Here is a 72,089-nt window from a genome sequence, read left to right on the forward strand (position 1 = left end):
TGACTCCCCTTATATTCCAAAATATGGAACTGATCAATAAAACATAATGGGGATCAATTTTTTTTTCTCCCCTTAATTAAGGAGGAAGATTTGTCTTTGTCTTTGTTGTTGTTGTTGTTGTTGTTGGCGTTGTTGTTGTTGTTGTTTCTATTTCTATGCTTGATTTTCCTAGCAGGAGAAAAATCGTCGTTGTCGTTATTTTCACAAGATTCTGATTGTACTTGGTCCTCTGGTATCATAACAGTAATTCTGTTAGGAGAGTCAACCTGTATCTGCTGATGAGCTACTTTGTTTTGTTTGGTCTTCGACTGTTGCTGCTTATTGGCTTCAACTTGGTTTTGTTGATCTTGATTTTGTTGCTCATCTTGCCTTTTATCTACTTGAGTGGTAGTCAAATCCACCGTAAGTTGTATCCCTGGCAGTGCCTTGATCTCTGCAGGAATACTAACAGGTCCTCCATCAATATCCGAGAGGTAGAGTTGCATATTTTGATGGCTTTTGCTGCTAACATATTCTGGTTCCTTGGGATCAGATTGAGTAGTATTTCCATGTCGCTGGTGTTGAGAATTATCACCACTCTCCTTCCCTTCAGCGTTAAAATCAGCACTAGTGATGGGAAAATTCAACAGAGATTTCTCCCCTATGTTTTGCTGTACCCGTTCCTCACCAGCAAGAAATTTCCCTGATTCTTTGTCCTTCTTCCTTTGCTTTTTCCTCTTGGTGGACTGAATAACCTTAAGGAGTACACTGGGTTTATTTTTAGTCTTACTCCTTTTTTTGGTTTTTTTCCCAGTACCAGATTTGTTTTCTTTCCGATCGGGCTGCTCATGCTTATGATCAGCTTTCTTCGTGCCAGTTTGGGCAGCGCCCAGTTGGCTCTGTCTCGGCTGTCCTTCGTTAATGTTGTCTTCCTTTGTATTCATAGACCCATTATTTTTCCCATCCACAGCAGCTGCAGCTTCCTCTGTTCCGGAGCCCGTATTAGTCTCTTGGTTCTGATTCTTGGCATTGTCATTTTCAATTTTCTTGGCCTCAGCAGCCTTCTTCCTTTCGAGTACACGACAGTCAGCCATCATATGACCCAATTTCTTACAGTGTTTACAATATTTTGGTATTCCTTCATACTCGAGTTTCTGGTAAAATCCCTTAAGAGGGGAGTTCTCCTTTTCGATTCCAATCCAAACCTGATCTGGTTGGGACTTGAGGAGGTCAATTTCGACTCTAATTTTAGCCATGCTTGGTCTTGTTCTACTCTTAGTCGCCATATCTAGCTCTAATGGGGTTCCCACATTGCTAACAATCTGTTTGAGATAGTGCCAAGTGTGAAGGTGAAACGGAAGAGCAGGAAGGAGCACCCATACCGGAGCAATCGGTAAGTCCTCTTCCGGCTTGAAATCCGGCGACCATTTTTGGAGCCACATTTGCTGCCCTTCAATGTCGATGACTCTCCTGTACCAAACAGTATTGAAGTCTCCTTCGTTACTGAAATCAAGAAAAACATTGTAAGTATCAAAAACACCAATCGTGACGCGCCCTTTTAACGATATTAGTTCTTTGAAACTCGATCTAAGGCGGTCAATCTGGGGTCTTGCTCGAAGAAATCGACCTACAAGAGTGAACTTGCACTCAGTAGCCATTAGTCCATAGTATTCAGTATGCTTGAAAATGACGGCCGGAACCCCATTGTGGGCGATTTGTTTAGCTTGCACAGATTCCTTTCCATGGGGAGAAAGGGTGGTAGATGAAGAAGGGGGCGACTCAATAGCGTGTGCATACGAGGGTTGAGAGGAAATTGATGGTGTGGGGAGGTTCGTGGTGTTTGTGGGGGGTGGAATAGCCTTCAGACGCGCCGTGGCGGCGCCGTCCGGCGATTCCATGGACGGCGCGTGTGGGGGACTTGCCTAGAAATTTAACTGTTTGAAAGTAAAAGGTTGGTTGTGTACGGAGAGTATAAGTTCTATTTCCATATGAATGACAAAACAAATGGAAACGTATCATGAAGAAAAACGATAAGCAAATATGCAAATGTAGAAAAACAATTAATGAGCCTTCATTAATTGTTTTTCTACATTTATGATCTCCTAGTACTTATTATGGAAACGTTGAAGAAACCTAAATATGCAAAACGATAAGCAAAATTACAGCAGCGAGTTATAATCTCTATTACTCTATACACATTAAGTACTAGGAGATCCACGTTTTGTTCCGTGTTTGATTTAAACAGTCAATATATATACATGTGCTCTTAAGCAAATTCTAACTTAAACATAGTTACTTATAAAGTAGTATTACTGATCAGAAGGGCGTTTCAATGAAATTAGCGGTCTAAAGGTTAATTTTAATTCGAAGTCTTAAGTATATACACATACATAAAAAAATTAGTGTTGCCTTTCTATTTTTCGTTCTTGTTGTCTTTACTTCACATAGTAACATTACAATTTATAATATTTACGATTACTTCAAGTTTTTAAGACGTTAGCTATGTGTTTTAAATACATTACGTTGGATGTTGTTGTAAAAACTTTATTTAATAATATGAAGATTTGAGTAATTTGGTTCAAAGTTTTAAAATATTTCTCTTAAAAGTAGATAGTTTTTTTTCTTTCTTTTATTATATGAATTTTGTACCTCTTTTAATTTTACAATCTTCAATATTGTCTAATAGAGAATAAAATCATAAAATTCATCCGTAAAAGTATTTGGGGCCTAAAAATTTTGAGAGCCAGCATTGCATGTCTGAAGGTTTCAATCCATTGCGTACTAATCAAAGCGTGTAAAAAAAATGTCTCAATTTTATTAACTACATAAAGTTTTACAATGAAGGGGAGCCTTAGCATAACTGGTGAAGTTGTCTTCATGTGACCAAGAGATCCGGTCCTTCCCCGAACTCCGCTCATAGCAGGAGCGGAGTGCACTGGACTACCTTTTTTCACAAAAAGTTTTACCGTAGTAACTTTTACAATCTAGAAATAGTGAGAATGTTTTCTTGGAGACTCCACGCATAATATTCGCAAATATCAAATGGTATATGTAATTATGTACACGTGTGGGTGGAGCTAAAGGGATGGAATGATGTTCATCTGAACCTCTTTAATATGTCGGAAAATTATACTCTATATAAACTGTCGAATTTATTTTTACGTACCTGTGATCAGTACATGTTATTAAACATATTACTTAATCTACACAAGCCAAAACATGGGCTATATATCCAAGAATACACCCTTGATACCCCTAGACAAACACAAGAATTTAATTAACTGATCAGCATCCACCGCCGCCGCCACAGCCGCCTCCTCCACCGCCACAACCGCCTCCTCCACCGCCACAACCACCTCCTCCACCGTCTCCCCCGCCTCCATGATACCCTCCGCCGCTCCAACGCCTCCTTTTCCCGTTAGAGGAGTCTCCACAAGCAAAAATGGCCATAGAAATCATTAAAATAGACATAACAACCATTCCCACCATTATCATCAGCCCCGAACCCTCAAACGCTGAGCCACCATCTACCACACCGTATAATCGCGCCATATTTCTGCTTGACTTTAATTTTATTCTCTGCTGAAATAGTTATATATGCTGATCCGAGGAATTAAACAATCTCTTAGCAAGTATATATAGGCATTTTTTAGTGATGTTTGGCTTTGTAACTTTGAAATTTGAATTGGTCAATATTGTTTGAGTTGCTTGAGCTAGGCTTCAATGTAACTAAGAAATTATTCACGTCTTTCCTGGAATTTTCGAACTTGTTTGCTAGTATACTATTGGAAATAGTCTGATCCATGGATGATTAAAACTCTGGTAGACTTGTCTCTTTTAAACTGTGGTCCAGTTTTATCAAGAAGTCACAAACTTCAAACCGTAGAAAAAATATGTGGTGGGTTGACTCGTCAGCTTTGGCCACTTCAGAATAGAATTTGATAACTCTTCGCTCGGTTTAAGTAGTATTTCTTTTTTCTTTTCTCAAGCACACTATGGCTCTCATTAAACATGCATAATGACAATAGTATAGTCTTAGGGGAAAAATCACAAACTAATCTTTCTTCAGTAATAACAAATAAACAGGTACTTGTATAAGTGACCGACCACTAATGACAATAGAGAGCTGATATATTATTTGTAAAAGAACGAATCTATTGGATGATGTTGGAAATCTTACGGAAAATACTTCATCGCGAACATATGTAGGGATTTTTCTTCATCACGAACACTTGTAGGAACTTCTTCGTAGCTTGAGGCATGCATGTCAATGGCACTGTCCTTAAGGATATTTCACCCGGTATGGGTGTATCCCCAAGATTCAACAAGCTCTTCTAGTACAAAACTAGGAGCCAAAATCTAACAAAGATTTTACAAAAGTAGAAAACCCAACATAACATTGAAATTGAGAAGATGAAATTGTATCTCTTCATTTTTTTTTTATTTCAGTGAACAAACTTCAGAATTTATAGTCAAAGGAATAGCAAAAATCTGAACGTTTGAAGACTTAAAACGTATCAAAAAATAAAAGCCATTGAAGGCCTATTCAATATGATCATATGCCTTTGTCAAAATACTAACATATGACAACAGTAAACATTTCTCATAATAAAAGCTAAGCTATTAAGGCTAATTAAATGTAGTCAGAAACGTTTTGAACAATAAAATATTTGACTGACATTAAAGTAAAATAAATATTAAGAAAAAAAGAATATGTTATTTTTGAGATATTAAATAGAAAATATTATTTTTCTAACAGATGATCACCACAACATTACTAGAGATAGCTTGCGAATGAAGTTTTCGTTCGATTAAGAAACGTTCTCGTTCTCTTTCCTTCCATATATCAAAACCATAATAAACACTATAATATGGGCTGATTGAGTATTGGCTGAGAAACATCTGCTCGAGTACCATTGCACTTCTCAGAATATAAAGAGCAAGTTCAATCTCTTCTTGTGTTCCAAAAAATCCACCGAATCTCACTTCTTTTAGCTCAGTGTGATATTTACGAGATAAAGAAGATCTTATGCCATTTCTTTTTGCTTTTTGGCAAATTGCACTCTTTTGCACTAAATCCAAATATCGGAGAAGAGGACAGGCGTCTAAGACAGGAGAAAGTTTGACTATGTCAAAGTCGTATGTGGCCGGTCTCAAGTAGCAAGGCTAACATCCTAAGGTTTCTAAATATGTGTGTCTTTGTTGAAAAGTTTGTTACCGGGTAATAATAAGCTATGACTATTAAAGATTTAACCTGAGCAGGTAAATCTCTTGCAAATTCACCAAATATGTATGGCATTGAAGCATCTCCACTAAGACGAATCACTACATGTTCCAACACAGGAACAGAAGAGAAGTAACATCTTACTTTGTTATGAAAAGAACACTCAAACCAACGAAGATTTGTAGCTTGGAGATCAATCTCTTCCAATCCGCAACAATCAGTCAAAAGAACAGATGTTACTGTACCAGAGATGCATAGCTTGTACGGAAGTTAGCAAAAATTTATGATTAACTGATTTAGGTTCAAACAAGAGCACAAGATACCCTCAAGTTGACCCCTTTCTAACACAACACCCATCACGATAAGGGTTTTGAGGGAGTTAAGATGGACTCCGACACTTGGTTGTACAACGCAAGCAGTCAAAAACAAGAATTCCAATGTGGATGCTTGAGAGAGAAGCTCAAGACAAAATTTAAAAAATGTGTTGGGGTCGGGGTTAATGTTATATGTCGCAGGAATAGAGCCACAATCAAGCCACTTTACTATACTCCTTTAGTACTATATATACACTCTATTGCTTATGCAAAGGAGCTATTTTAACTTCTTTTAATTAGTTTCTTTGTACTCCTTTGGTTAATTCTGCTCTTTTTCCTTTCCAATATCTGAGTTAAATTGTTGTTTATTTCCTTCCCCAATATAAAGCTAAATCTTAATCACAATTAGTGTAAATAACTACAGTAATTATAGGCAAACCATAAAGCGGCAAGAAAAAGGGAGTAACCTACACATTTGGAGACAAACGTCACCACCAAGAATGGATATTTAACTTAAAAGAAGTAGAAATTTATGTATCTTAAGCAAGTTTAATTATACATTAATTGTTGATCAAAAGGCAAGAACTTGATATTGGACATCATATGTGTACAAATTAAAGTGTAAATGAACGAGTCTTAATTTCATTAACTACAACGCTTTCTACAAACTTTATTTTACAATCTAGTGAAAGATTGGAAAACAATTTTCTTGAGCCAAGGATCTATCAGAAACAACATCTCTACCCCACAAAAGATAGGAGTATAAGGTCTGCATACACCCCAGTACCCTCCCCAGACCCCACTTGTAGGAATATACTAGTATGTTGTTGTTGAATCCAGAGAAAGATGTAATTTCTTGGAGATTCCATGCATCCAATGCTAATATTCACGAAGATTGAATGGTTACGTGTACATATTACTTGGAATGTAATCTACAAACAAGCCAAACAATAAGTTATTGATCACTCCACAATTACAAGAATTTAATCACCACAACCACCGCCACCACAACCGCCTGCACCACCAGTTCCTCCACCTCCACGATAGTACCAATTGTCGTCCTTCTCTCCGTTAGAGGAGTCCCCACAAGCAAAAATGACCAAAGATATCATTAAAGCAGACATAACAACCATTCCCACCATTATCATCAGCCCCGAACCCTCAAGCGTTGAGCTGCTATCTCCCACACCATAGGAATATCGTGCCATATTTCTGTTTAGACTTTAATTAATTCTCTACAGAAATAGTTATGCTCCTAATTAATCTGATCATGATCCAAGGAAACAATATCCTAACATGTATATAATGGCGCCTTTTATGATGTTTGGCCTGTTGACTTTCCTATATGAGTTGACCATATGTTACTCGTTTATCCTTGACCACTCTAATTATTCTAATAATGTTGAAATCTTGTAATCCCAAAGGGCGACTTTGATTTGGTCATTGATGTTTAAGCAACTTAATATTAAAACTTGTTTGCTGGTATATATTTATCGAGAATTAGCCGGATCGATGACCGAAACAATGGAGTAGATTTCTTAAAAATAATAATCGTTGACCAGATGATTAGAAGTTCTAAATTTAGATGTTTAATAGAAACAAATCTTGTTTTATTCATTTGATTGCTTCGCGATTGATGTAAGATTGAGGATAGAACTTTTATAAATTGGCCCTTTGATTATTAATTAGAGTCTCCTTAGACGTATTCCCGTGTTTGGTCAACTTAAACATATTCCATCATCAACTTTGTTACAAAGAGAGAACGAGAAAGAAGACAGAATTTTGGAGAATGAATGTTTCTATTCATTGCATACATACAAGAGATTACATCCCTATTATACACAAGAAAATAAAAATTAAAAGGAAATAAAATATCTACAATTAATGTAGATGCTCTAGAATATTCTACAATTAAGGCTAATCATATTTTACCATACTTAAATATCTCTACAATATTTACCATATTTTAACATCCTCTCAAACTCAAGATGGTTTAGAAGAAACCAGATTGAGTTTGGCCACCAGAACATGGAAACGTCTAGGAAGATGAGGCTTGGTGAAAATGTCAGCTGGTTGATCGGAAGATCCAATAGAAGCTAATCAAATGGCACCAAGATCAATACGTTGACTAGTAAAATGACAATCAATCTCAATATGCTTTGTACGCTCATGAAATACATCATTATGAGCAATCTGAATGGCACTGCGATCATCACAATAAAGAATAGTGGTAGAAGATTGAGGAATACTCATGTCGGCCAATAACCAACGAAGCCATAATATCTCAGCAGTAGTGTCAACAAGTGCTCGATATTTTGATTCAGTGCTTGATCGGGATGCTAGAGTTTGTTTCCTACTTCTCTATGCTATAAGAGAATCTCCTAGAAAAATACAATAACCAGTAGTAGAACGTCTATCAATTGGATCACGGTCCCAATCAGCTTCAGCATATGCTCGTAATTCAAGAGAAGAATTAGCTGAAAAATGAAGTTCATAGAAAAGAGTGCCTTTGACATAACGAAGAATGCGAAGAACAGCAGCATAATGAGTCGAATGAGGTGCGGCCATGAATTGACTAACTATGTGAACAACATAGGCAATATATGGATGAGTAATAGGCAGATAGATAAGACTACCAACAAGTGTCCGATAAAGAGTGACATTGGACAATAAAGTACCATCAGTAAGCGAAAACCGCACATCAGGCTCAAGAGGTGTGCTCTCTGTTTTATTATCGTTAATACCCGCTTTTGATAACAAATCAGAAGCATACTTAACTTGAGATAGAGAAATCCCACCATCAGAAGTGAGAACTTCGAGGCCTAAGAAATAATTAAGAGAACCTAAGACCTTCATCTCAAAATTAGTACTTAAAAATTCTTTAACCTCTGAAATGCCAGCAATATCATCACCAATGATAATCATATCATCCACATGTAGAAGCAAAAGAACAATACCTTCTGTTGTCTTGCGTACAAAAAGTGCAGTATCATGCGGGCTAGAAGAGAATTTGAGTTGCTCAATGTAGAACTAAACCTGGCATACCAGGCTCGTGGAGCTTGTTTCAAACCATACAATACACGGCGAAGACGACATACTTTATTGGGAGGACAACTGTATCCCGGTGGTGGTTTCATATAAACCTCATCTTCCAAATCACCATTAAGAAAAACATTTTTAACATCCATTTGAGAAAGCCCACACTGTTTAGTTGCTGCAATAGCAAGAAGGGTCCGAACAGAGGTAACGCGAGCTACCGACGCGAATGTCTCCTCATAATCAATTCCATACTCTTGAGTGAATCCTCTAGCAACCAATTGAGCCTTGTATCTTTCAATAGAGCCATCAGATCGTGTCTTAATCTTGTAGATCCACTTGCAATCAACAAGAGTCTTATCAGGAGGAAGGTCAACTAAGTCCCAAGTATGAGTCTTTTCAAAGGCCTACAATTCTTCTTTCATAGGTTGCTGCCAACAAGGATCAGTAAATGCCTCTTTGTATAGACAAGGCTCATGTAAATTAAGCATGGTACAATAACATTGATAATCACGAAGAAAACTAGGATGATTTTTCTCTCTTTCTGGACGTTTAGAAGAAAATAAGGTGTTATTAGGAAGAAGAGAAGATGAGGGTACCTCGGGATTAGTATGAGTATCAAGTGTGGGGCCATCAATTGGAGATTCAACATGAGAAGTGGATGTTGTACTATTATCATGAACTGGACCATCAGATAGGACTTCATCAAAGGAAATAGTTAAACCTTGGCGTGCAATGTGTAACTAACTCACCAGATGGACCTGCATCAAAATCACTTGGAAAAAGCTCAACGAAAGGATTAGAAAAGAATGACACTCAGCTTGATGGAATTGACTCAAACTTTGACAGTGAAGAAAATTTAATATGTTTCCAAAAGACAACATGACGAGAAATACGAATATGATTTGACACATGATCCCAACAATGATAACCTTTATGTTCTATCCCATATCCCAGAAAGAAAAAAACTCGAGCACGAGGTTCTAATTTTTTGTATTCATGTGGTTGAAGATGGATAAAACAAGCACAACCAAATACTTTAAGTAATGTGTAGTCAGGAGCTACCTTGTAAAGTCGTTCATAAGGAGAGACGTTTCCAAGAACAGACGATGGGAGTCTGTTGATAGTAAATACTGCCGTAAGAGCAGCTCCACCCTAAAAACGCTCAGGACAAGATGAAGAAATAATCATGGCCCGAACAGAATCAAGGATATGACGATGCTTGTGTTCTGCGCGACCATTTTTTTGGGAGGTACCGAGGCAAGAAAATTCAGAAAGTGTACCATTTTCAGATAAGAAATTCAAAAGCTTAGAATCATAATAATCCATAGCATTGTCATGACGAAAAACTTTGATTATTTTACCAAATTGTGTTTTAATCATAGTGGCAAAATTAATATAGATTTGACATAATTCTGAACGATTTTTCATAAGATATATCCATGTGAACCGGGAAAAATAATCAATAAAAATGACGAAGTATCGTGATCCAATCATGCTCGGTACTGGACAAGGCCCCCAAACATCAGAATGAATTAGATCAAAAGGAGACTCTGAAATAAAAGTATTATTATTAAAAGCTAAAGCAGGTTGTTTGGCCTGTTTACATACAACACAATCCAAATTTTTCTCATCAACATGACCTAACAACCCACTAGAAAATAAAGGGCAAAGTTTACTCAAAGAACAATGACAAAGACGTTGATGCCACAAAGATAGAGGAAAACTAGAAGCAGCAGCACATAATCAAGACACAGGAGATGATTTAGGAACGTGCAAACTGGTGAGTTCAAACATACACCCAACTTTACAGCCTCTCCCAATGATTTGTCCCGTCTAGGGGTCCCGCACTTGACAACCACAAGAAGAAAAATTTACATCATATCCACAATCACTCAATTGTCCAACAGAGATAAGATTAAAATTTAATTTGGGAATAACAAAAGTATCAGGCAAAGAAAGATCTGATGAAGAAATAGATCCTTTATGACTAACATTCATATTGGATCCATCAGCAATATTAATATAAGATGGGCTCGAAAGAGAAGTTAGAGAAGAGAAAATCTTGGAAGAGTATGTCATGTGATTACAACATGCTGAATCATAGTACCAAGATGAATTACCTGAGAAAGTAACTAGGGCTGCAGAAGTATTACCAGTTGAAGAGAGGAGTTGACTGAGGAGAGACTGAAGGTCAACTGATGTGGCGACTGATGAAGTCCCAGAATTGTTGGCTACTGCAAGTACAGGATTTGAAGGGTGGTTCAAAAAAATTGATTTCTGTTCTGCGGATGAGTAGGACAATTCTCAATCAAATGATTTTCCTTTTTACAATACCGACATATTGGAGGACAATTCCTAGAGATATGACCCTTTTCTTACATTTATGCATTCAATAGTTGGGCAATCGTGTAAAAAGTGACCAGTTTGACGGCAATTGCGACAAAATTTGCCACCAATCTTGTTAGTGCCTACAAAAACTGAATCATCCCTTGGTCGTGAAAGGCCCAAACGAGTTTCTTCAGATTAATGGCGAGAAAGAGCATCTTCAAGAGTGGGCAAAGGTTGTTGGTTAAGCAATGCAACCCGGGTTGGTTCATAATCATCAGTAAGAGCCATCAAGAATTGAATCAATCTGTCACTATTGCGGTAAGCTAAAAATTTGGCAGCATCATCAGAATTTTTCAATGAAGGTTCAGACAAGGTCAATTGGTTCCAGATGGATTCCATCTTAGAGAGGAATTCATAAACAGGTTCCCCCTTTTCTTGTTTCAGATTAGCTATCTCCTTCATCAATTGAAAACGATGAGAAAGATCGGAAATAGTATATCGTTGAGAGAGATGATCCCATACCTCTTTTGCAGTATCAAACTGTCCAAATTAGAGATGAATACTTGGAACGGAAGTGTTCCGAAGCCATGTAATGATCTGATGATTTCGACTATCCAATCCTCCAAACGATCCACAAACTTTTCATCATTTCAGTTTCACCTTGCTTAGGACATGTTAAATCACCAGTGACATATCGCCACAACTTTCTCACTTTCAGAAAACTATGCATTGCCTCAAACCAACGACGATAGTTAGATCCGTTGAGAACAACGAAATAGGTTGAGAAATATCATTCTTGTCCATGATATTTGCTCAATATATTGACGTCGACAAAGAAAAAGAAAAAAAAACAAAAGAGACCCAACAAAGTGATGGAGCGGTAAGTGCTATCAAGACGAGAAGAAAAGAAGATTGAATATGGATTCAAACGACAGGTTCAGATACCATGTTAGAAACAGAGAACGAGAAAGAAGACAGAGTTTTGGAGAATGAATGCTTTTATTCATTGCATACATACAAGAGATTACATCCCTATTATACATAAGAAAATAAGAAGCAAAAGGAAATAAAATACCTATAATTAATGTAGATCCTCTAGAATATTCTACAACTAGTGAATTTTGCCCGCGCTTCGCGCGGTCACGAAACCTCTTTAAATTAAAAAATAATATTCTTTTAATGCTTGAACGAGTATTAAAATAATTAAAGTGGGATATGATTTTCGAAAAGCTAAAAATATTTTAAATGTTTTTCAAAAATATAAATATACAAGTTGATAATTCAACCCAAAGACATTAATCCCTTGCAAAATCTTTATTTTTCTAAAACTAACCAAAAGTCATGTCATGGAAATATTAATTATATTGCTTTACAATGGCACAAAAATGATTTCTAAAGAATCTAAGAAAAATATTATTACTGAGGAAATGAAAAAAGTTAAACATAAAGAGACCTTAACCATTCTGATTTTGAAACCAAAAATTACTGAACATCTAATATTCACGGCCACATTAAATAAAGAAAAAAACCACATAACAACATCAAAATTGAAATTTTGGACCATAAATTAACATACAACTCACTTCTTTTCACCACCTAGAGCAGTCCAATCACATTTTCATGATCTTCTCGTTAGTTTAAGATATGAAGGAAATACAACCAATTAAGTAGTGGAATCGCAGGGAATGTTATTAATGTTAGCAAAATATTATTTTCTATTTAATATCTCAAAAATAAAAAGAATATTTTTAATGTTCTTGTTGATTTTAATGCAAAAGACTTGATTCTATTTTATTAGCCTTAATGGCAGAATTCATGTTGAATAAATTTGCCATTGCCAAACGGTATTATTGTATTTAATTTGATCACTTGATGACACTTTATGATATATAATTATATCTTGAATTCTATCCTAACGTTGCAATGGCAACAGACCATTATGAATTGCCATTATTGGCTTTTACTCAGAATATTGATTGTATTGTAGAAAACGTATTTTGACCATTTGAATGGCCTTCAGTCATCTTTATTCTATCCATAATATCAGGTCCCTATTTCAATCTATATATACTAAAAGTTGTTTTCATTAGTAAAAAAGAAAAAACATAGGGAAAACTACTTCTTCTCGTTTTGTATTGTTGGGTTTTTATGAGATAAATCTTTGTTAGATTCTGGCTCCTAGTTTTGTACTAGAAGAGCTTGTTGAATCCTGGGGGATACACCCATACCGGGTGAAATATCCTTAAGGACAGTGTCATTGGCATGCCTCAAGCTACGAAGAATTCTCTACAATTGTTCGTGATCAAGTATTTTCTTCAAGCTTAGAAGAAGTTCCTACAAGTGTTCGTGATGAAGGAAAGTCCCTACAAGTGTTCGTGAAAAAGAAAAGTCCCTACACGTGTTCGTGATGAAGTATTTTTCGTAAGATTTCCAATAATTAATTCCTATACTGTAAAATCTTATTGTGCTCATATTTTATAACTCTTTGTTGCTCTTACAACTCTTTATTTTCCTTCATTAAAACATATAATAAATGTTATTAATTCCTATACTGTAAATTTTTATTATGCTCATATTTTACAACTCTTCATTGCTCTTACAACTCTTTATTCCCTTCCTTCATTATAGCAATAAATAATCAAATGAGGGAAAAAGGTTTAAAAGAATCAGAAAAGAATTTTAGTTAATAAAGAAAAGATAAAATCTAAACTGCCAAAATTAAAAAACCAACTATATATGCATAGACGAAAATAAAAATTCATATACTAATAAGGAAAACTTTCATATGTAAACAATTAAACATAAAACAAATGCGAATAGATAAAATGTCATTTGCCTCTTTTTAGTTTTACAGTGACATATATAGCTCTTCAGGAACAATACTCTCAATTTAGGAGAAGTTAACATTTATTCTATAGATAAAAAAACAACGCAGAGTACTATGAAAAGAGAATTTAAGGGAGTATATATTGATGCTAAAATTCTAAATTTAAACTAATATTTTCAGAGATAATTTTACTTAGTCTAATTCACTGTGTGGCGAGACAAAACATTATGAAGATCTAAAAGCTTAATCCTTTATATGTTGTATAAAAGTTAGGACACTTATTTTTGGGTAAAGAAATCTGTTATTCTTTTCTTTTGCTTTTTGCTTCTGTTCTTCCGTTACCTTATATTTAAAAGTCCAAAGTGTATAATTACAAGAATTAAGCTAAGTAAAAATATTTCTGAAAATATGCCTCAATATAGTTTTATCTTAGAAGTATGTGTTTAAAACAAATGACATGATATGATTTAAAAAGTTTATTTCAGATTCAAGAGAGTGAATGTACCTTCTTTCACAAAATGAAGAAAATCAAATATCACATTATTCATAAACAAAGCACATATTTCCAGTAAATCTCATTTGAGTTAAACAAAACAAAGTACTATCCAATTGCTCAATAGGAGGCTTGGCAGGGCAGTTGAGCAATCATAAAATAATTTAAGCACAAAACCTGAAAAGTTGGTGACATGGAAACAATAGGCTGCCTTGCCCTTGGCACATCTGCTTGTGCCATAATCAAATCAATATCTCAAGTTTAACTTCCGTTCCTCTTCTTCATCAACCTCGTATTAGCCTCCATAGTAAAGCATGATTGGGCACATATAAGAATGATCCAATAAAAAACATGAAAGGTTATAGTAGTAAATGAGACATTTAATTGAGGCATACAAATATTGACTCTTTAGTTTTTTTTACAGTAAGGAATAGGAATATTAGCATTAATTGAGACATTTATTTCTACAATACATCAAATAATAGAGAAAAAGGAAAAAAAAGGAGAAAATGGATGAATGTCAATGGAGGCCATAGAGAGGTGCCACATATGATTGTCTATGCCTAGCTTTATATTATATATAGATATAGATTAAGGCTAATCATATTCTACCATATTTAAATATCTCTACAATATTTACCATATTTTAACAAACTTAAACGTATTCCACAAATAACTCTTTTTTTAAAGTGTAAATTCACAATAACCTTTTTCTGAGTGTAATTCCACAAATTATTCATTTTGTTTGTAGTGTTCTTACGGGAGCCTTGATATTTACAAGTAATTGATTTTTCAAGTGAATTAGTGTAAATAGTTTATTACTATGGGGTATTTTTTTATTACATCGATAACTTTCTTTTTGAAACTTTTTAGTTACACTGTGGCACTCATGCCACACATTTTGTGTTAAGACTCCCAGTTGTACCACTAGACCACAAAGTCTTGCTATATATTCCCATCAAGACTCTAATCTAAAGGCGTCAACCGGTTCCGTGTAACCGGTTTTAACCGGTAACCGGACCGGTTAAACCGGAACCGGTATAACCGGTTCGGTTCCAAATTTTTCTTAACCGGAACCGGACCGGTTAAACCGGTTAAAATTAAAAAAAAAAAAAAAAAAAAAAAAAAAGGAAAGAGCCGTTGGACTTGGGCCTCGGTAATGGACCGTTGGCAACGGTCCATTTGCAAAAATGGCCGTTGCCAAACGGTCATTTTCTTAATTTTTGGCCCCCAAATTTTTTTTTTTAACACTTTAACCCCTCCCCCACCCCTATATAAACCCTTCTTCATTTTCATTTCAATTCACTCTTCTTCATCTTTCTCTCAAATCTCAATCTCTCAATTATAGTTACTTTGCAATAATTAGCCACAAAGTCTTATTATAGTTTGAACTTTCAATTATTAATTTTGCAATTATAATATTGTTGGTGGAGTTGGTGATTTTGCAACAATCCGAAGTAGCTTTGGTGGATTTGCAATTCTAGCCACCTTCGCTTTGTTGGAAATTATACCGAATATGATGTGGGGGAAATTAACGAAATGGTTCAAAATTGGTGATTTTATTATTCTACTATTTTTGTATAACTCATGTATTATTTGCAAGTTAAAAAAAAAATACAACTTGCAAATAAATGTTATCCAAGAATGAATAAAATATATGGCTCATTGAGCTTTCTTCTATTTACTTGTGTTTATATTTTTACTTTTATTAAGTTAGGAATATACCTAAAATATACTAAGAATATACTTAAGTTATATAGTATACTTAAACATATATAAGTATATATAGTATATTCTTAGTATATTTTAAGTATATATAGAAAAAATAGTATATATAGTATATAAGTATATATAGTATATATAGTATATAAGTAAGTATATATAGTATATAGTATATAAGTAAGTATATATAGTATATAGTACATATATACAAGTATATATAGTATATATACTATATATATTAAGTTATACACATATATAAGTAAGTAAGTATACTATATATACTTACTATATATACTTACTTATATATAGTATATAGTACATATATAGTATATAAGTAAGTATATATAGTATATATAGTATATAAGTAAGTATATATAGTATATAAGTAAGTATACTTACTTGTATATATTAAGTTATACACATATATAAATATATATAGTATATATATTAAGTATATATTGTATATATAGTAGATATGTATATATAGTATATATATTAAGTTATACCTATATATATATTAAGCTATCCTATATATAGTATATAGTACATATATATGGTATATATATTAAGTTATACATATATATAGTACATATATTAAGTTATACATATATATAAGTATATATAGTATATATATTAAGTTATACATATATATAAGTATATAGAGTATATAGTACATATATATAAGTATATGTAAGTTATACATATATATGTGTACGAAAAGCACTATTCTGTATTGCTGACTTGCTGTTAGGCTGTTAGTCAGTAAATATTTAAACTTTAATTATAAAATTGTATAACATATGTAAATATACCTACAATATACAAATAAATACTATAATATATATATATATAATACAAAAAACAAAAAAAACAAAAAAATTTAACGAATCCAAACCGGACCGGTTCCGGTTTGGACCTTAAAACCGGTTAACCGGAACCGGTTAGGCGGTTCCGGTTTTGGAACCGGTTAGGCGGTTCCGGTTTTGGAACCGGAACCGGCCGGTTTCCTAACCGGTTTCCGGTCCGGTTCCGGTTGGAACCGGTTGACAGGCATACTCTAATCTCACATAGAGTTTTAATATTGCAAGAAAGTCAAAATACCAACAATTTGTCAGGATTAGCTGCAAGAGTACCACTTTCTAGTTTTGGGGTTGGGGTGGGGGGGAGGGGGGGCCGGGGGGCCGGGGGCGATATACATTATTTTGCTTTCTATTTTCTTGGTGAAACTACTTTTTTTTTTGGTGAAACTACAAAATCAAAAAATTTAGTCATCAATAGAGGATTGAACTTTCGTCGTATGCCCGATACATCGTCTATGATTACAGATGACAAATACAATACATTCTGCTTTTGACAAGCAACAAAAATTGTGTTTACAATAACCTGAAATTCCTCATATATATATAACACAAAAACTTGTTTACTATCCAGCCATTTTCGAGGCGAAAAAATAAATCACCAGCTGCCACACAAAAAGACCTAATGATACAGTCAAAACTGACAAAACAACATATACTTCTCAAATGAACAGATGGTAGTAATACAGAACCCTGAGCATCATCAACAGATGAATGCTTGTTAATATACAGAGCTCAGAGTGGCCAAAACTAAAAGAAATGGCTCTTTATCATATGCAACTCTAATTTGAATTCAGGCCCTTCAGCTTTAGCAGGTTGACATGATCAGAAACCACGATGTTTATCTATGTTTTTTTTGTGGGCTTGTCCTCTGCAAAGCCATGATATATAATATTGGATTAGAAGGAAAAACAGAATGATAATGACGTATCCAACAAAGCAACAGTTGATTAATCAACATTATGAAGTCTCTGCAACAAATAATATCGAGCAGGTTGCAACTAAACATTATAAAGGTGCATATTGTACCTGTATGGATGACACAAGGAAAATCAGAATGAACATGACGAAAATTTTCAAGACATACATGACGGATCTGTTTCATTTATTGTTCCATTTAGTGGGACTTGAAGAGGCAAATAATATCCAATCTTTACAAACTCTGCTTGGATCCTAATTTCTCACCTGAGATATTCCTAATCAGCTCACTGTCTGGAATGAGCAGTGGCACGACTTTTAGGCAAACTTGAACCAGAGTTTGCTGGATGTTATCTTCTAGTTCCAGAGGCTCAAGAAAAGAACATCTTCACTTTAACGCTTCCTCATTATTATGGAGTTTTTTGCTTTAAGTTTTAAAAGAAAATTTCTGATAAGGATCATACAACATTCCACGTGAGCCTAACCAAAATCAGTAATGAATTCATAACTACAAAGCAAGTTTTTGCCAAATTGTGCTTAATACATGCTTTCCATATTTTGTGAAGTGTTTCAGTATCCGAAGAATTGTATATCTCAGCTAAAATATATGATGGGCAGTAATCAATGCAATGTTGAGTTTGCCAAGAACAAAAATGGTTAACCAGTTATCTTATTTAACCACAGAAGAAGTGCTCAAAAACTAAGCAAGAGAAAAGCAGATCAGAATAACAGTGACAGTAACAGATGTTATCAGTTAAAATGACAGTAACAGATGTTATCAGTTAAAATAAACACCAAAAGAGTATATAAATCAACGACCAGGAGCTGCCATATGGTAATTTCATAAGAGCAGCATAACTCACGTATAGCCTCTGGATCTATATGCACAAAGAAGCTTGCAGCGACTATCAAATAGCAGAGAAGGAGCATCAGTCCTTTAAAGTAATTGGAAGTTCCATCCTGCAGAAAGAGGAAAGGTTAACAGGAAAAAAAAGTTCAACAGCACGAAGCCTTGTGAGCTAAATTTTTAATCATAGCCCACAGATACCCTCAGGAGTGAAGCAAAGAGCAAAGGATCGAGAAGGAGGAGGAAAAAGAGACATGTCATATTTCTTTAATTGGATCAAGCTCCGATGAAAGACTTGCAGAAACTCTAATTTTTAGAAGCAAATACATTGCCTTCATGTTTTAGTTTTCATGCAATTTGAAAAGACGAGTAAGGTTTAACTTTTTCCAAACCTCAACCTCTAAATTAAAAAACGGCATAGAAACCAACTAGAAAAATTTAATACACATCAGAGAAAGGGGAAAAAGTAGAACCAGAAAGATTTCTAACTTATCTAGTTTACTAGTTTAAGAGCAAACCTGCAACATGAATGCTACTACAAGGACACTCATGAAAAGCGTGGCCGTTTCAAACAATTGGAAGTTCAAATCCATAGGACGGCCCATAATCCATCCAACCACCACGCAGAAGGGGATCTGCATCAAAGTACAGGTTCAAAGAGAATAAACTGCCAAGGATAAAACAGATTATAATCAAAGCCAACAAACATTAACAAGTAAAATGTTGAATAATTAAAACTTAAAAAAAATCAATAATGAAAAAGAAAACCAGAATGACAGACTTAGTTATAAGAATTTTCATACATATTTAATACACGGGCAATCTAGTTGGGTACTTTCAGGAAAAGATGAACGCAATACGAGAACAAATTCGATGTATTACTTTACTAGGTAGTTGACAATTGACATGGTTATTGGAAAGGTTCCAAATGTGTTTATCATAATGAAAAAAGTGGCTCGCATATAAGTTCTGGGTCATGACTTATGTAATACGAGAACAATTTTCAGTGGATGTTATTATGTGATGGTCCAGGAAGTAAAGGCGGATAAAATATGAGATAATGCATCTACATTCAAATATAGCTAGAGCCTAATGGTAGAGTCTTCCTGAATGAGACGTCCGATCTGAAGTTATTCAAGAGTAACCTCCTTCTTAAAGTTTCTCTTTGATGTATTTAACATGCATAAATATTTTGAATTACCTACCCCAAACATGGCAATCTGTGTTGATGAGCCTATTGCCACTCCCAAAGAAATGTCCTGTGATGGCACCAGGTAAATTGGTAAATGAAGAAAAATGATAGTAAACCATAGTTTTGATGCAAAGAAAAGAGAGAAGAATGTACAAGCTTGTCTTTGCAAGCAAACATGACAGCACCAGCATGCTCAGCTGCATTTCCAACAATCGGGAGCAGTATGACACTTATAAATGCCACAGGAATACTCATAGCAACTGATGCCCCCTGAAAGATAGTGTAGTTTATTGGCAGAGAAACTCAGAAAAACATTTTTTTCAGTTTGTCTTAGGTAGAGAGTTGAGATTGATATGAGCCTTTGTGCCATTTATTTATTGGCAGCAGATTGTTTGTCAAGAATTTTCTGACATTTTGTAATCTATTTTTATGTTATATAAGGAACATAGACTGGAAAAAAATTAGATTCCCGACTTATTGAGAATGAGATGATTCTACTAATGCCAAAGTTACGAAAAGGCAATTAAAAAATGAGAATAAATAGCAGCACAAAGAATTTACCTCTATGGCATTAACGAGGTATTCTGACAAGACCGCGATCCATAGTGTCATAATCGAAAGCCATATGATTGACCCCCATTTTGATATCTCAGGGGCTTCTTCCTCATCTGGGCTCCCGTCATTCTCACCCTCTTCCTGAATTTTATTAACTTTTAGGAAACCTGAAGTGACATTTAACACAAAAAGTTCGGAGAAAATAAAGAACCCCAACCTCAGAAATTGGCATGTAAAGACTATTCTGACTAGTCAGCTGATAAAACAGGTATGCACCATATGCTACAAGCATTACGCAGCTGCTGAATCTGGAAAGTGCCAGCTCTGACTTCCCAAAATGCAACTCGGTGTGTGTAAAATGGAGGACAGCAGGGAACAGTAAGCCCATCACTGCCATCAAAAGCAACCCTGAATTCATCACTGCATTTCCCTGAACAGAGAAAAATCATAGAATGTCATACCTTGCTATAGTGATCGTTTGATACAGCTTGAACAAAAACTGATATTGATTTCCGGGTCATATAAATATGGTAATAACAAAATCTACCTTGTCAAAAACCTGGTCCTTACTGGAATGAACAATTCCACCACCAAAAAATGCACATCCGAGCACTAGTAATGTATTAGATAGAATTGAACCTAATAATGACTGCTGAACCACACGAATCATGCCTCTTCTCAGTGCATACATTGATATTATTAGCTCTGTCGCGTTACCAAAAGTTGCATTTAAAAGTCCTCCAACTGCAAAATTACAACAGCAAGCCGAAACCAAGTTGAGACTGAAGAAGTGATCATTATTCTAATGCAACAAAATGTCCTATGGCAAATAGTCACATAAAGAAGAAAAATGACCTTAAAGTCGAGTATATGAAAAATACGTATGTACATCTATGATATGAAGCAAAACCACAAGATTACCTGTTGGCCCTGTGTAGAAAGCCAGCTGCCTACATAAATGAAAAAACCAAAAACACATCAATTATGAAACGTGTAGATACTATTAACAGCTTCTAAGTAACACAAATGATCACCTTCAGCTTATTCTTCCAATACAAAGTTCCATTGTATCAACTTAATAGAGACTCATAATTAGAAAGCTACTCATTTTCCAAATTATCCATACAACAAAACAGGAACATGAATAAGTTTAAATGCATTCTAGCGCAAACTTCCATTTTACTGCCATTAATACACATTAATAGCCTGTTTGGCCAAGCTTCCAGAATTTGCTTATTTTGAAAAGTGATTTTTGTCAGAAATGCTTTTCGGAAAGGTACTTTTGGAAAGTAGCAGTTTATGTTTGGCCAATCAATTTGAAAAACACTTTTGCCAATATTATAGCCGTACTTTGTGCTTGACCAATGCCAAAAGTGCTTTTGAGGAAAAGCTACCTTTTTTAGCTTCCGAAAACAACTTCTGCTACTGCACAAAAGCACTTACTTTTTCTCTAAAAGCTTGGACAAACTCCTCAACTTTCTAAACTAAGCACTTTTGATTTCCCAGAAGCTTGGCCAAATAGGCTACAAGCCTGAAACATTAACTAAATAGTGACAAGGTGCCAACAACAAATGCATTCCCCTTGATCCTTAATGATCTGCTCATACAAAGTACCGTAGATACTGAGTGTAGAGAATTACTCTGTCGCCCAACCTAAGCGCTCTGCAAGGGGTATGATTCCTAACAAGCTAAGAAAGAAGATCCATCCCTGAAAAGTCATGACAGAAAAGAACAAGAGAACAAGTAATGTGAGTCAGCTCTTTCAAGAATCGATGATATCGGACGGGAAAAAGTTCTGCGACTTACATGATGATCGGTTAACATATCAACAATCATGGCTAGAGGACCACAAGGAATAAGTAGGTTTAACTTCTTGGTGAATAAAACTATGTGCATCTGCCTTAGTATATTATTCCACACACATTTACAACTGACATCGTCCGTATCGGCATCAAAAACAGATATCTGAGGAGTGGCATCCATAGAAGATGTCCTCCTATCATTATGCTTAGAGTTCACAAGGTTCTCATCTTCAAGCTGAAGTACCGCTCTTCCTTCTAGTGATCCCATCTGTTTAGCCAGTATTCCTTCATTAGATATGATAAAAAGAAGGCCAAAATGTGTAGCCTTTAGGTATTTTTGGTCACTATGCAGAATAAAATCTTAAACATAGACAGAAGATTATAAAATTTTCTCCACAGGCATGAAAAAGTTCCTCTAATCGAGCCACTCATTCACCTTGTTCATACTTTTCAAACCAACTTCGCGCATTCTATGAACAAAATAATTAGATTTATCAAACGGAAAAGAAAAGGAAGTTTGTTAATAGAAAGTCAATGAATGATTAGCAAGGGATAAAACACAACACCTTCCAAGTGCAATGACAAACTGACAAAGATTTTGATTTATTTCTATATTAAGAAGATCAATGGCAGTCCTTTTTTGTAAGCGTGGTGTCTAAGCCAGTTTGCACGCATCTCAACTAATTCCACGGGGTACCTACTACCTCCCACTAGCACAGGTATCAAGTAACTCTATCCACCAAGGTTTTGAAAAATGGGAAGAAATCACCTAGTGTTTTGCCTCCGCTAGCTGGGATTTAAACCTAATTCCTCGTGACTCTTAATCCACTTCATTGACCACTAGGCCAATAGTCCTTATTTAGCCCTTGATCACCTCTCTTAAAAGTTACAATATTATAGCTCCCTATTGAATTCCCTTGTGATATTTAACCATAATTTATTTTGAAACAAAAATGATAAAGACAACAAGTTTATAACTCAAGTATACCCCCTCTCCCTCCCCCTTGGTATCATTCCTTACGCATGACTAATATCAGAAGCATCAGATTCTTCAAAAATTCATAACTGACTAACTCCCATCAATTTGTTTTTGTTACTCATCAATTTTGCTAAATGTAACATAACAATGACCATATAATTGGTGCAATAGGAGAGGGGAAGGAAAACTCACTTCAAGATGGGACTTCCCCCCTGAAAATTGTGAATCTTTAGCCATCCACTAATGGTTCTGCTCTGCTGAAAAAACAGAATAATTTCCATCTCCGACCATTTGCATAGCTGCCAACAAAAATTCAAACCACAAGACACAAAATATTTTTAACAAAAATATCAATTGGTGAAATACCAATGGAAAAGCAATAAACACCAAAAGAGGCTTGTGGTCAGGTTGATTTATCAAAACAAGTGTCCTAAGAAAATGAACATACCTGATGAGAGTCAACAACTGCTAGGAAACCCAATTCGTGACATGCATGTCCTCATTTAATTGTTTGTCAAACAAAATAAAAGAGTCTTCACACGATATTTTGTCACAGCATAGAATTATAAGTTTTTCTTCTCTTTTTTTCTTTGCAGAATTTACACTTATTCTTCAATGTCTCTTTGTCAAAGATTGAATTTTTTTTTGTCTTTGTCTAAGTTAGTTTCCTTATGTTGCTTAGCGTAGTTTGCGGGACGAAGTGGTGAGAGAAAGGGGCGGTTGGTATAGTTGGTTATTTGATGGATCAGAATTAAGAAAGCATCATGGCCTTTGGAAGATCAAACTCCAATGTCACAGGTGCTACTAAACTGCCAAACTCAATTGAATAAATACTTGAGTTTTTCTAATAAACATAGTAGCCAATTAATTATTATTTTGCTTTATAATACTTTTCACGTAATTCCTAAATACGTTACTTTCATTTCAAAAAAGTTAAAGTTCTTATATCCAAACTCACTCTAAATATTACTAGTTAATTTCACCCTCATAATTTGACTCAATCCACATGAATTGAAACAGACAGAGTATGTGTTACATCTTAAATTCTTAATTATATAGGTGACAAAATCATCTAATATAAAAAAAAAATGGCATTAATTTTTATTTTTTATTATTTTCTAAATTATTTTCCAAGGCGTAGGTGCTATGATAGATGCAGGGTCATATGTTGAACACCTTTTGTCGAAAAAAATAATATGTATATTAAATATATAAATAAAAAATTACATAGTAAATTTTAAATATCCTTATCGGAATTCTTGATTTCATGAACCAGAATTAAGAAAACATCATTGCCTTTGGAGGATGAAACTCCAATGTCACAGTTGGTGCTAAACTGCAAGCCAATTTGTATAAATACTTAAGTTTCATTTTTTTCATAATAATTATGTCCGAGTCAACTTGTGTGTATACTATATCGACTATTCTATTCATTATCAGATAGATGACATTACTTAACATTCAATTTTTGTTATTTCAAGTCGTCGGTACCACGCCAGATTGCAAGGGTCGTGCCACTACCAATATTCTTCAAGGACTTCTTGTAAAAGCAAACCCCCTTTAACTTCCTTCTAGCTATTGTTGTGGAAATTTACAGCAGATGCAAGTTCATTGAAAGCTGGCTTTATAAAAGCTTTCAACTTTGAGGAAAGGTATATATTCTTGCTTAATTTTCATAGGTTGGGCCCGAAAGACCAAGACCATATGTAGAAGTTAGCTTCAAAGTCATCTTCACCCATGTTTACAAGATTCAATAGATAAATAATATTAAAGATATTGATGTCTTGGTTATGCTGGCCATTTAGTAAAAGCTTGAAAATTAATTTAAGTAGAACTTTACAAGCTAGCTAAAAGGGAGAAATTACTTGGAATGATCAATTTTTGAGCCGGCATATAAAGTTTAGCCATTGTTTGAAATGTAAATGAAAATAAAGTACTTTTAAATTGAAAATAATATATGGACAAAAAAGCAACAACAACACAATAACAACATACCCAGTGAAATCCACAGTGTGGGGTCTGGGGAGGGTAAAGTGTACGCAAACCTTACCCCCATCTCGAAAGATAGAGAGACTGTTTTTGAAAGACTCTCGGCTCAAGAGAAAACATGACGAGAAAAGGTTAGATGAGCACAAACAATTCAAAGCAATACGAAAATGAAACTTACGAAAGCGACAAAAGCCATGATAAAGCAGTCTGAGAGAAAGAAGTAGTAGCTACCACAGATAAATACGATAATTGTGGTACAAGTAACAACATATAGTTGCAAGAATCAAAGGACAAGAAAATGAAAATCAAAACTGCGACTACTAGTATGACGGGATACGTGGGACTACCTATTAGCCGTCTAGCCTAATCTGAATCTTCCATAGCCTCTTATCTAAAGTCATGTCCTCGGTAAGCTGGAACTGCGCCATGTCCTGTCTAAGCACCTCTCCCCAATACTTTTTCGGCTTCCCTCTACCTCTTCTAAAATCGTCCATAGCCAACCTCTGCACTGGGGTACCTATGTCTCTCCTCTTCACCTGCCCAAACACTAAACTATTTCAGAAAGTTCATGGAGTTCCATGATTTTTCAGGAAGTTTGAAATATGTATCATGGATGAAATAAAGTGAAAAAATATCACTCAAAGTACCCTCTTTTGAAGTTTGAAATAAGTATCATGGGTGAAAGAAAGTGAAAAAAAAAAAATTCACTCAAGGTACCTTTTTTGAACTGAGGACAATGTCTTAGAATACAACTTCGACAAGTTGAAACTCAATGATTGTGTCTAGGGGTGTACAAATTAAACCGCACCAAACCGAGTCAAGCCGAGAAAAAAACCAGACTAGTGGTTTGGTTTGACTTGGTTTGGTGTTGGAAAAAAAAATCCGACCATAATTGGTTTGGTTTGGTTTTAACTAAAAAAAGTCAAACCAAACCGAACCAAACCAACCCGACATTACATGTATTCAATTTTTAAAATATTTTATACATAAAAATATTTATTTGTAAAGTAATTTATAAATATTTTTTAAACTTTTTTGTAATTTTTTATCTATTATCATATTATTCAAGCTTGAACTTAGAATTTTGAATGTCAATAAGTTTTATATCTTATGGATGTTAGTAACTCAAATAAAGTCCAAACCAAAACCAACTCAACACTAATCCTAACAAAAGAAATTCAATTTACCACTAGAAATGACAATAATGTTGGATATCTATTCTTTAGTTTTGCATAATTGATTTAGAGAGAAAAAATACATAACTTAAGTTTTTTTTCTTTGTCATATAATTAATACTTATTTTAGCATGACTTAGTATTTTTAGATTATGGTCATTTTCTTTTATGGCTTGTTAATTAGCAATATTTATTTTAACCGATTATATTAGCTTTTGTTGAATATTTTAATACAATGTCATCACTCTTCTCACATTTTGTGTTATTTTCTTAAGAAACACCTTAATTATATAATTGTATCTTACTAGGACTAAAGAAATATTTAAAGTAAAAGTTATATGTTTTGTGTCAAGACTATTCTGAAAAAAACCCCGAAAAATCCGAGAAAACCGAACAACTCGAGAAAACCCGAGGTTGAAAAACCCGAATTTTATTAGGTTAGTTTGGTGTATAAATTTTAAAACCCGACGCAATTGGTTTGGTTTGGTGTTTAAAAAATCCGAACCAACCCAGTCCATGTACACCCCTAATTGTGTCCTAGAGTTTGAATAAGTCTTGCTATAAAATTACAGCAAGAAATTTTATTTTTAAGATTGGGTTGAAATTCCAGTATAGTGGAGTTTCACCTTTAAAATTTTCAAGCTCCAGCACACCATGGTGGAGTTTAACATGTAGGGAATTTGGTAATCCAATATAGTATAATGGAGTTTCACTTGAAGACTTCGAATATAGTGTAATGGAGTTTCACCTTTGGATAAGATTTTTTTCTTTTGTATCAAATACTTTTTTGGTATGAAAGAGTGATTGAACATTAAATAATTTTGAGATCGTGAGTAAAGCTTGATTAGGGGTCATTTGCACTTTTGTCCCTGTTTTGTGCTGGTCTTTAATTTTTGCTCCCCAAGACAAACAATTTTGTTGCGGACATAAATTTATTACACATCAGAATATCTTACAAATTATGTCGGATCACTTAAAATACTTATGCTCAATAGACATAAGTTCAATTTTGAAGGGTAAAAATTAAAGACCAGCCCATTTGAAGGACAAACCGTGCAATTTCTTCCTTGATTAGCGATCCAAAAATTAACTAGTTGCTACCAATTTTCTCCGGGAAATTCGCAACAATGCCCCTTATTCAGGGTGGCCTTTAATTTTTGTTCCTCAAATTGCTGGCATTTAATTGTTGTCCTTCGACTAGAATTTCCTGAGGTTCTAGGTTTGAAACTCGGCTCAGGCATAAAAATAAAAAGAAAATCGCAAGGCAATGGAAAAGTCTACCTTATGCGGCATATGTTGCCTTAAGGCATAACTAAAGTTATGCCGGATTCGGCAGAGGTCGCCTTATATGGCAAACTTTTAGTTATGCCTTAAGGCAATCTATACTGCATAAGGCAGACTTTTCCCAAAGCCTTGCCTTGCGATTTTTTTATTTATTTTTTGATTGATTAGGGGTTCGAATCCAGAAACTAGTGATATTTTCGGTCACCTTTTTAAGCGAAGGACTAAAATTAAAAACCAATTTAAAAGAAGGTCAATCCGCGGAAAAAAATGATTTTCTCCAAGCTAAAAGTGAGCCATTTTCCCATAGATTGGGTCTGGCAGCCCACAGATACCAAAAGAATTCCCAGTTGTGGCCCAAAAATGGGCCCGCCAAGTTTTAATTTGAATTTACTCAGTTAGTCAATGTTTAGGCCCACTTGATTCACAGTCGGTTCCTCACGGCGGTTTTCCTCCGGTGCGGTGATACCCACCTCTAGGTTCTTTTCGCTCTCTCTCTCTCTCTCTCTCTCTCTATTCGTACTTTCTCTCTCTAGGTTATTGATTCTATATCTCTGGAAAAAAAAAAAACCTAATTGACGATACTTTTTACTGGTATATCACAAGTTGAGTATAGCTTTAATTCGACTTTGTGTCAACAGTGACTAAGTAATCTTAAGAAAAGGTGAAATTGTTGATTTTTACTCGTAGATTACGACTTGTAGGTTATTTCACTCTTCTCGTGCATAAAGATAGCTTTAATTCGAATATGTGTCAACACTGTTTAAGTATTGTTAATTTTTTTAATTTTTTTTTTTTTGAATTATTCTGAAAAAAGGTGAAATTGTTGATTTTTCTATACTAAAAACAGTCTAATCGTTTATACTTTGGTAGTTGTACGTTATTTACAGGGTTTAAGTAATGTTAATTTTTTTTTTGAATTATCCTCAAAAGGTGAAATTGTTGATATTTCTATAGTAAAAACAGTCTAATCGTTGATACTTTGGCAGATTACAAGCTTTAGGTTATTTCAATCTGTCTGGTGCATGAAAACAGCCTTAATTCAAATATGTGTCAACAGCGTTTAAGTGTTAATGTATTCTAATTATCCTCAATAAAAGGGGAATTTTTTTTTTTTTTTGATGTTTTCTATAGCAAAAACAGTCTATTTGTTGATACTTTGGATCGAAGCAAAGTTGATTGAACGCTTGAACAGATTTCAAGTTCTTGGCTTTTGAGCTTCGGAAGACTTTAACCCTCTGTTTGGATGGTTGTTTCCCGTTGTTCATTAATGTACAGTATGGTATGGTACAGTATGGTATTGTATTGTATTGTACTGTATTAATGAACACCATGTTTGGATAGACTGTGTCGTTTGTTGTGGTTTAATAACATTTGTATTGTTTGGTTTGTCTGTTTGGTATTGTATAATAACTTGTAAGTTTACTAAAATACCCTTAACTCTTAATTAAAAATTAGTTTATATATATTAATAAAACTCAGGTAAAGAATACAGTAGGAACTTTAAAAAATAAGTAGGTATTGGGTGGGGTGGGTGGTTGAGGGATGAGGGTGGGGGTGAGTGGTAGGGTGGGGGTGGGGTTGGGTGGTGGTGAGGGTGGTGGAGGGGTGGGTGGTTGTAGGATGAGGGTGGGGGTAGTGGGTGGTAAGGTGGGGGTGAGTTGTTGTGGGGTTGAGTTGGACGGTGGTGAGGGGTAGTGGGTGGTGGTTGGGGTGGGTGGCAGAGGAGTGGGGTAGTTGGGGGTGGGGTGGATGGTAGGGCAAGGGTGGGGTGGGGGTGGGGGTGAGTAGTAGGGTGGGGATGGTGTGGGATGGATGGTGGAGAGTGGGGCAGGGGTGGGGTGGGATGGACCATGGTGGAGGGTGGGGCAGGGGTGGGGTGGGGGTGAGTGGTAGGATGGGGGAGGGGGTGAGGTATAATGGAGAAATAAAATACGTAACCACGGAAAAACCACTAAATCCGTAGTTACAAAAATTGGGACTTTTCATAGTTATATAACCATGGAATGAACCATGAGTTTACAACACCATACCACATAATTTTAAGAACAATGAAAACAAACATGGTTTCATAGAAAACCATACATTAATGAACCACGGGAAACCACCATCCAAACAGGTGGTAAAGGAAAAGCTGCATTACAAAGAGTAAAAAGAGAGCTATGAGCTTTTCTATTACTTTACTTAAGGAGAATTGTGTCTTCGGAACTGACCAAAATGAACTATCTTGTAACAATCTATTATGGTACATAGAAAGTAATACAATAACAAAATAACTATGCCTCATGTCCAGACTAGTTGAGGACTTGAGGTCGGCTATTCCATCAAAAGTTGACTAGTTTTAAGCTGGTCGCCAAACTATGTCAACCCTCTTTTAAACTGGACCAGCAATATGAGCTTACATAGGATATATACAAAGCTCACACAAGTAGAGTTCCCCATTAGAGAATAAATAGAACAATAACAACAACAACATACCCAGTATATTCCTACAGGTGGGGTCTGGGGAGGGTGGAGTGTACGCAGACCTTACCTCTACCTTGGGAGGTAGAGAGGCTGTTTCCGATAGACTCTCAGCTCAAGAAAAGCATTTCAAAGAAGGTCAATCAAGAATTAACGGAAGTAGAGAATAAATAGAAAATAAAAAGAAAAAAAAAAACACAATCTCTAATTTCATATACCAAAGGTCATTAATTATCAGAGAGGGAGCTATACTTTAAATTAATTAATGACTATTTTGTCAACACATAACTATTTGGTTATGCTGTGTCTGATGCTAATCATGGAACTCTTAGAAAAGAGAATGATGATCTGTATTGATTATTTAAACTGTGCTGGAACTTATGGTGTTTTTCCATGTCTATGATTGAAGCTAACCTTGATTTGAAGCAAACTCTGGTTGGATGGTTGATTCATCAGTATCTATTGAGAATCATCTATTAAGTAAATACTAGAAACATCAACAAGGAGCTGCGTCTTGGATGATACCATGGGTTAATTCCTATGGAAACATTGACGGGATAGAAAGGAAAAATCCTGGAACAAATGGGCCTGTCGGAGAAAGATATTTGTATAAAATGTGATAAAGGTGGGGAAGTGTTGGCTTGTGCTGATAGATGTTGTCCTATAGCAGTTCATGTAAGGTGCATGGGTTGTCCAGCTAGATTTGATGATTCGGGAAAATTCTATTGCCCCTATTGTCTATATAGGCAATCAATTGCAAAATTTCATCAAGCAAAGGAGCATGTTTTGTCAAAAAAACAAGCTCTTCATACTTTCATAGATAAGGAAATGATAGACAACGTCAGAGAGGTGCCATCAATAGCGAGCAAATCGACATGTGAAAGTGCTGATGAGCCATTAGCAGAAAAGAAGAGTGATGTTCCAGAAAGCAATTGTGATCAACAATTGGTGGTTGGGCAGCAAATACATTCAGGACCAGATGTTGATTGTGGTAGCAAACCTAGTGTGCATACATCTTCTAAAGCAACAGCAACTGATTCTGGAGTTTTAGAAGCTGGAAAGAGCGTTCAGGTAAATGATCTACAAGAAGTTGGTGAACACCAACTAGAGAATATTGTTGAAGATAGCCGCTTAAGTAACTCATCCGTTGCTGAAGAGGACAAATCGGGGAATGAACTTGTTCTGGCAGAAACGAAAAGAAATTCTGCTGAAATTACAAGAGAACAGATGATAGGGGTTGATCAAACTACTGAAACCGTCATGAACACAGATCCTCCATTGCAGCAGCATGTGCATGGTAAAAGAAAAGCTGAAACTGGGGATTTAAAACGTGGAGAATCTAAGTCTGTTTCAACACAACGTGAGTGTGGCCAAAAGGTTAACAAAGTTAAAGGTGAGTGTATGCTCACTGACTCTCCAAGAAGGTTAACTAGGACATCAGCTTCTTTACTTAAGAAAAGTAGTGCAGCGGGCGAATTAGTGCAAGTTAAACAGCATTCCATATTGTTGTAAGTTGTCACTTTATTGAAATGTTTTGAAGTTTGAGTGCATTATATTCTTCATTTTTTCAACAACTGATAATTTCAACTTTGTTCTCTGCTGCAGACCAGTTATCCTTCCAAATGGGAAACGTAGAAGAGTATTATGGAGTCGCGAAGAGGAAGAGATGATTGAGGTACATTTCCAGGAATCTCTATTGTTTTAGGTTTGTTTTGGTATCGTGAGCCATAGATACGTCGTAAGTCCTTACGTTGGAAGATGACATCAATTTTTTTTGACTTACTAGGTATTGACTTGATTAGCTATGGTTTGGTAGTTGGGTTAAGTTCCTCGACTGAACTTAGTTAATGTTGTCCTCACACCACCAATTCTTCTGATTCATCCTTTTTTTTTAATTTAGTTTAGTTTTTGCAAACTCACTTCCATCTCCCTAATGCAACTTAAACATTTTTTAAGGTTCTTTATGCTTAAAAAGCCATATGTTTCGTTCATAAAAAAGGGCTAGGCAGTAAGAACTTCTGACATCTTACAGACGTTGCAATTTATTTGGCTTGTTGTTTTTGAGGTGTTAACAACTGACTTTTTTTATATATCTTCAATACATAATTTTATGCTCTTTGGTCTCTCTTTTCCTGTAAACTTCTTCTCACATGAGGGTGCATAAAATACTTATGGGGAGCAAGAATAAGCAAATTTTAGATATGTGGCTTCTCGTGGTTATTCTTGCGTATTGCAAAAGTTACCTACTTTCCCAAAGCTGGGTTGCCGCCTCCTTTAAAACTAAGAGAAGAAAAAAGGGAAATGGAAAACTGCAAAGTGAAATATAACCAATGGGACTGGCAAAAATGAAGAAATTTACATTGATAATTCCTCCTTGCCTCTGGTAAGGGCAACCTTGTATCATCAAATTCTGTACTTTCCAGACTTCCTGTGTTAGTCCTTTTTTTTTTTTTTTTTTAATGGGATAAGGAAACTTACCCTGGTGTTTATCCCTGCATTGCGAAAAAATGTGCTGCACTCGCATAGTAGATATAGAAAGGAGGATAAAAGTCTGCTTATTGCAAAGAAGAGAAATATTTTTCAGTAATAACCCTTCTCTCATATCACAGATGATAATTATTCGTTGGCAGGCGGATGGAGCACTATAACTTGGGGTTCAATTGAACCCCAAACTTTTGATGCGGGATATAAATTTATGTGTAAAAATTTACTAAAATTACAATAAATAGTAGATATGAACCCATAACTTTAGAAATAGTATGGTTTAGTGCTAAAAATTTAAGAAGTTGAACTCCTAGAATTTAAATCCTAGATCCGCCTCTGTTTGTTGGACAAATATGTAAAAGAACAGTTTCATTGAGATAGATAATCCATTATCAAATGCTTGCTTTGAAAATTTACAAAGTAATGGGACAACATTGATCATATAATGTAGTGATTCATATTGTTCGTATCAATTGGCATCACTGGAGATGTTGAGTGATTCAAAGAGCTCAAACAGGCTCTTGTGATGCGTTGAATGGTGGCAATATAAGAAAATTTTATTATCAAAAAAAGAATGGTGGCAATATAAGTATGCCTAGATACCAGATTGGTTGAGGCAATTCCAATGATTTTTCTTTGTGTGCAGTGTCAGCAAAAAAGTGATTTGTCACTATTGTTTGCAGTCATCTGCTTCATTTGCTGATATGTCTGAGTTCCTGACTTCATTGTGCATGTTGTCGTTGCAGGAAGGAGTTCAAAAATTCGCAAGCACTGTAAACAAGAACATCCCGTGGAGGAAAATTCTAGAATTTGGTCGTCATGTGTTTGATCATACTCGCACTCCAACTGATCTCAAGGACAAATGGAAACAAATCTGCTCTAAATATGGCGGGCGAGTTTGACCAGGAGTTCTTTGCTGAACTTGTGAAATGGCGGAAGTGTTTTGTGATATCTAGATTCACATGTGTGATAAATACCTTTTCTTTTTGTGGATAGTTTCTTCAGCAAGGAGGTCAGTTTTGAGGGGTAAAAAGTTAGAATTAGTTGTAGCTTCTTATTTGTTAAGATGAACATGATTTTTTAATGGGGTTTACCATGTGTCTTTTTGTTCATAGTTGCAGGGAACGTGTAAATTTCCATATAAATCTAGCTTAATGTACACGATACTTTTAGAAGAAAACAAGTAATAGTTGATGCATAGATAGTTTGAAAGGGAATTACTTCATGTTTGATCGTTTTTCGAGTACCTTTTTATTTCTGCCGCACCCAAGCCCATATCCTGCCTTGTAGTCACCAGGATTTCTTAACATAATTTTCTCTCGTCATTTTTATTCGATTAAATAAATTCAAATTTTGTTTGTTACTTTATGTAAGTAATAAAAAAGATGCAAAAATAAGAAGAAAATTTGAAAGATACGCTTAGCAAGTCCTATTCCATGCAAGAGTAGGTTAAGCAACTGGTTTTCCAACCAAAACTGGGAGTTAAATCAACTCCTATTCCATTCCGGATTTGGGAACTCTAAATTTACTTCCCTCATCTTCTATATAAACGTTATAAACAACTCCTTTATTTTTCCATCCTTACAAATTCTTATTGCGTTCCAAAATCACTCTTCTAAACTAATCCCATACTTCTTTATTAGTTTGTTGGTAGACAAAATTTGTGAAGAATGTCTCTGTTTCAAAATTGGGTTATTTGTGCCGACTACTTCGGTGATGAACTGCCGTTGCCTCTCCCAACCGTCAAGATAATGGAACAGAACAAGAACAAGAAGAAGATCGATTCCAATTCCGAAGATACAACAGCTCCTGCTAAAATCTTGAATATTGGTGCAGCAACAGATAATGTAGTTGGTGAAAGCAAGAAAGACAATAGCAAGAATAGAGCACTCTCTTTAACTCCAACCTTTGATGGCTTATTTCGCTTTGAGACAATGGAACCGAAGAAAAAGAACGTGTATTCCACAGATACAACAGCTGCTAATAAAACTATGAATGTTGGCGAAAACAAGGACAGCAGCAACAACATAGCACTCTCTTTCACTCCAGCTTTTGATGGCTTGCATCCTTTTGAGATGTTTGTTTCCTGTTGATAATGTTTCTAGTTAAAATAGAATGTTAATGAAACAATGCTCTTTTTTTTTTCTTTTCTTTTTTTTCTTTCTCGTGTTTTTACTCTTATATATAGCAAATAATTTTCTCTTGAACATGTGATAACTTGAATGTGATAGGTGTGGTTGTTGGGTCCATCCCCTTATTTTAGAGAAGAAAACACTTCCCTTGTTTTGAGGAAGAAAACACTTCTCTTGTTTTGAGGAAGAAAACATCTTCCTTGTGTTTGACAAATTGTCAAGTGCTTGCTTGAGTCACTAATGACATCAATAGGTTCATCTCATACTTATAAATAGGGAAGCTTTCTCATTTGCTATATACACCAAAAATTGAAGAAGACAACACATCCCAAAGAGAGAAAAACCTAAGAGAAATACTCTTAGTGAAAGGCCTAAGTAAGAGAAGGTCTTTGAGAGAATTTTTAGTAAAAATTCTTGAGTGTAATTGGGATTGGGGTTGTGAGGTTGAGTGTTGTAAACACTTGTAATATTTCTTCTTTAATAAGATCTGCAGCAGCAACGTGGACGTAGCTCTCACATTGAGGGTGAACCACTATAAATCTGTGTGTGCTATTTATTCTTCGCTTACATCACGACGTAAGTAGGTTCTGTCTAAGGAGGTTAGTATTTAAGTGGTCCAGCTGTGACCCTCCAATATTTCCTGGGAACCTGCTTACAAAGGTCGGATTTGGGATTAAAATCCTAACAACTGGTATCAGAGCAACAGGTTGTGTTGTGATTTAGAAACGATGGGAGGCGAAGATGGTACAACGCACGACATCGGTAAATTCGATGGTACAGATTTTGCGTTCTGGAGAATGCAAATTGAAGATTATTTATATGGCAGAAAGCTTCATGAACCTCTGAGTCCGAAACCAGAGGAGATGAAGCAAGCAGACTGAGATCTCCTCGACAGACAAGTTATGGGATTCATTCGGCTAACGCTGTCGAAGAACGTTGCTCACAACGTGGCAAAGGAGAAGACCACCGCAGATATGATGAAGGTATTGTCTGATATGTATGAGAAACCTTCGGCAAATAATAAGGTATTTCTCATGAAGAAACTATTTCATCTAAAGATGATGGAAAATGCTCATGTTGCTGCACACATAAATGAATTCAATACCATTGTAAATCAATTGTCATCGGTAAAAATTGATTTCGATGATGAAGTACAAGCTCTAATTTTGTTGGCATCCCTACCAAATAGCTGGGAGCCAATGAGAGCAGGGGTTAGTAATTTTGTCGGCAGTAACAAACTAAAGTTCAACGATGTTAGGGATCGTATCCTTGCTGAGGAGGTGCGCAGGACAGATTCTGGAGAGGCATCGACGAGTTCTACTTTTAATGTTGAAAACAGAAGCAGAAATTATGACAGAAACTACAACCGAAATAGGGGCAGATCGAAGTCAAGGAATGGCAGGGGTCAATCCGGACCAGGACGAACACTTGAGTGTTGGAACTGTGGAAAACCAGGTCACTTCAAGAAGAACTGCAGGGCGCCAAAGAAGGAGGACAACAAGGGGGCTGGAATCAACGCTGCTACGAAAGACACTGGTGATGCGTTGTTGCTATCGGTTGACAGCCCGATAGACTCTTGGGTGCTTGACTCAGGAGCGTCCTTTCATACCACCCCACATCATGATATAATGACAAACTACGTGGCTGGGAATCTCGGCAAATTTTATTTAGCCGATGGAGAGCCGCTAGACGTTGTTGGCACGGGAGACATTAATTTGAAGATGTCAAATGGATCCTCGTGGAAGATTACAAAAGTTAGACATGTTCCAAAGCTGATGCGAAACCTGATCTCAGTAGGTCAGCTTGATGATGAGGGATATGATCTCAACTTTGGTAATGGGTCTTGGAAGGTGGCGAAAGGTGCTATGGTAGTTGGCCGAGAAAAGAAGATTGGCACTCTCTACATGACGACTAGCTGTCGTGATACTGTTGCTGTGGTTGACAACACAAAGAAGACAGATTTGTGGCATTGTCAGCTGGGACATATCAGCCAGAAGGGGATGAAGCTGTTGGTGACAAATGGCTTAATTCCGGAGCTGAAGACGGTGGACCTTCATACGTGTGAGAGCTCCATTCTCGGAAAACAAAAGCGAGTAAGCTTCTCAAATGCAGGAAGGGAGTTGAAGGTCGAGAAGCTGGAATTGGTGCACACAGACGTGTGGGGACCTACCACTGTCCCCTCTCTTAGAGGATCACACTACTACGTGACCTTCATTGATGATTCAACCAGGAAGGTATGGGTTTATTTTATGAAAAATAAATCCGATGTGTTTAGTGTATTCAAAAGATGGAAATCCATGGTCGAGAATGAAACAAACCTCAAGTTGAAGTGTTTGAGGTCCGACAACGGCGGAGAATACACCGATGGTGATTTCAAACGGTACTGTGCCGATAATGGGATCAAGATGATGAAGACTATTCCTGGAACGCCGCAACAAAATGGAATAGCCGAAAGAATGAACCGAACGTTGAACGAGCGTGCTCGGAGTATGAGAATACACTCTGGACTGCCCAAGACATTCTGGGCAGATGCAATCAATACCGCGACCTTCTTAATTAACCGAGGACCGTCAGTTCCCTTGGATTTCAGAATTCCAGAAGAAGTCTGGAGTGGCAAGAAGGTAAATCTTTCATTTCTGAAAGTGTTCGGCTGCTTATCATATGTTCATAATGATGATACGGCTAGAAGCAAGCTTGATCCAAAATCAAAGAAGTGTTACTTTATTGGCTATGGTGACACCGAGCTTGGTTACCGATTTTGGGATGAACAAAATCGGAAGATCATCCGAAGCAGGAATGTTGTCTTCAACGAAGAGGTACTGTACAAAGACAAGTTGCAAAAAAATTCAGAATGTCAGGACAAGGAATCGGAAATAGCCGATTTGAGGGACTTCCCGACACCTGAACCGCAGCCAGGTACAGCCGAGGCAGAGGAACAAACAATCCGAGAAGGTGCTGATGAAAGTGTTGATTCTGAAACAAATAAAAAGACGCCAATCACAAAACTACGTAGATCATCCAGGATCAGGAAGCCGATTCACAGGTACTCTCCATCCCTCAACTACATTCTACTCACTGATAGAGGGGAGCCGGAATGTTATGAAGAAGCAATGCAAGTCGATGAATCGACTAAGTGGGAGTTGGCAATGAAAGATGAGATGGATTCACTATCGGCAAATCATACATGGGAGTTAGCCGAGTTGCCAAAGGATAAGAGGGCATTGCAAAACAAATGGGTTTATCGGATAAAGGAAGAACCCAATGGAAGCAAGCGTTATAAAGCAAGGCTGGTTGCAAAGGGATTTCAACAGAAAGAAGGCATCAAACTCTCACAAGAAAAATATGTGAGGAAAGTTATCAAAAGGTTCAACATGCATGATGCCAAGCCAGTCAGCACTCCCTTGGCTGGACACCTTCGGTTGTCAAAGGATCAGTCGTCGACAACCGAGGATGAAAAGAAGCAGATGGACAAGATACCTTATGCATCTGCAATCGGTAGTCTTATGTATGCAATGATATGTACAAGGCCAGACATTGCACATGCAGTGGGAGTTGTCAGCCGATTTATGAGCAATCCGGGAAAGCGACACTGGGAGGCTGTGAAGTGGATATTCAGATATCTGAAAGGCAGCTCGAGTTCAGCTCTGTATTTCCGAAAATCAGAAACAGGATTGCAAGGGTATGTTGATGCTGACAACGGTGGTGATGTTGATAGCAGAAAGAGCACATCCGGGTATGTTTACACCTTCGGAGGTACTGCAATCTCTTGGGTTTCCAAGTTGCAAAAGATAGTAGCTCTCTCTAGTTGTGAGGCTGAGTACGTTGCTGTGACGGAGGCCACAAAGGAAATGATGTGGCTACAATCTTTTCTGCGGGAATTGGATCAGGACCACGAGGGAAGTGTGCTATATTGTGATAGCCAAAGTGTCATTCATTTGGCAAAGAACCCGGTCTACCATGCTCGAACGAAGCACATACAACTCTGGTACCATTTCATTAGATCAGCTTTGGAAGATGGAGCGTTAGTGCTTGAGAAGATCGCAGTGAGTCAGAATCCAGCAGACATGCTGACAAAGGCAGTGACGATAGACAAACTGAAGCTATGTTCAGCTTCAATTGGCCTGCACGAAGTATGAAACTAGGAAAGAGCTGCTGCATCGATCAAAGTGTGAAGACTAATTAAAATTAGCCTTCAAGTGGGAGATTTGTTGGGTCCATCCCCTTATTTTAGGGAAGAAAACACTTCCCTTGTTTTGAGGAAGAAAACACTTCCCTTGTTTTGAGGAAGAAAACATCTTCCTTGTGTTTGGCAAATTGTCAAGTGTTTGCTTGAGTCACTAATGACATCAATAGGTTCATCTCATACCTATAAATAGGGAAGCTTTCTCATTTGCTATATACACCAAAAATTGAAGAAGACAACGCATCCCAAAGAGAGAAATACTCTTAGTGAAAAGCCTAAGTAAGAGAAGGTCTTTGAGAGAATTTTTAGTAAAAATTCTTGAGTGTAATTGGGATTGGGGTTGTGAGGTTGAGTGTTGTAAACACTTGTAATATTTCTTCTTTAATAAGATCTGCAGGACGTAGCTCTCACATTGAGGGTGAACCACTATAAATCTGTGTGTGCTATTTATTCTTCGCTCACATCACGGTGTAAGTAGGTTCTGTCTAAGGAGGTTGGTATTTAAGTGGTCCAGCTGTGACCCTCCAATCTTTCCTGGGAACCTGCTTACAAAGGTCGGATTTGGGATTCAAATCCTAACAGTGGTGTTGGTTTTTAGAAGTTTTTCTTCGTCCTATTTTATATTTTATATGTTGTCTCCAAAGTTAAGTTCTCCGCCATTTCTTGAATGAGTAAATCTAATACACGATTCAATTGCTTGAGTAAGATCAAGCAAAGAGGAAATTTTTTAAGTTAAAAATTTTACATTAAAAAGGTCAGGGCCACACAAGCTGGTATGAACACTACGATTATAACAAAAATAATAATACAAAAAAGTAAGGTGTGAAGCAAACAGTCAGAGGAACGAGCACGAGTAGAATTAGGAAACAATAATTCCTTCTCACTGTGGACATTCAGAGACAATACATAAACAAGTAAAATAAAGCAAAAGGGATATTAAAGAAGATTCATATAATAGTTTATTTTATTTTAGAGGAATAAACTTTTAGATAAACGTAAGATGTACACTAGGTTTCTACAGCACAGAAAAATAAAAAGTTATAATTCCATATTTGTAAAATTAGCTAGAATTAGTTGTAGCTTCTTATTTTTTAAGATGAACATAATGTATTATTGGGGTTGACCATGTGTCTTTTGGTTAGGGGTGTGCAAAACCTGGTTTAATCGATAAACCGAACAAATAAAAATGCTATTGATTTATCGATATCGGGTTATTAGGTTAACGGTTTGTAAACGGTTTTGTAAAATTTTTTATTGGGTTATCGGTTCGATTTCTAGTTTTATGGATTTAATTTTAATGGATAAACCGATAACCCAATAAGCTCATATTAAAATTACCTTTTTATCCCTAATTATATATTAGTGGCTTTGAATTTTAATTTTTAAATACAAACCTATTTCTAAATTACTTACGTGCACGCTTATTCTCTCAAAGTCTCAATTCTTATACGAAACTAAGGCTTGCGATGTCTCTCTCCCTCACTCTCAAATGAACAAATGGGGTTGGCCTTGTTTATGAACCGTGAATTGGCCTTGTTTTGTTTTTAAAAGATTGCTTTAGTGCATTTTATAGTTTTGATCTTGTAATTTGTATAGACTTTATGCATGAAGGCAGTATATATATAAACATACGAAAATAAGATAAAGCAGAAAAAACTAGTGGAGCATTTTCTTATTGGTTAAATCGAAAACCGAACCATTAATTAAAGACCAAAAACCGATAAACCGAAAATCAATAACGAATATCTTATCAGTTTGGTTTTGATTTAGCATATGTACAAACCAAAAATCGACAAATCGAGCCGGTAATTTACAAAACCGAACCGAACATAAACACCCCTACTTTTGGTTGATAGTTGCAGGAAACGCGTATTTCCTTGTAAATCTAGCTTAATGTACCCCATACTTGTCAAAGAAAACAAGCATATTTGGTTGTTTTTTGAGCACCTTTTCCTTTATGCCGCACCCAATCCCATACCGCTGCCTTGTAGTCACCATATAGGCAAATAAAGCAAGAAATGATCAAGGAGAAGACATGGTTGAACTGTGCCCCTGTTAAGTCAATTGGCAAAGCTTGAGGAACGGTGTCTTACGTTACAAATTCGACCTTGAGTCAACTCAAGCGAACTTAGTTCAATATTTAAGTGGAGAAGGGTGGGGCGGATCTATCATCCCTGAGTTTAGCATGTTGCGGTTGGCCTAGAGGGTTAGACTCCAAAAAAAAAAAATCGGTTTTTTTTTTTTTTTAGAAAAAAAAAAGACGTCGTTGAACTCATGAGGAAGTCGGCTCTTGCTTGATGTAACTTTCATCTTTATGGTGTGCTGAATATATAGTGTTGAAAACCTGTGAAATGTAGCCCTTAAATTTCTAGATTCGATTATGCTTAATTAGTAGAGCGAGCCTAGGCTTATTTAGCTGTTTTAATATAGCTGATCATACAAGATTTTTTAATTATGTTAAAACTATTTTTTTTCTTTTTTTAATTTCCATTACATAGGGGTCTCGGCTAATTACTGGAAAGGGGTTAGCGGAAATAAAGAGCATACCTATTGTGTGGGAGGTTTCCACGGAAACCAATAGACTATATATTAGTCTAGATTATTTTATGTCAAAACTATTTATAAGCTGTTGATAAACAAGAACGGATATTTACAATTGAACTCTCTCATTTTGTATGAATACATTAACATTTTGATTAAATGAATTTCTATGTAGAAAGTGACGTGGATGACTACCAGGATTTCTTAACGATAATTTTCTACTCTCATTTATTCAGTTAAATAAATTCAAATTTTGTTTGTCACTTTATCTAGCAACTAGGATAGGTTGTCCATATCATACTCCTTGGGATGCGCCTCTTTTCTGAACCTGCTAACGTGGGATGATTCGTGCGCCGGGTTACCTTTTTTTCTTTTTTACTTTATTTAAGTAATTAAAGATGCAAAAAATAAGAAGGAAATTTTAAAGATACCTTAAATCCAATTCCATGCAGGAGTAAATTAAGCAACTCGTTTTCCAAACAAAACTGGGACAACCAACTCCTACTCCATTCCGAATTTGGTTAAACTCCAATTTTACTTTCCTCCTCTCCTCCATATATACGTTAAACTACTTTCATTATTTTTCCATCGTCACAAATTCTCATTGCATTCTAAAATCACTCTTCTAAACTGCTTACGTATTCATTAGTTGTTGGTGGACAAAATTTGTGAAGAATGTCTCTGTTTCAAAATTGGGTTATTTGTACCGATTACTTTGGTGATGAAATGTCATTGCCTCTCCCAGCCGTTAAGCTAATGGAACAGAAGAAGGAGAAGAACAACGCGAATGTTGGTGCAGCAAAAGATGATATGGTTGGTAAAAGCAAGAAGGACAACAGCAATAACAGAGCACTCGCTTTAACTCCAACCTTTGATGGCTTATTTCATTTTGAGACGAAGGAACATAAGAACAACGTGGATTTCACATATATAACTGCTAATAAAACTTTGAATATTGGTACAATAACATATAATGCAGTTGGTGAAAGCAAGAAGGACAGTAGCAAGAACAAAACGCTCGCTTTCGCTCCAGCTTTTGATGGGTTACATCCTTTTGAGATGTTTGTTTCCCGTTGATCATGTTTCTAGCTAAAAAAAGAATGTTTAAGAAACAATATTCTTTTTTTTCCCCTTCTATATGCTCCTAGCAATTAATTTTCTCTTGAACCCGCAGAAACTTAAATTTGATAGCTGTTTTCAGAAGTTTTTCTCGCATTATCTTTATGTTTGATATGTTGTCTTCAAAGTCAAATTCTGCACTATTTGTTGAATGAGTAAATCTTACACATGAATCAACTGTTCAAGTAAAATCAAGCAAAGATGATTTTTTTGTTTGTTTTCTTTTATTTTTTCCAACGTTAAAAAGGCCAGTTGCGTGCCCACCATGGTTAGAAGAAAAAAAAAGTCAGGTGTGAAGCAAACTGTCAGGGAAACCTGGAGATTGATTAAAATCACAAGCAGGAAAATTGATTAAGAAACAATAGTTCCTTCTCACTACAAATTTCAAAGATAATACACAAGTAAAATGGAGCAAAGGTGAGATCAAAGCAGATTTGTGTAATAGTCGATTTTTATTTTAGAGGAAATAATTTTTACAGAATCCAGTCTTCTCTTGTAGGGTTAATGAGAAGTATCTAGCTACATAAAAGTAAGATGTACACTAGATTTCTACAGCAGAGCAAAAAATAAAAGTAGCACGTTTCTACCTCATGGCTGTTTAGCAAAGTTTTTCTAAGACCAACCACGTTCCCAACCGAACCTTTAGATGACGATACCACTGGGAATCAAAGCATCCTTGATGACAGTGACAATCCCACTCTTAATGAAGTACCCATCCGTTTCCCTAGCGGCTTCTTGCACATTGTCGCAGTTAATGATCTGACCAAAAGAATCCCTCATTAGAAACACTGCTCACAGTAATGTTGGCCACATAATGAAGAAATAATCCATGTGATAAATGACTAAATCAATGCTATTAATCTGAACACATGAAGGAGAACTTCAAACATAAATCTAAAATGTAAGTTGCATGAAAGTTGGAGCAATTTAACCTTCACATTGTCCCCTATACGGGCATTCTTGTCAATAATGGCTCTTTTGATGTGAGAATTCTTGCCGATGCCAATTGGGACACTACCCTTTGCAGCCAGAAACTTCCTATCAGCATCAGTCTGGACCAATAAAGGGCAGAAAGTGAGTCCGTAATTAGTAATGAACGCAGAAAGGAAATTACAAGTGTAGTATTTTCTTTATCCTCTGTTATTTGATTTTAAGGCACATTACTCCACGGTAGATCATATACACAGTGAGTCTAATAAAGTTAAATTCACATTCCCATGTATTTTATTAGATATCTTTTATGGTAACTTGAGAATAACTAGCATTTTTTTTGTTGGTAACTTAATTACTAGCATTACCTCATAATAATCTGCCCCCATCAAAAGTGTGTCTTCTATAATTGCTCCCTCCGATATGCATGATCTGAGCCCAACCACAGAATGGTGAATCTTACAGTTCTGCAAACAGAAAAAATAATTTCATAAGGATCAAAATCTGAGAGGTACACTGGAATACAATTTATCTGTGTTTTCTTGAGCATAATTTGATGAAAAATGAAAAGGAGTAAAGGACAAAGTTGGTGACGAATGTCTGGGTAATTCTCTTCACCTTGCGCATTCCTTGAGGCCCTAAAACAGCAATAAATACTACTATGCCTCAATCATAAGCTAGTTGAGTTTCTGTCATATGAATCTTCAATATCAATTTCGGTCAAGCTGGATCTGTTTAATTCCAAAACTCAAAAATTTTGGATTCTCTAAAATTTGAGGTTCTCCATGTGTTTTTTTTCCTACAAGACTTCTAATTTTTTTCTAGATAGACTAGCTAGCATAAACCACTACCTTGTTCTGTCCAAACAGGATGTCTTAATTTTCCCTTTTGGTCTGTCACAAATATGCTGTCCATTCTTCACTATTCAGTGATCTTTAAATTTCGAAGTTTATCAAAAAAGTTAACTTTAGATGTCATGTTACGGACCCCAATTTTCTCTAAAATATATCATAATTTAGTTTCACTCATATTCTTCATATTGCATAATGAAAAGACAATTAGATTAAAATAGAGGGAGCAGATTTTTCTGGAAATAATCCCAAATTTTCTAGGTAATAAAAATTCCAAATTTTCTGGAAAAAGTAGATTTTAAGTCGAGATCTGTAACATCTCTTTTCCTCTCATACCTTGATGAGAAACTGAACTGCGAACAAAATTCAAGCACACCTCAAGAGAGGAGAGAATTCAGTAAAATCAACTTTATCTTTTTATGAGAAAGCAATATACTCCTATTGTATTTAAGTGTGAATTCAATTATAAACAACGTGGATATGGATGGGGTCATGGAACACGTCAAGATATGTCTCACGGTTTGCTGCCAAGGATGACATGGCTACGGTCACCAGAATGAGGTGTTCATGTACCGTAGCTTTGGAGATGGTATGGACAACCAATGACATCAGAAATGCAGTTTAGAAAATGTTGAGGCTTTAAAACAATAATTAATTACCTTGATCACACAACCTTCACCAATGACACTATCTGTCACATCAGCATCAAGCATTTTTGAAGGTGGCAGATATCGAGGTTGGGTGTAGATTGGAGCTGATCGGTCATAAAAGCTTCAGTAAATATTGAAGACAATTATATTAGTGCTTGGTCATAGTAAGTGGGATTCAAACCCATGCAAACTGCAGAGAATTATCTCTTTGAAATCAGCGGAAGTACCTAAAATCTGGCACCGGCTTTTTTGTAATGCCCAAATTGGCATTGTAAAAAGCTTCAATCGTACCAATATCTTCCCAGTACCCATCATATAAGTAAGCTTGCACCTGAGAACACAGACACATAAGACCTCTAGAAATAACACTTACCAAGCTACAATTATCTTAAAAGAGATTAAGCATGATGCATCATTCTTTTTGAGTTTTCACATTTTATGATTTGAGCAAAACAAGAGAAGCAACAACGAGAAAATAGAGAAAAACTTGAGAGGGCCTACATAAGACTGCACAAGTAAAGAGCGGTCATTATCATAGCCATATCTGGAAGAGAATTCAAGAAATTGAGACAATAAGGCCAACAAATATTAAATTGCTCTGGATTATATTTTTATATGCTAAAGGACAGAAGATGCAATTTTTTAACCATTGCGTGCTGCAAAAAAAATATTTTTCTTATTTTTAATATTTGCGATAAGTAAATTAAATGCAAAAAGTAAGTTCTAGAGAAAGTACGTACTCTCATCCCAAGTGAGGTTGCACCAGGAATAACTTCACTACCAAAATCATTGGCTCCAGGGAACTTGTCACGGAGTAGGTTTAACATCACATCCTTGCTAATGACATATATACCCATACTCGCGATAAACGGCATCTCTTTAGCTCTCTCATCATCAAGACCTAAAATGGTAGTATCCACCTGAAATACATCCCAACACGAGTTAATGCATGCTCATAAATTCTTTGTAGATAGTTCTTAATTGAAAAGCATTAAGACTATGATAGTATTACTTTCATTGCTTTCAATTGCTCTCCTTTCGGTTTCTCTGCAAATTCAATAATGCGTCCTTCTTCGTCAATCTTCATGAGACCGAATGCAGTGGCACGCTTTTCGTCCATTGGTAGTGCGGCAACAGTAATATCAGCATCTGTTTCTCTGTGGGCTTGAATGAACTTCTCATAATCCATTCGGTATAGATGATCTCCAGCAAGTACGAGGTATTCAAGAACGTTATGCTCCTCAAACAACCATAGATACTGCCTGACAGCATCAGCAGTGCCCTACAAATAAGTACATCACTTGTTATGCCAGCTTGTTAAGTAAACTAGCTCAATAGCAATAGTAAAACACATGCAGAAGATTAATTCAAAGTGCCAAGCACAAATGGAGACCCAATTTATTCTCAAATAAGGCATTTCAAAACCAAAGCTCAGGAAAATATAGGGATTGTAAGTGCTACATGTATGCATTACAGTAATTGGATGAGATATGTCTCCCGGTAATTAATAACAATAACAATAGTGTATTCGTGAATTGTGTACTGCGGGAATAAGGAATTACCTGAAACCAATTGGGGTTCTCCGGACTTTGTTGAGCAGCAAGTACTTCCACAAAACCCTCATTTTTGTAGCCGCCCATGTTGCTAGCATATGCCCGTGAAAGATGGCGATTCAGAGATGCAGAGTTGAATTGTGTGAGAACATAGATCTTGGATATGTTACTGTTAATGCAATTGCTTACAGGAATGTCAATCAGACGATAATTTGCTCCAAGAGGAACTGCTGGCTTTGCTCTCTTTTTAGTTAAAGGATAAAGCCGGGTCCCAGCTCCACCTCCAAGAATAATTCCCAAAACACTCTGCACCAAATTGCATTAACAATGTAAGTTTAATTCACTATATTTACTTAAAGAAATTCAGCTTCCTAAAGCTTTCGTATCGAAAACAACAACATACCCAGTGAAATCCCACATTGTGGGGTCTAAGGAGGTTAGAGTGTACGCAGACCTTACCCCTACCTACTAAGGAGGTAGAGAGACTATTTTCGGTAGACCCTGGCACCGCTTTCGTATTGGAAAAAACAAGTAACCATAATACTTTACTACTTCTAAGTAGACGTAAATCACTGTCAAGCTGTTGGCAGATAAGGCTTTGTGAAAAAAAATAAGCTAAATACTGTTCACCCACAATATAACTAGATTAATATGTATATAGTATTTTTTTTATGAAAATATAACAAAGTCGACATTTTGAGGGCAAAGGATTAGGTCCGGTAGACACAAAACCAATGCCTGAAATGACATAATCAGATCCAATGATTACAGTATCTAAGATGATAATCTAGTCTTAAAAGCCTCTCCAAGTCAAGATTTCATATAATCTATGACTATCATGTGCATAATATATTAAACAAACTCAAATAGACTAAGCACATTTTTAAATGTACACGTGATTATGTGTCAGAAAGAGGTGAGAGATTTATCTTAGATCTAGCTCTACCCAGTCAAAAAAACTTCAAACTGAAGCATTCCACTCCACATCCTTTTTTACAAGAAAGATCTACAATCCAATAAATCACCTCATTCTAGTAATCAATCTGACAAAAAAAAAAATCCTACATTTCACACACTCCCACACACCATACATAATGATTTATATATTTATGCATAATATAGAATCACAAAGTCCTTGACAAAATTAAGTTTTCGCTTACTCTGCTAGCGTCAGGGTCGAGACATGTCTGCGAATTTTGCGAATCAGAAACAGCCTTAGGCGATACGATCAGTGGATTTCTTCTCTCACTGAAACTGCGTCTTTGTGAATTGAAAGACACTACAGATTTCAACTTGTCTCCGGAAAGATGAGATGACGAAAAGGAGAGGTTTCGAAAGGACATTGCACGAGTAGAATCATTATTATTTCTCTCGGAGATACAATTGTGTGGAGACGGAGAAGATTTTAAGGCTCCAGTTGAAGCCGCCATTATTAACACTGTAAAGTGTAAACTCTCCTCTCTGCTGCTATGGAGTGTGTGGCAGTGAGTGTGATTGAAATTAAGTTTGGAGCTGAGGGATTTTATTTTTATAATCCTGATATTAAGGGTAACTTTATAGACCTAGTTTTGTTAGATTTTACAAGAGGACAATATATTGATTGGTAGAGATTTTATGTGATGGAGGGTATTTTGGGGATTGACATATGACTTTTGTACTTGAGCTGGAAAAAAGATCTGACGTGGGTAAGGATGTGTTACCATTAGAATCATTATTTTTCAGAAAATAGTTCAAGAGATTATTTACTAGTGGACGTTATTTGGCTTATGTGGAGGAAAGTCAGATATGTTCACATGCCAGTGAGAGAAAGTTATGGGCAAAGGACGTCTATAAACCGTTCGTTATGAAATGTGATTATCATTGAGAAAATAAATTACTTATTAATCAAGATTTGTTGGCATAAATATTGTTACTTAAGTGCATAGGGAAAACGAAATGATAAGTGAGATCTGGAATGATCCGAAATTGCCAGAATTTTCGTATATTAGTTTATGCTATGCTGTCACTTTCCCAAGGAGACTTGGTGTATCAAATTCCAAGGAATTATATATATAAAATGCTCCATTTACTTTGTGACCGCTAAAAAGATACCCCATCCGTCTTATATTACTTGTTCACTTTTTTTTATACACGTTTATTAAAAATTCATAAATAAAAATGTATTCTTACTATATTATTCTTATCTTTTCAATTAATTACACTCTAATCAATACTTGTTAGTTTAGAAACAATTAATGTTTAAAAGTAAAGTAGAAAAAATAATTCTATCATAATTTTATAAATGGACATATAATTTGAGATGAATATTTATAATAATATGGACGGGTAATATGGGATGGAGGGAGTAGTCACAGATAGACAGTAGTAATGATAATGAATTAATGACTAAAGCAATGTTGCTCTAATGTTGCTCTGTTTTTAGTGAGGCTTAGGATCACTCATGTATGATTGATCCTTATTATAATATTTAAGTTTTCGATTTTCGAATGATGATTTGGATGCCATTTGGGATAAGTGTATTCTGCATTTCTCAAAATCTGGCTATGTAATTACAAAATTCACAGACTTAAGTTCGCTAAGCATGCTCAAATCAAGATTATTAAAGAAGGCTAAAAGAATATTCAATCGGCGGAATATCTACCTTTGATTTATTTATGAATAACATCACGACGCCCTAAAATGGCTAGATTTGCGGCATGACTCTAAGTTAGCTCTTATAAAGATTGAAGTTGGTTGAGATGAAAATATAAGATTTTGTGATTATTCCTAAGCAGTATTAGAGAATGAGATTCTTTCATGTGAGGTAGCGAAATTTTATTCATAACGAATATATGTGTATGATTTATTACAATTATATTGAGTGTTCATATCTTTTCTTCAATTTTCTATCAGTGAGACACAAATTTTTGATGGCGTATTCAAATGAAAATTAATCTTTTTGAGTTGGGGTTAGTTTTCTTAGATTATTCCTAACATTGATAATTACTTTAGAAAATTTTGTTGTTGGTAATTATTTTGGACCTGATAGAAAATTATGTGGCATGATGATCTAACATATAAAGTATTTTTAAGAATATTTTTAAAAATATTATAATATATTTTTTTAATAACATTCGCGCATCGCACGGGTACTATACTAATAATGAATTAATGACTAAAGCAATGTTGCTCTAATGTTGCTCTGTTTATAGTGAGGCTTAGGATCAATCATGTATGAAAGCAACAAGTTTTAATGGACGATCAACTTCATCTTATGTCCAACTTGCCAGTGACTTCACTAAACATCAACCTCGTCATAGTTCCTTTCTTATTGGGTTTCAAGACAATGCCAGGGGATCGATCGATATTTTTAAACAAAAACTATGAGAACCATCCAATGAAACTTTGTCCACTAAGCTTGTCTCTTGAGCGTTTGCTAATTAATGTTTGATGTAAATATTGAGTGTAGGTAAATTTATTTGGCTGTTCCGGCTCAAGTAAAACTTAATACGCATCGGGTATTTATACGAAACCAGTGAATGCCCAATATGTGTTTGAACATACAAAACTATTATTCTAACCATGGTCAATTGATGTACATCTTTAATTCGCTTAATCAGGTAAGTTCTCTTAGTTTGGTATTAGTTTGGTGTAAACACCGAACGCGGATAAATACTCCACAAGACCAGTGGCGTGCAATTTACGTCTATCTGCCGATTGCTCCATCACACACTGGCGTGAAATAGGCAAGGGCACATGAAAAAGGAGAGGAAGGCGAAGGGGGTGGATTTGCACTTTTTTCATTCACACAAGCTCACATGCTACTAATCTATATTCACATTTGAAAATTCTATACACCAAAAAAAATGCAAAAATATAATTAAAAAAATCACATCTTTATGTACGGAATTTACTTATTTTTGCACATATATCAATCACTAAAACAAGCAAACCGAAGAGCACTCAATATTAAGAATTCCAAACTACAAATAAATAATCATAGGAACATGATAGGTTCCAATAATAAATGTCCATTTTCAAGTACAACAACCCCCTCCCTGAGAAGCAGCTCCATCTCTTCCACCTGAAGGCCCGGGAATACCTCCATATCCAACTTTTATTCCATAAGACTGCAAAAGAAAAATGGAAAGCATTAGTTTTGGCAACTATCATTATTACGTAAACGGGAATTATACATGGTGCAACATAAGTTTCTGCTTTCTTGGTTCTCAAAACAATAATTAGGACACTAATCAATGTTTTTACCAGTACTCAACTGAAATGATACTCCGCTAAACAAGGAACTCTGCTAACAATATGCTCACAACTATGGGTCACCGGATTGCCATAAGAACTCGTAAGAGAGTGAGAATGCAGAATGATGGATTGATGCTTCTTAGGATGGTTGAAATAATATCAAGTCTTTATTTCCTCCAAATTAACTTGCTTTCCGTTCTAAGATAGCATGTTCACTGTTCCATATCCTTGAGTCGTAGGTAATCTATCTCTCAGTAGGACAGCTAATTCACCATCAATTCTCCCATTAAAATAGCTTTTAAAGGTCAAAATTAGATGAAGTAAAGATCCCAACTTTTCAAATCAGAAAATGAAAAAACTAATCCTATTAGGAGCTGCTAAAACAGCCACTCTGAGTTGGATGTTACTCTCAGAAGCTATTACAGCATTTATCTACAAATTACACAGCTAGATATGCCCAACTACACAAGACATGAACATGATAATGCCTTCTCCATATGGTCTTTTTCTCAAGCAGGATGTTGGTATTGGCCAGGTGACCATGATAATGCCTTCTCCATATGGTCTTTTTCTCAGAAGCTATTACAGCATTTATCTACAAATTACACAGCTAGATATGCCCAACTACACAAGATATGAACATGATAATGCCTTCTCCATATGGTTTTTTTCTCATGCAGGATGTTGGTCATGGCCAGGGGACCAGATTCTGTAGGGAACGAAACTCCTTAGGTGCCCTTTTTTTGTGGATAATATTTTATATCTTGCAGAAAAACTTTCAAGTATCTGTTTTATTTTTTTTCAAGAAGTACTGGTCAAAGACTTCCTTTCAAAAAACATATTTCAAGAAGTGGTTTTAGCATTGTCAAAAGAAAAGTTCTTCTTCCACTAATAAAACACTCGCAGAACTTCAAAAAACTGCAATTATTACAAGGTACAAACACATTCCCATAGGAATCCAAACACATATATTTTTTCAAAAGAGAGAGTATTCTCCAATTTCTTCATTTAACTCTTTAAACAAGCAAACAAAATTAATAACATTAGAACAAGCAAACAAAGTACTTCATTTAACTTTCTACTTCATGAGATGCCAATCAGGTCTTTCTTAGACAATTGCCATGTTCATATTAATGGAAGTACACGAAAATTAGCCAGACTAGCAGAATATACAGATATATATATATAAATATGGTCAGGGCATGACATACCTCATTCGATACATCAAACACTCCATCCTGTATTTTCTTATAGATTGTTGAGGCTGTTCTGATGAAAGCCTGAAAAGCAGCAGAAACCAGAAATCAGATAAACAAGTAATTTCTACATCTAGTTAGGGACAGATGTCCATGGATAAAAGGTCAGAGAAGTAGCAGACGAGAGAATCTCTTACCTCTTCGACGTTCTGAGCTGTTTTGGCAGAGGCCTCCATAAATATTAACCCATTCTCCTTGGCAAATTGCTCCCCTTCCTCCGTGCTTACGGCCCTTCTGTGAGCCAGATCACACTTGTTTCCTATCAGCATTATGCTCATGTTTGCATTTGCATGCTGCCTTGCATCTTCCAGCCAACTAGCTAGGTGATTAAATGTTTCCCTCCTAAAATGTTTTGGCATGAGGAAAATAAAATCATCACTAAATCAAATAAACTTTACTTCCATAATTTTCTGATAAATACACCTTAATTACATATTAAGTTTTCTTCTGTTGAAGACAAAAATTATTATAAGAACAGAATAACTCAGCGCTTATAGTTAGTTTTACAAATTTGTTCCGCTGCTCTCCTAGACAAAGACATGTTAGCCATCATGATTGAAACACCACTAGAAAGACTAAAAGTAATAAAGTGAAAAGATTGGAACGGAATGTTCTGTCGTTCGTTAGGTAAAGCACTCAAAAATGGTCTTTAAGAATTGACAAAAGGATCAATATATATACATAATGCTGTGAACTTTGCACTTTATCTGCATCCTGGGTAACAAGAATTTGTAGAAGAATATTTCTGGAATTTTGATTTTTTTTCCGTTGATAGTTCTGGAACTTTGAGCAATGCTAAAAGGACAGATCAAGAAGTACATTCATTTATATCATGGGACATGTAACTCGAGTTCCCTACAGGTATGGAAGTGCCAAAGACACTGCAGAAAATACCTTGTAATATCATAAACAAGTAGTGCCCCAGCAGCACCTCGGTAGTATGACCTCGTGATAGATCTGAATGATTCTTGACCAGCCTGAAATGAAGAACACTCTTTAGATCATGATTTTAGTCATCCATACTAGCATGACGAAAGAATAAGGAGAACAGCATAAGAATGATTCTACCACCACTAACAGAATTTTAGATATTTGGATAGATAATCCGAAGTTCCTAGTAACCACAACAACCAGCTGAACTAGGGATTAATCTGAGCATTTTTTAGCCATTAAAGATAATTAAATCAACAGAGAAAGAAGGAAAAGATGTGTCACTAACTGTGTCCCAGATCTGCAGTTTTATGGGCTTGTTGTCTATTGTGATCATTCTAGCCCCAAACTCAACCCCAATGGTCAAGTCATGGACCGGTTGAAATCGTTTGTCCGTAAACTGCAAAAGAAGACATGATTTTCCAACACCTGCATAACAAAATTAATAACCTCATCAATGATATCTTAAACAAGGCTTCGGCAATGTATAATTAATATCAGATACATATACGATATAATATACCAATAGAATCTAATAAAAGTGTAAGAGATGCTAGGGGCTAAGTGCACATGTATCAGCACATAAAAACAACAAGGAGTTCTGAGTATGTGTCCATACACAACCAAAAACATGGCAAATCATGAAGATTCTTTCCTTTTTGTGGATAATGGTGGCCAAGCCAACTTGGGCGCAACTCAGCTATTCCACTAGGTTCCTGCTATCTCCACCCACTAACACAGGTGTCGGGTTACTATATCCAACAAGGCTTAGACAAATAGGAAGAAATCACCTACTGCTTTTTTTTTTTTCCTCCCTATTTTGGGGTTTGAACCCTTATCTCCAAGGTTTGCACCAACTTCATTAAATCATGATGAATCATTTAGCATGATCACCATTATGCATACTACCAAGAGGTTAAATTATCAATACATGGATTGCCAATGCTCCTAAGGAAATATGTAAACGCACTGCAATTATGAATATGCTGAAAACACTCTTGAACAATCATCTTTACCATAAGCCACATAAAATTTATCTCAACAAGGAACAAGTCTGCCAACATGAACACGTAAGCTAAAGCACAACTACGCAATCTTCTAATTCTGAGACAATCAAATTCCTTCCGCTCTAATGATCGTACATATAGCTAACTATTCTACTTATTAATCATTTGAAAAAAAAAAAGTCATATAAGATAACTCCGTGAATGCCATTTCTAGCCTTACAACCTATAACTTAAAACAGCCTTTCAAAAACAACTAAATTGATGATACAATACATCCACAATTTCTTAAAATCTAGTTTTTTCCACTTGATATCATGATTTAAAAAAAAAAAAAATCAAATGAAACTACACCAAATGGATTAGGCTCATAACATCTCTTTTTCTTTTTCTTTTTAGGTGATCTATTCAAAAAATAGATGATCAACATCAATTTATATACCAAAATGCAACGTGATATAACACGAAATCTTAACATTCAAATCTGAGAAGCACATATAATATCATAGCAGCATAAATGAATTGCCAGACATTGAAAAATTTCTTATTCCAGATCGAGATAATAATAACTTTATAGATATGTCAAATTAACCTCAATCAAAATCACAGGAAACCTATTGATCAGATCCAATCAACTAAAACAAAAAAGGAGGAAAGAGGAAAAGTTTTACCGGTATCGCCGATGATGATATACTTGAATAGATAGGCGTAAGACATGTGGAGAAAACAATACTTCTTTCTATGTGTAATGTGTGTGTGTATTTTACAGCAAAAAATAAATGTATACAATTAGAGGCTCTGTTTTAAGAATTCAAAAGAATTTGGTTGTATCTTTCTTCTTCTTTCCCTTATGGAGACGCGAAGAGAGAGAGAAGAAAGGTGAGAATTTACAGAGGTGCAAAACTGCAAAGGCTTTTGAATATACGTAAATTATTGAAGTTTGTACTTTGCCAAGCCTTCCAAGAGAAGGCACGCACGACTCAGCAAAGCTGTTAAACGGATCGGATATTTGGATCTCAATTCTCAACCCATAGCTAGAATATATATATATATATATCTGAATGTTAATTGTTCGGATAAGTGAACCTTTTTTTTGTTTTTAAACCAGTTAATGAATCTGAATTGATTTTGATTAATTAAGATTTATAACAAGTTTTAATAAAAGTCTTATTGAATATATGAAATAATCTTTTAATACTTGAATATTAAAAATATTCAAGTCTTCTTTAATTTTTAAATTCAAATAGATTTAAATTTTAGGATCTAAGCTATTTTATTGTTGTTACTTATTTTTGTTCCTTTTCTTTAATTTTTTTTATCAGTAATTTTAGTCATCCAGAAATACTTGAATTTTATAGAATAATCTATAAAAGAATCATAAAAGAAAGAGATGAACTTCAATAAAAATTAACCTTTGTATTGATATGCGTATAATATTTAAACAGCTTTTTCTGATTTACTATATTAAATGGAGTACTCCATATCTAACCCTTCTTCTCTATCTCTTAAGAGTTACATTTGATGTTTCTTTTTAGGAAAAAAATCTTAAAAATATGCATCAACAACAACGTCTACTACAAATAATGAGGGAATGACACACAAACGAATAACATGTTTGGCTAAGCTTCTAAAATCCGCGTATTTTGAAAATTGCTTTTCAAAAAAGTATTTTTTGATAAGAAGTAGTTTGTGTTTGGCTATTAATTAAAACAACATTTTGAACAGCAATTACTGTTTGACCAAGCTTTTAAAAAGTGGCTAAATGTATTTTCTCAAAAGTGTTGTCAATAAAGGGTGTTTGAGTAAAAACTAGTATTTTTTAAGCTCCTGAAAAATAGTTTTTGCTATTCTCATAATCACTTATTTTCTCCCAAAAGCTTGACCTAAAAAGAAATTGAAAATTGACATAAAAAATTTTAGTACCTTGAAAAATCTGCTCTCAATTCAAGAAAGCTCATATACATTAGTGATCAAGATAAGAAGAAGAGAATAACACAAACCGAAAATGATATCCATCGGCCAAAAACAACATATTAAGCACTTATCAAATAAAATAGAGTAAAATTACATCTACATATCACCCCATTAATCACCTATTTTCAGTTTGCAAAGAATCAAGATCATGTATAAGAAAACAATATAATATTATAAAAAAATAATAACATAAATAAATAATCCAGAGGAACTAATCACCTGGTGTAGAAAAAATGACAAACAACATAGTGGAGATTGAATCTACTACTTATCAACATGATGGTTAACAAAACTTTGAAGAGAATTTTGGGTGCTATATATATTTGTTATGATATAAATTTGTAACTATTGTGATTATTGATAGTGAAGGCCTTAAATATAGGTGATAATGATAGATAACGAAAGGAAGAAAACTGAAACTTTAAAGCACCCACTTAAGGGTAATTGAGGAGGGGCAATTCTGGGTGGTCTTTAAATTTTGCCTCTCATATTTGCGGTCTTTAAATTTTACCCCTTATATTTGTGATCTTTAAATTTTGTCCTTAGCTTGGATACCTAAGGTTCTGGGTTCGAACCCCCGCTCAGGCATAAAATAAAAAAATAATTTCGCAAGGCAGGGCTGGAGGGAGTGTATGCCTGATCCGGCATAAAGTCCTTAAGGAAAACTAAAGTTATGCCGGAGGGGGCATAACTTTTGCTCAAGGCATAGTTTTAGTTATGCCTTATGGGGTTACATAAGGAACTATGCCTTATGAGGCAGACTTTTAATTAAGGCATAACCAAAAGTATGTCTCATAAGACAGAATTTTTCCTTAAGGCAAACTTTTAGTGTTGCCTTAATGAAAAGTTCCGCCTTATGGGGCATACTTTTAGTTATATTTTATGGATCACACTTTTAGTTAAGGCATAACTAAAAGTATGCCCCATAAGGCGGAACTTTTTCTTAAGACATAATTAAAAGTTTGTTTTGAAAAGTAAAAAAAATAAAATATATGTCTCAAAGCAAAGTCTGCCCCCTCCGGCATAACTTTAGTTTTTCCTTAAAGATTGTATGCCGGATCCGGCATAAAGTCCTTAAGGAAAAACTAAAGTTATGCTGGAGGGGGCATAACTTTTCCTCAAGGCATAGTTTTAGTTATGCCTTATGGGGCAAAACTTTTCCATAAGAAACTATGCCTTATGGGGCAGACTTTTAATTAAGGCATAACCAAAAGTATTGTCTCATAAGGCAGAATTTTCCTTAAGATAACTTTTAGTGTTGCCTTAATGAAAAGTTCCGCCTTATGGGGCATACTTTTAGTTATATTTTATGGGACACACTTTTAGTTAAGGCATAACTAAAAGTATGCCCCATAAGGCAGAACTTTTTCTTAAGGCATAATTAAAAGTTTGCCTTGAAAAGTAAAAAAAATAAAATATACGTCTCAAAGCAAAGTCTGCCCCCTCCGGCAAAACATTAGTTTTTCCTTAAGGATTGTATGCCGGATCCGGCATACACTTCCTCCAGCCCTGCCTTACGAAATTATTTTTTTATTTTATGCCTGAGCGGGAATTCGAACCCAGAATCTCAGGTATCCAAGCAAAGAGCAAAACTTAAAGAACACAAATATGAGGGGCAACATTTAAAGACCACCCAAAAGAAGGGCAATCCGTGCAAAAAAAATGATTTAGGAGCAGCGTTTATCTTGAATTGGAAGAATGGATCGTGGGATATGCAGTAACCATTTCTGGGCTATTTAAAAAAATATTTTTTAGGTTTTTAAACATAGAATATTTAAAATAATTAAGAGAGTTAAATGAGTGACTTTTGAGCTTTTTTAACCTAGCATATAAATGAGGAAAAAATAGAGAAAAGACCAAAAAAGATAATTGTGTTTCTTGGCCAAAGAGAGGTGTCACATCACCTTGTTTATGCTTAGCTTTATATTATATATAGATTACTCCCTCCAATTTAAAAAGAGTATTCGCTTAGCTATTTGCAAATCTCTAATTAAATAAATATTGAGATTTGGTCACCTAACACTTAATAAGAAAAAATATGAAAAAATAATATTAGTTATTTCTTGATTTGATAAATAAGTAGCGCCTTTTAAAATCAAAAAATAAAAGTTAAGTAGACACTATTTTTGAACTGGAGGAAGTAATATGTTATTCAATCAACTTTCAAAGGTTTGGCTAACCAATGTCACCGCCACCATCATTATCACCTATTAGTCTATCACTATCCACCACCCATAACTACCGTCCATAGCCAGAACCATTGTTGCCGCATTTATTACAATCACTCGTCACCACTACTAATCACCATTTATAATCATCACCAAACAACCATTAATACCACAACAATCAACAATCACCACCATCGACCATCACTATATATTGACCATGAATGAAAATTAATTTTTTAATTTTACCAAGTGTTAAATTAGTAGTTCGTTAGACTGTTTTCAGACATTTCATTATTTCGATTATGAGATTAAAGTGTAGGAATTTTCATTTGAATTTATTTTTTATACGGGTACTAAAACGGGCAAAAGCAGAACGCAGTATTATGTAAAAGGTAAATATGAAAGTCATCGCACTCCCAAATAGACGTAAATGCTAAAGAAAGTAACATAGGGCAAAATTCACAAACAGCCATTTTTACATGGTAGTAGAATAGTGAGGAAGAGGAATTTCACGATTATTTTTGGACCTCCAACACATTGTGTTGCAATTATACTCGTAAAAGTTTTAATTCCAATACAGTGTGCCACTGGTAAAAACTAAAAAAATAGCTAGCTCACGCTATTTTAACCTTACCATGTACATTAGCTTAAAGGATGAGTAAAGAAAGGGTCATTTGCACTTTTGTCATTTTGTGCTGGTCTTTAAGTTTTGCTCTTCAAATGAGCTAGTCTTTAATTGTTGCCGTTCAAAATCGAACTTATGTCTAAAGGTGCATAAATTATGCATCATAATATCCACAAGTTATGTCAGCGCCCTTAAAGAACTTACGCCCCTATAGGTATAAGTTCGATTTTGAAGGGTAAAAATTAAAGACCAATCCATTTGAAGGGTAAACCGTGCAATTACTTCATGAGTAAAACGCAAGAAAGATCTTTTTTTTTTTTGCACAAATTGCCCCTAAAATAACCTGAGATTCTGGGTTCAAATCCCGGCTCAGTAAAAAATAAAATCACAAGATAGAGTTTTGTAGCAAAATTAGGCATATTCGGGCAAAAGTTTATAAAATTCCAGCTGAGTAAAAAAAAAAAATTGCCTTAAGTTAAACCTCTACCTTAAGGTAGAATTTGCCTTATGCCTGAAGGCAAAAGTCTACAAACCTCTACCTTAAGGTAGAGTTAGCCTTATGCCTAAAGCAAAACTCTGCCTTAAGGTAGAGTTTGCCTTATGCCTAAGGCAAAACTCTACCTTGAGGTAGAGTTTGCAGACAGTTTGAAACTCTGCCTTAAGGGAGAGTTTTGCCGGCAAACTCTATCTTGCGAATCCAAACTCTGCCTTGAATTTTTTTAAAAAAAAATTGACTGAGCAGGGGCTCGAACCCGGAACTCAGAAGTTTTAGGCGAAGGACAAAAATTAAAGATGTTCAATTTAATGGGAAAAAATTAAGGAAAACTTACATAAACAGCTACCTTTTATAAGCTCCTAACAAAATATAGCTATAAGTTTGCAATTTACAAACCGTAGATATCTTTTATGTGGTTTCGGCTGTATTTCCGTATTTTTAAATACAGCGAAATACATATATCATAAAAACAGAGCAGGGTAAATTCTTTAAATACATGAAGGAATTTCGACTGTATTTACGTGTTTTAAATACAGCGAAATACATGTATCATAAAAACAGAGTGGAGTAAATCCTTTAAATACATGAAGAAGTTGTGTATTTCATTGTATTTATATACTGATTATCCTTTTGGTTTGGTTGTATTTAAATGTATTCGAATTCAGATCAGTAAAGTCGCCGCCTGAAGTCGCATCAGTCGTATTCGACTGTATTTGAATGTATTTACACTCACAAAATGACGAAAATGAAGAATATAGTCAAATCTGGTCATAACTCCGTCGAAAATATAAAATACACTGTATTTAAAAAGGAAGAATACAATAACACCAGTAGGATCTCCGATGAAATACAGAAATACAAGCGAATACAAAAAAATACACTCTATTCAAAAAAATACAAGCGAAATACAAAATATCACTGTATTTACACTAATAAAAGATGAATACATTCAAATTCTTTTAAAAAATCCTCATTGTAATGGACTTTTAGGCCTAATGCAATTGACATACAAATCAAAACAAACACAACCTCAAAAGGGACAAATTTCATTGATGGAGAATGCTCAATAATTTACTCCTACGAGGTTAAACAACTTTGCACATGTTACACTCCTTGAAGAAAAAAAACCAATTATGTATCTTCCTTTTTTTCCTTATTTCTCGCTATTAGAAGGAAGTTCACAAATTTCTAGTAATATAATAGTACGACGAGGAGTCATACAGCCAATAGCATAGATAGTCCAATTGTTATAGATCAGATATACACTCATGAAGCTATCGGAAAACCCACATCTGAGATGAGTTGCCATCGGAAAACTCATATTTGAGATGAGGAGTCATCGGAACACTCAGATCTGAGATGAGGGAGCCATCGAAAAACTCCATCTCTATCGGAACTATGCTCTGGACGTGAAGGAGAAAGAGATAAAGCAGTCACTTGATTTTGACATGGAAAGGAAACACAGAAGTGTCGAGGAGATGGAAACGGAGAAAGAGAAAGAGAGGGCTGAGCGAGAAGATAGATTTGGTAGGTGAGAGAAAATCAATTTAAAAGAGAAACTTGTGAAATACAAGATACTAGTTATAATCTGTAATTTCAGAAAATATTTTAGCTAAGAAAAATAAAAAAAATAAAAGGTAGTTATTATTCATAAATAGATCTTAGAGATAGCTATGACAAGTTAATTTCCCAAAAATTAAAGACCACCTTAAAATAAGGACATTCCTGCGAATTGCTCGAGAAAGATCATGGATACTTGTTGGGCCAAACTCTCCTGGTAAAGGCCCAACTATGATACTCGTAACGCATTTGTACAAGGCCGGATTTGACATGTCACCTAGAATGAAAAGCCTAGTTAATGCTTATTGTTTGGTCCTATTGTGTAACATTTTTTTTGTGCGAATTGCCCTTCAAAGGCACAGGTCTTCAATTTTTGCTCCTCAAATTGGTGGTCTTTAATTTTTGCCCTTCTCCTAATACCATGAGGTTTGAGGTTCGAATTATGCTCAATCAAAAAAAAATAAAAATCGCAAGACAGAGTTTCGTAGCAAAATTAGACTTATTCGGGAAATTGATGCAACTTTTGTCTTTGAAGATAAATCAAGAAATCTCTGAATTTCTCAAATTCATTCCAAAAACCTTTAAGTTTGGTGGAGTAGGCTGACACAAAATTAGTTCCTTGTGTTAGAGTAGCAATCTCCCTGTGTAGATTATAGGTTCTTGATCGATTAATCTTGTCAAATCTTTCTTTTAAATCTTTCCCATACAGACCAAGCATTTGATGCATACACTACATCACTTAACAGATTACTTGAGATAGCATTACCAACCAAGACAACACAATAGCATTAACCCTCTCCCTTTGTTCCTAAATTTCTTCTCTGAATTTTTCTTTCTTCCAAGTTCCATCCACTAAACCAAATTTATTTCTACCCAATAAGGCTAGACGCATAGATTTATACCGAACTGCATAGTTTTCAGGATCAGTTAATTGGAAATAAATCAAAGAAATACCACTCACATCAGAAGTATTCAAGAAGAAAGTACGATTTTGATTGATAGTGTTTGTTGTTTCTTGAACTGGCTTAGTTGCATTGCCATTGCTTTCAGTCTGAACTGAATTTGTGTTTGTTGTATTTGGAACAGCTCCAATTACCCCCTTCAATGCCAGTTCCTCTAGGTGTGTTTCCATCATTCGCCATTGACAATAAGCAAGATTAACATAACTGATTTTTCTTGACAGAAACTGCTCGATCGAACACAACTATTTTTTGCGGAAACTAGATAGCTTTCAAACTTCCCAGATTTTAACACTGAACTTTGATTCAAACGTTCAACTACTATGATACCATGAAATGATTCAGAACTCAATATGAGTTCATCAAGAATCAAGCAAGAAGAAGAGAAGAAGAAAGAAGAGGCAGTTAGCCGAGATGAGAGAAAATGAATGTATTCAATGTGGAGAATGAATTACCTTGTGTTTACAATGAGTAGGATTCATGTATATATATACACAATGTGATGAATTCCTAATCTTCCTAATGAACAACTTGGAAGTTGTTAACTAACTAACTACCTCATAACTAACTTAACTAATATAGTGAAAACTGTGTATTTATTGTATTTACAAAATTATCCTTCAATGTATTTACTGTATTTACAAACTTGACTCTTCAATCTTTAATCTTCATGTCTTTCAACATTAACAATAAATAGAGACTTTTAAATTTCTTGGTCTTAAATTAAAGATGTGTGTAGTCCTTTAAATCTTGTGGTCTTAAACTTGACATGTAAAATGTTAGGATTGGAAAACTTGCTAAATATGGGACATCATTTTTGGGACAGACCAAAACGTAAAGTAAGAAACTTAAATTGGGACAGAGAAAATACTAAATATCAAAAATTGCATTCTTTTTTAAATAGACTAAAAAGAAAAAAGTAAGACAACAAATTAAAAGGCGAGATTTTTAGTTTACTTGTTTCTTGTCATCTCAATCGAGAAAGAACACACGTAAAATGAATAGCAATGAATGAAAAAGAATTATGTTGACTAGGTTTTTTATTTTACTAAGTCTTGAATGTTTAGTTTTTTTTTTTTTTCAACTTGAATGTTTAGTTCGTTATACTGTTTTAATTTGGACAAAATATTTGGAATACTGTTTCACTATTTGGAATATTATGAGATTTAAGAGTAAATATTTTCATTTGAATTTATTTTTTATACGGTAATAAAACTTGCAAAAGTAGAAAGTCATCGAACTCCCCAACTCAGACCTAAATGCTCAAATAGATTGAACGTAACACATAAATCAACATTAGGTTAAAGGATGAGTAACACGTTCTAAAACGTAAGAAGAAGAAAATGTTATGGATTCCTGTTGGGCCTAACTCTCCTGGTCACGGCCCAACTTTGGCTACATTAGCTTACCCATAAGTTTAGCCCACTCGTTGTGAATGGCACCCATAATACATTTCTATAGTTACTGCTTATTGTTTGGTCCTATTGTGTAAGGGAAAATGACATAGAAACACTTGTTGAGATCCTATATTATAAAACATAAGGATACTTTTCCTTATTTACTAAATATATCAACTTAATTATGTATGTATTGGTTATTCTCCCATTGTGTAAAGCAGAACATCTGCTGCATCACACATCAATTCTTGGTACACTTTATGTGTCAACTAATTATGTACAGTATTTGCCACCTGGCTAACTCAGCTTATAAGCTTGCAAGATTGGATTCTATAGAATATACCAATGTATGATGGAGTTAATAAATGATCTGATTCAATTTTTATAGACCTAAAATGAATAAACAAAAGTATAGTCTTTTTAACTTTAGATGAAATGGTTCATATATTCTAACACAAATCTCAAATAAGAACGACATTCGGAATTTGAATGTTGGTGATCATTGCTAATAAAATATTTGTGGTATCTTTGTTACTTTTATTTTCTCCCTTTAAAATATGCGTTAGTTGAGCCGAGAGTTTTTCAGACACAAACCTCTCTACATCCGCGAGGTAAGAGTAAGATTTGTATACATTCTATCCTCCCAGACCCCATCTGTGAGATTACACCAAGTATGTTGTTACTATGACCAGAAAAATTAAATTTGTACGTGAGAAGATGTGCTTATCAACTCTTAACAATTTAAGCTTTTAAATATTGATGTTCAAGCACTTCAATCTTACTAGTTTACCTTTTGCTACGTAATTTTGTTAGTTTTCATTTTCCTGGATGCCCCAAAAGAAAGAAAATCAATATTATAATATAGAGAGAAGGAAAAAAGAAAACCAAATGAAATGTAAGATAACGCAAGTGACACATGTTCATCACTCTTGCTGGTAGTTATCATTTACAACGAAGCGAACAGGCCACCAACCAAAGTGAAGACAATTAGTATGAATTGTTTAAAGAATCTCGAAGCGTGCAGTCTGCAGATTATCTGTCAAAATTGACTCGCTTTTGCAATAAAAAATCATCATTTTCTTATTAAATATGCGAATTGCCCCATTCCAATAATTCACCTAAAAGAGAAAGCAGGTCTCAACTTTGGTACGTCGAGCTATTAATGCCTGAGTAATCCAATGTGCGAAAGCTAGTTGGACATATCATTTATCTTAAATTAACAAAATGAAAAGGAGGAAAGCAAAATCTAGTTATAAACATATTAGACAGGGAAGGACGTGGTCTACTGGTCAATAAAGCGAGCAAAAACGTTGGGGCTCAAACTTCAGTAAAGACAAAAAATCATTAACCGATCTCTTTAGATTTGTCTAAACTTGGGTACGTCGAGCTATTGGTACCTGAATAGTTCAAGTGCGTGCAAACTGATCGGACATAGGATTTGTCAAACTGGCCGAACATAGCACTTGTATAAAGTATTATAATAAATATAAAGGGAAAAGCAAAATCTAGTTATGAACATGTTAGTATCCAATTGTTGTGAAAAAGGAAAAGTTGTTGCAACTTTCTGCAAATGCTTCAAAGTTTCATGCCTCGAGAAAGACTGTTTAGAAGTCGCAATGACAGCAGCAACCAGAACAGAAAGCAACTAAGAATTATGAATTTTGGGACCCATTTACAAGGTCAAGCCCATTCATATTGGTCCATTAACCCATTAAATAGAAGCCCACCGGTACCCAATGCAGTGTTCATTGACCTGGGTCACTCTATTCTTGTATTTTCTTATCGAGGGACACCTCAAAAAAGGAGGAAGAATAATTTAAAATGATGATGAAAATTCTGTAAAAGTGACTGAAAAAACTAATGGTGCCACGTTACAAACTTACTTGAAGAAGGTGATCCGTGTGAAGTAAATTAAAAGCATCAATGGACTTATTGTGAATTTGTTGCTAGGAATTTCCAAACTAGTTGATGTTTTTTTATTTTGTTGGAAATATATAGAATGTCTCTCGAAATTAATATATCACTTTATGTGATTTCTTATAGCATTTGCTAAAATATTCACCAGCTGCAGATGATTTTGTCATTTTGTGTTAGATGCTAACTTATGTACTCTAGATTTAGTAAGGCTATACATGAACATAAGAATTTGCTTTTTGGAAAGATTTTCGTGTGTAGTTGTTTCAACAGATAAGCGTTCTTGTCAATATTAAACTAAAAATGTTTTTAACAACCTAAAATTATTCTTTTACAAATAAGGGCATTTCGGTAGCATTCTTGAAAAGTCAAAGGAAGAGCCGCACCCCGAAAAAGTAATGTAGGTAGTCAATCCTAATGCAAACATTTATAGGTCACACAGAAATAACTTAATTATTACTCCAATGATTCCCTTCTAATAATTAATCAACCAGATACAGACCCCCAGGAAAGAGTTGCATCCAAAGGGGTGTATGGAAGGCAACTTGTCTTAATGGAAGCATCAATGACTGAATCCGCTGTTCAAACTCTTAAACTATTGGTCGCACTAGTCTATCGCTGCACCAAGCTAGGCTTCCTATTTAAAATTAGGTCAAATCCATCGGCAAACACCTGTGGTCTTTCACTTCTTTCACTTGAGCACCTAAAGTGGCCCTTTTTCCATTTAGACACTTCAGGTGGGTCATTCCTATTCCACTTAAACACTTTTTGCATCTTATCAGAGCAAAACCAACACCAGTCGTCTCCTACGTGGATTAAGTGGTCAATTAAATTGTGTCAGCTCATTTAAATTGTGTCAACTCAATTAAATTGTGCCAACTCATTTTAATTATAAATTCACTAATTTGTAAATTCGTGGAGTTTTGACCATTAAAAATTGGGGGTTTTGGGCTAGTTGGATGTGCAATGAGGTGGCACCCCCTTTGGTGTTGGTTTTGCTCCGATAATGGTGCAAAAAATGTCTAAGTGGAATAGGAATGACCCGCCTGAAGTGTTTAAATGGAACAAGGGTCACTTTAGATGTTCAAGTGAAAGAAATGGACGACCACAGGTGTCGGTTAGACCTTAAAATTATTCTTTTACAACTAAAGAAGAATCACTTTTCAATGAGTAGTGATGTTACATGTATCACTAAAAGATGTGATGTGATTGCTAGATTTTTCTATCCTTAACTAGAGAATTCAGGTTAACGGTTTAATCAATAATCATTTCTATGTGCACGAATCTCAATTAAATCATGCGAGTAAACTTTAGCTACCAAATAGTTTCTAGAGATAATGGTCGAAAACACGAATGAACTATCACTTTTTTCGCGAGTTTCACACTCAAACTATCATTTGTTCCCTTCTCCTACCGTAAGTATCACACCATCTATGTGGTAAAACACAGATAGTGATAGTTCGGTAGAAAATGAAACAACTGATAATTGGAATGTGAAATTCGCAAAAAATGTACAGTTCAGATATGTTTTTGGACCATCAACTCTATTATTTATAGTATCCAAGAAGTTGACTTCCTATGAAGAAACAAGGGAAGAAAAGAAAGGAAGACAGAGAAAAGAGAAAGGGACAATTGGAAGGATTAGAAAGTAAAAAGAAAAAAAAACATGAGATGATGAAGGAGGGGAAGATTGGAGAAAGGGGCAGAATCCAGATTAAGGGAAACAAGAAATGGAGCTCTTTATATTCAAACCTTTCCTTTTAACGAAACAAAGTTGGAAAGGGGCGCACGGGTGGGCTCTTCATCAATAAAAATTAGAGACGCCTCTTGGGTTTATACTTGTGCTATGTGTTTGTCCCCCACCAACTTCATCATTACTCACTGTGAATTGGACCACTTCACTTCACGTGCACCTTCAACTTTGCCTCTATCCTCTTCATCATTCTTCATCATCTCTATATTTGCCCACACAAATTTTCCACAAGCTCTATGAGGTCGCTGGATTGTGTTGGTTAGAGTTACGTATATATTTGTAATTAATATACATAATGTAGTAGTTATGAGAAAATTTTATGTATTATTTTATGTAGAAATTATTTGTTTATGTATAAATTATTTTATTTTTACCTTGTATAAAATAATATATAGGTTTCCTCATAGCTTAAAGCCTTAAACAAAACATCATGTTAGGCGTGTTTAATTTTATACGCGACAGTAAAATGTTACTTATGCATACTTTAATACATAATACCTTAGCTCCTAGCAAACTATCCAAACAGTTTCTCTCCTATATTATATATCAAGCTAATACATTGTATTATTTTAATAAATTTAAATCATATGTATAAAACTTTGTTAATAATATATGTATTTTCACTTTTAATTGCTACCATTAAATTTAAATTCAGTAATTCACTTGGTTTAATTTGGTGAACACCGGCTAAAGATATTTTTGGCTACAAATGGTTCTTTTGTGTTTGGGGGAGAGAGTTGATTCTTCCTCTTTCTGAATAAACTTATACTACACATGTGAATGGTTGATTTTTTTAAAAAAAAACTTTTTTTATATTACATGGGAGGGCAGGGAAGGGAAAATGAGAAAGGGAATTACAACGTTGGTATTCGAACCCTCACCAATAAGGTGAAAATTCAGGTAGCCAATCAATTGAGTTACTCGATCCCTACATGTAAATGGTTTATACTCCTTACTTACTAGATAAATCTAAAATGAATTGGAATTGTATGTAAATCAAATGAAAATTCTATTTTCAATATTCATCCAAGACTAAGTTTAATTATGTTACTTGCTTGTACTATGTTTGGATATGATTTGGTTGAGATTTGAAAAAACAAATTAGTATTTGAAATTAAAAAAGGACAACTTACACAAATGACTACACTTTGTTTTTTTTTTTTAGGCATAGCTACACTTTTGCTAATTACATTTCGTAGCTACAGTAACGTGTATTCAAATTCGGCTGTATTTCGCTGTATTCAATTTGGTTGTATTCAGTTGTCACAACTTTTACACTGTATTCAACTTATTGTATTTAAATTCAGTTGTATTCAAACAACATAAATGCAAAAAATACAGGGATATTCAGGTGTATTCAAAATTCACTGTATTCATTTGTATATATATATATAAAATCCTTCGAAATACAAGCGAAAAGAAACAGTCTATTTTACACTAAAAAAATAACGAATACGCTGAAATACACTCAGATCTCAGATACAAGAAAAAAAAATACACTCAGATTTGAGATATAAGAAAAAAAATACACTCAGATTTGAGATATAAGAAATAAAATACACTCAGATCTTAAAATACACGATGGGAGATTTTTCCATCGCCGGCAACGACATCGTCGTCCGGTAAGGATCCAACCAGAAACCATATCTTTCTATGTATTCAACACAAAAACAAATACATCTCAAGCAACAACAATGATAAATACTCAGATCTGAGAAAATACACTCAAATCTGGCAACGGCGCCGTCGTCAAATATTTCTTGTCCACCCCGTTAGCGGCGAAGTCCGTCTCCGCGATCGATCTTGAGTCTTAAGAATTTCGATTGCTAATCTGATAAATACACTCGATCGAAGACGCTGGACATGATGACCGGCGGCAGAGGCGGCAAGCTCCGTCAGAGAAGATGACCGGCACTATCAGTAGTCATTTGTTTTCTTAGAGTGCATACCTCCTTTGTCTCGTTGTATTTGATGAAAATGTTCTCTTTTCTCTGTAATCTTCAATGGCAGGTAAAGGTTTTAGTGATGGTAGAATGAAGGTTTGTATGAGGAAGCCTGGTAACGGCAGTGTATTACTGGTAAAGTTCTTGGGCACTATTCCTGACATTTTGAGAAGAGAGAGTGAAAAAGGAGAGAGTTGAGCGAGAAGAGAGAGAGGAGGTTGAAGGAAAAGATTGATACAATAGAATACATGGGTTTTGAATTAGTTACCTTGTGTAATTGAAATACAACATTTAGCTACTAGATATAATTAAATTAACGTGTCGTTACTAAATATAAATATCTCTTATATGTTCTCTACACTATGTAAAATCCTCATTGAAAATATATTTAGAAGTTTAATTTGTGCTCCCGTGAAAACGAAATTGAAATTTTGAGAATGGAGACTTGATAAACACCTAAAGTTACTTTTTCAAACTTCAAAATTCTATATTATAAGTTTGAAATTGATATAATAAAACAATTTGATAAATAAACAGTTACTTAAAATAATGTTTTAATTTAAATTTTGGAACCAAAATTTAAGAAAAAAGGGGTAGTGACTTACTACTCTACATTTTTAATTAAGGTGCAAGATTTTGTCAGTACAACCCTTCTAAAGTTTCTCCAAATGAGTATATATTGCTTAGTAGTAATTGTAGATTCATTTCAAAAGACATTTAGATACAGTATTTAACATTTTAAATATTTAAAATCCCTAATTTATGTCTGCATGGTGTCGGCTTGCATTTTACTAGAGAATTGGTACCTCGCCAGCTCGCCTATGGTGTTTCTAACAAGTGTACTCGATCCCTCAGTTCACTTGTTAAGCATTATTTTCTTATTGGTCCAATTGAAAGAGCATGTCACGTTTTTATATTCATTAATAAGAAGCATTATAATCAAATGAATGTTACCCCGCGCTTTACCCCAATAGGATTCTCCGACGCGAATTCAAATTTATTAAGATTTCAATGTGAATATCAGACATCGGTGGAAATTTAAAGAAAAAAAAGACAAAGACAATATTTCTAAGTTATAGCATAAAGCGACGGATAAAGTAATAGGCATCAACAAGATGAGTAACTCAATTACATAGTTACATGCATTGCAGTAATAATAAGGTTCATGTTTAATCATTCAATGATTAAAGATAAGTACGTATATCTGGCATCCACCAGACCACATTCGTCTCTATGTTAATTAAAAATACTAATCAACTTATATAAAGAGTCTTGATTTGCCATTGATGCCACTTGCCAGACCAATGAGACGGTAGTTTGTGGTCCAAAAATATCCCATAATGCCACAAATCAAAGGAACAAACATCACTTGTCACTTAATACTCAACTGGAATCCCAAGCAAAACTTTGCTTCCTCATCTTAGGCAAACACAATTATTAACATATGTTTTTTCATCCTTTTATTAAATAATTTCCGCAATTAATTTCCCCCCCCCCCCCCAACCACAACCCCTGCTGCTCTTTTATTTTTCATTTTTTTCATTTGAAGATTAGATAAGATATATATATTAGACGCATGGCGGAGCCATAGGGGTGCAAGGGGAGTCAATTAAACCCCTTCATAGCAAAATTATACTATGTAAATAAGGTAAAAATGATTTTTTTTTCCCATATATATAAGTTGTTAAATCACTTGGCATTAAAACTCTTTTTTTTTTTTTTTGTAATTCCCTTATTTGAATTCCTAACTCTGCTAGGGGTGGATATATAATTACCAACAAAAGACTAATTGATCAAATTCACGAATTTTTCCTGTGAGGAAATGCTCATGCATAATACAAGTTCTCTATTTACTAGACTGTCGTTTTAGGTCACACGTTTTAAGAACTTTTTTCTCTTAAATTTCATTTTCCGCTAAATGATAGCACATAAATAATAAATGAAACTATTTCCTATAGGATTTCAATTAATTTGCCTATTCTTAATTATTTTACTAACCAGACTTGGTAGAGCTTGGAAACACTTTTTGCAAACTTAATTATATTAAGTATATAGTATGAGAAAGATACGTGAAACTGAAAAGAAAATTAGGGAGACACAGACAAATTTTCTTGTCTGGTGACAACAGATTTGACATTTGTTTCCAAATTTCTCTAGTGAGTACAAAAGGTAAATAAAAAGAGCAAAAGAAGTTTTGAAAAAAGAAAAAAAAAAAAAAAAGGATAATAAGCACATTTTGCAATATATTCCTCTTGGACTCCTCAAACTTTATAAATTGCCCCCTTGTTAAGTGGATGGCTAAGGCGGGTAGGGGGACCATTTCTACTAAAACAATTTGCTCTATATGATTAAGCAACTTTAATTTAAAGGGATTAATCAGATTTCATCAACAGCATCAATGATTAATCAGATTACAGTGATTACTTGTTCGTGATTATGTGCATGGTAGGTGACTAATTTAATGATCATGATAACAAAAAAAAATTTAAAAAAAATTAATGATCATGAAAGACTAATTAAGTAGGCGTTTGGCCATGAAAACCAAATATTTTTCACTTTATTTGATATTTTTGAGTTGGAGTTGTGTTTGGTTATAGTTTTTGCAAAGAATATTTGGTTGTTTGAATGTATTAAAGGTGAAAAACAAGATTTGGTTGTTTTTCAAATTCCAAATATAACTTCAAGTTGTATTTAAAATTTTTATTGCCAAACACCATAAAGTGAAAAAAGTAAAAAAATATTCCGAAAAAAAGTGAATAATTCTCGTGGACAAACGGGACCTAAAGATAATTCCTTTTCTATCATTTAAACTAGTGGTACTAACAATTTTTGTACATTATGTAGTGTTCCTTTTATATTTTCCACATAAATCTAAAATTATATTTTGATTCTTCATATATATATATATATATATATATATATATATATATATATATATATACACAGTGTAATTTCATAAGTGGGGTCTTCGGCGGGTAGAGTATACACAGACTTTGCCCCTGTCTTGGGAGGTAGGAGGTTGTTTCCGAAAGACCCTCAGCTCAAGAGAAAACATGCCAAAAAGGTCAGAGAAAAGTTGACAAAAGTAAAAAAAGTCATGGCAGAATACTACAAATAAGCATTATGAAGAAAAGGAACAATAACCGCAGCAAATTAAACTAATACAGTAATTGAAGTACAAAAATAACAGATAGTAACAGAAAATCGAAGGGCAAGAATCTACAAAGATAATACTACGCCTACTCGCATAGAAGGTATATGAGACAACACTCTACTACCTACTAACCTTCTACCCTAATCCGCGTCCTCCACAACCTCCTATCTAAGGTCTTGTCCATGGTAAGCTGCAACTCCTGTCTAATCACTTCTCTCCAATATTTCTTCGCCTTACCTCTACCTCCCCTGAAACCATCCATAGCCAGCCTTTCATACTTTCGTACTGGGGCT

The 72,089-nt window shown here is 35.0% G+C and overlaps 4 protein-coding genes across 7 annotated transcripts; 1 reads left to right on the forward strand and 3 right to left on the reverse strand.

Annotated features, from left to right (window-relative positions):
- Positions 1-17,203: 17,203 nt before the first annotated feature.
- Positions 17,204-23,892, reverse strand: LOC132618326 (vacuolar cation/proton exchanger 3-like). The gene is made up of 13 exons (XM_060333397.1): positions 23,525-23,892; positions 23,269-23,375; positions 22,102-22,365; positions 21,936-22,003; positions 21,217-21,245; positions 20,843-21,039; positions 20,513-20,725; positions 20,302-20,436; positions 19,894-20,010; positions 19,754-19,807; positions 19,067-19,183; positions 18,565-18,661; positions 17,204-17,654 (listed from the first exon to the last, which is right to left on the reverse strand). The coding sequence occupies exons 2-13, from the start codon at positions 23,311-23,313 to the stop codon at positions 17,629-17,631; spliced, it is 1,362 nt and encodes a 453-aa protein (XP_060189380.1). The 5' UTR covers positions 23,314-23,375; positions 23,525-23,892; the 3' UTR covers positions 17,204-17,628.
- A 3,948-nt stretch (positions 23,893-27,840) lies between these two features.
- LOC132616695 (protein CHROMATIN REMODELING 4-like) lies at positions 27,841-34,256 on the forward strand. 4 transcript variants are annotated; one of them, XM_060331275.1, is made up of 4 exons: positions 27,841-28,000; positions 30,394-31,492; positions 31,590-31,659; positions 33,215-33,685. In XM_060331275.1, the coding sequence occupies exons 2-4, from the start codon at positions 30,567-30,569 to the stop codon at positions 33,368-33,370; spliced, it is 1,152 nt and encodes a 383-aa protein (XP_060187258.1). In that variant the 5' UTR covers positions 27,841-28,000; positions 30,394-30,566; the 3' UTR covers positions 33,371-33,685. The 4 variants fall into 4 exon arrangements, 3 of the variants coding, with proteins under 3 accessions (XP_060187258.1, XP_060187259.1, XP_060187257.1); XM_060331276.1 differs by lacking the exon at positions 27,841-28,000 and adding an exon at positions 28,025-28,185; XR_009573338.1 differs by lacking the exon at positions 27,841-28,000 and adding an exon at positions 34,112-34,256 and having other exon boundaries at positions 29,427-31,492; positions 33,215-33,480.
- Positions 34,257-42,876: 8,620 nt separating this feature from the next.
- Positions 42,877-47,932, reverse strand: LOC132617332 (glucose-1-phosphate adenylyltransferase small subunit, chloroplastic/amyloplastic). Its single transcript, XM_060332315.1, has 9 exons — positions 47,588-47,932; positions 46,437-46,733; positions 45,887-46,156; positions 45,615-45,794; positions 45,102-45,205; positions 44,884-44,995; positions 43,742-43,840; positions 43,376-43,495; positions 42,877-43,202 (listed from the first exon to the last, which is right to left on the reverse strand). Exons 1-9 carry the CDS (start codon positions 47,855-47,857, stop codon positions 43,086-43,088), a joined length of 1,569 nt encoding a protein of 522 aa, XP_060188298.1. The 5' UTR covers positions 47,858-47,932; the 3' UTR covers positions 42,877-43,085.
- A 2,351-nt stretch (positions 47,933-50,283) lies between these two features.
- LOC132618201 (ras-related protein RABB1c-like) lies at positions 50,284-54,878 on the reverse strand. The gene is made up of 6 exons (XM_060333265.1): positions 54,525-54,878; positions 53,139-53,278; positions 52,814-52,896; positions 52,057-52,261; positions 51,875-51,943; positions 50,284-50,536 (listed from the first exon to the last, which is right to left on the reverse strand). The coding sequence occupies exons 1-6, from the start codon at positions 54,568-54,570 to the stop codon at positions 50,444-50,446; spliced, it is 636 nt and encodes a 211-aa protein (XP_060189248.1). The 5' UTR covers positions 54,571-54,878; the 3' UTR covers positions 50,284-50,443.
- Between the last annotated feature and the right edge of the window lie 17,211 nt (positions 54,879-72,089).

This window comes from Lycium barbarum, chromosome 11 (genome assembly GCF_019175385.1).
Source record: "Lycium barbarum isolate Lr01 chromosome 11, ASM1917538v2, whole genome shotgun sequence".
In the NCBI taxonomy this organism is placed as follows: domain Eukaryota; kingdom Viridiplantae; phylum Streptophyta; class Magnoliopsida; order Solanales; family Solanaceae; genus Lycium; species Lycium barbarum.

Bases quoted from the DNA above. Each gene is read 5' to 3' on its own strand.
- LOC132618326 (XM_060333397.1), bottom strand. From the start codon at position 23,313: ATGGCTAAAGATTCACAATTTTCAGGGGGGAAGTCCCATCTTGAA. The intron at 21,040-21,216 runs GTAATCTTGTGG...GTAATTTTGCAG, and splicing joins TTTCTACACAGGGCCAACAG to TTGGAGGACTTTTAAATGCA. The intron at 20,011-20,301 runs GTAAATTCTTTG...ACTATCTTTCAG, and splicing joins ACCTCGTTAATGCCATAGAG to GGGGCATCAGTTGCTATGAG.
- LOC132616695 (XM_060331275.1), top strand. From the start codon at position 30,567: ATGGGCCTGTCGGAGAAAGATATTTGTATAAAATGTGATAAAGGTGGG. The intron at 31,493-31,589 runs GTAAGTTGTCAC...TCTCTGCTGCAG, and splicing joins AAACAGCATTCCATATTGTT to ACCAGTTATCCTTCCAAATG. The intron at 31,660-33,214 runs GTACATTTCCAG...TTGTCGTTGCAG, and splicing joins AAGAGGAAGAGATGATTGAG to GAAGGAGTTCAAAAATTCGC.
- LOC132617332 (XM_060332315.1), bottom strand. From the start codon at position 47,857: ATGGCGGCTTCAACTGGAGCCTTAAAATCTTCTCCGTCTCCACACAAT. The intron at 43,841-44,883 runs GTAATTAATTAT...TTCTGTTTGCAG, and splicing joins GTGAAGGTTGTGTGATCAAG to AACTGTAAGATTCACCATTC. The intron at 43,496-43,741 runs GTAATGCTAGTA...TTATTGGTCCAG, and splicing joins TGGGGGCAGATTATTATGAG to ACTGATGCTGATAGGAAGTT.
- LOC132618201 (XM_060333265.1), bottom strand. From the start codon at position 54,570: ATGTCTTACGCCTATCTATTCAAGTATATCATCATCGGCGATACCG. The intron at 52,897-53,138 runs GTTAGTGACACA...TCTTCATTTCAG, and splicing joins AACTGCAGATCTGGGACACA to GCTGGTCAAGAATCATTCAG. The intron at 52,262-52,813 runs GTATTTTCTGCA...AAAACATTTTAG, and splicing joins CTTGTTTATGATATTACAAG to GAGGGAAACATTTAATCACC.